Source organism: Tyto alba, unplaced genomic scaffold (assembly GCF_018691265.1).
Source record: "Tyto alba isolate M040663 unplaced genomic scaffold, T.alba_DEE_v4.0 Super-Scaffold_18, whole genome shotgun sequence".
NCBI classification, from domain to species: Eukaryota; Metazoa; Chordata; class Aves; order Strigiformes; family Tytonidae; genus Tyto; species Tyto alba.
Genome location: NW_024881280.1, coordinates 33,680,633 through 33,752,721, shown reverse-complemented (window position 1 = coordinate 33,752,721; position 72,089 = coordinate 33,680,633). Strand labels below are relative to the sequence as shown.

The following is a 72,089-nucleotide window of genomic DNA, read 5'->3' as shown; positions in this document are numbered from 1 at the left end:
GCAGGTATAAATGAGTCTTATCCTGCCCTCTCCATGGAGAAGTGATCCAGCTTCAGCGATGTTTCTCCAGACAATCAAAAATGTCAGGAAATCAAGAAGAGGTGATGCAAGAGAGACATAAGGAGAAGATGCCCCCCCTTCCTCTCCACCCCGGTTAGCAGAGTTCAGCCTGAATCTCTCTCGCAGGACTAGTTCCTCAGCTGGCATGTGTATCTACATCAGCTTCAGCAAAAATCTGACAATTAACATCAACCAGGGATCTGCTTACAGAGACTTGTACCACTTACAAGTGTCCTTACAAGTCATACTTGCCCAGGGCAACCATTCCTCAATAATCTGATGAAAACCAGGCCTTACTAACTACAGTGTATTCCAGCATTCCTTACACAGAAAAAAAATCCCATTGGTTTCCATGAACATTTTGCCTACAAAGCCACATAAAAATCCTCAGGATAAGACATTTCAGTAGATGTCCATCAACTTTAATTACAGAATTCTACCTTTAATTTTGCCAAACATTAATACTTTGGTCCACAATCATCACACTTTCTGCCTCAGAGTTACCTCTTCTCTATCCTCCCTACATTTTCAGCAAGGATCATTTAGTCGTTCCAACAAATAAACTAAATCTGCACTAAGAGTACTTGAGCCCCACAGTTCCTGACACACCAACTCCTCTGATTTTTTGTTGCTGGCATGCTGAGCTCCTAGCTGTATTAGGCATGCCCGGAGCTCCACGGCACTCCCGATATGCTAATCACATCCATTATATTCCAAGCCTTGCAAAAACTCATATACAGCTCCAGAGTATACAAGCAAATTACATCTGTAAAACACCCTTTGGCCTAGCAAAAATATGATGGGCAGTGAGCCACAAGTTCTAGTTGCAGCTCTTCATCTGACGTTAATAATTCTGTGCACTACATAACCCTTATTATGCAGCAAGGCCTCATTAAGAAAGAGACAAGTATCATTTGCCATATTTTGCAGATGGATTAACTCAGGAGCTGTCATTTGTGGTGCAGCAGAAATCAAACCCCAGGTTTTTAACAGAGCAGGCCCAAGTTGCACACATTTAGCCAAGCTGCTTTTCAAATCTATGTGTTTGGCTGTGCTCTCCACAGTTACCAAACCACTTTTCCACACAAAGCCAGAAACTGAACCAAGAAATCTTGACACTGCTGATAAACCTGTGAGCACCAGTATGATTTTGCATGATATCAGTTTTCTTTCTTTGTTTTCTCTTGTTTAAAGACATGAAAAAAGTCATACAAAATTATGTCTTTCAGTAAAACAGCAATAGAATTAATTTGGAGAAGTATCTTAATTAGTAGATCACAGGATTCAGAAAGTGAAACTGCTCAGACTATTCTCTGCTCCCTTGTACAAAACATAAAAGCAGTGAATGAGGTACAAGACATTAAAGTTTGTTCCTTGGTGTTTGTACTGTTGGGTTGGAACCTAGAGAAGTTGAGGTCTGTTTCTCATTCTGCTATAGACTTCTTTTGGTCATGGCAAGGTATCACTATCATAATTCAAATTCTTCTTGTTATTATTTATATTAAAAATACATCATTACATTCCTACTTTTTTTTTTTCTGGATTGCTTTACTGGCTTGAAAAGCTCACTTTTGGGATCATTTAAAATCAGAACGTGTGTCAGCCTGTTCATTCAAATCAATCATATCAGCATCACAGCCACTCACAGAATTGTATATAACCAAAAGAGTTTTTAAAAAAATCTTTAACCATTAGCTTTATAGTACATGAAATTCTACTAGGCACTTCAAACTACCATAAGAAGGAATGGGCCCTGCCACATAGAATTTGTAATATAATTTTAAGTGTGAGACAAAACAAAGGTTAGCAAAGCCAGAAGGGCAAGATTTTAGCTGTACTTTGAGGAAGAAAAGATATACTGCAGAAGGAAATAGAAAATGTGCAGATATAATCTCCTCTTAAAATATTCTCAGAATCCGTTATGAAAGAGGATGATAGACTCTGAATGAAAGGAAGTTGCTAGTGAGCTTTCCATAATACGTGAGGAAAACACTTTTGTTCAGTTTATACTAGCAGTCAAATGATTTTCAGTTTTCAGCGTAGGACTCACTGCTGACTTCCTCCTTAGTGTTTCTGCTTTAAAAATAAGGATTTGTAGAAAACTGGTTCTGGAAAGCCTTAATAGATCATGGGGATAGAAACAGCATGTATAGTCCTAGGTTTCCTATGTGCACATTTATGCAGAAAAGGCAAGTCAATCCAAAACAGTGTTTATTTTTTAACCATTATTTCTGTTCACATAGTGCTTCCCTCATCCTAAAATGGTGCTCTGTATTACAACAGAGGTCAACGGAAGCCACGCTGAAGTCAAGGGTTTTTAAAAAAAAGCATTAAAGGTTTCAGTGCCTGTAGGTAAGTTCCCACGAGCTCCCACTGTTTAAATTTCTTGATGTTCACTTCCAATACAGCAAGTTAACAGAAAATTGACACAAATCTGCTCAAGTAACATAGACAGAAAAATGTGTGAAACCATACATGCAAAAGAAAATGAACTCAATACAATCTTTTTTTATTTTTTGAAGAGGTAAACAACGTGAGCTTTGCAGACACAGGAATATAAAAGAATACATCACTATTAATATTCCACTTGATTAAAGTGTACAAATACCCATAAAAAGCACACCAGCCTGCAGTAAACGGTACTGATATGTTCTTTTAACAATGAATGCTTCAGCTGAAATAGCTATGCTATTTCAATAACTATGCTCGCTATGGGTGAAACGCACTCCACGAAGGGGGAGCTCTGAAAGGATCCCGATACAGTAGTGGAGGACACTGAGCTTATTTGATGTGACACATTCCATTCATCTTCATGAAAGTTTCAAACTCACGAGATAGATACCAACCGATGTCTGGTGTCATTTACTGGCAACCCATGAGGTGTAAACACTTCACACAGCTCCCTCACAGACATGAAGCGGGAGGATAGCACTGACGGCACTGATGGATGGTACCCTTATGGCCAGGGGAAGGCGACTCACATCAGCACTGACACTACGGGATCTATCAGCTCTCTTTAAAACAAAGGATATCACAGGATAGTACCAGAGCACAAACAGATAGCAGTGCTAAGGCTTCATTCACTCCTCAGGGAACAAAGCCCAGATAGTCTGATGACTGTTCACAAGATGCCAACTGTGAAGTTCAGAGATGAATTGTCATTCAATATATGATTTTGCCTTATAATTATGTCTTCCACATGTGATTAATACATTCCATACATGACTAATCCTATTATGGTATGATTATGAACTGACCCTCCATATATGATCATGTTACAGTAGGTGGACTTCTCCCAGCAAACACATGGGGAAAAAAAACCTACTGTCACTGAAAGAATGGTTGCACACAGCTTGCTATATACCTCCATATAAAACATAGCTAACATGCATGTCTTCAGTCTCTTACATCAGAAATAATTATGGATGAGAAACAGGAGGCTCCAGCTTAACTTGGGCAAGACAGGTAATGGTGATGGGTAGGGAAAAACTGCTTCAGTAGCCATCCAAGTTATTACCCTCATTATCTGACAAAGCCATCTATCTGCTCTTGCCAAAGTGAAGCCATCTAGGATTTTCAGCATGATCTTTAGAAATCTTCAGAAAAACACATACAATACCTTTAGCTATCTGCATCAGCCTTCCCTTGGACCTCTGCATACTCAGATACAGCTTTCTTAATTATAGCCTAATAGCTTTCTTAATCATTCCAAGTTATAATGAATAGCATCACAGAATAGAAGTAGATGATAATATAATATGTGGCACACTGACAGAACTCAAAGCAACTGTTAAGGAAGGGTATAATTATCCATATTTCACAGATCTGTAAAATGAGGTGTCGAGGGGTAACATCTTTCCCCAGACACAGGGAAGCTGTGGCAGAGATAGAAGCAGTCATGTAGCCTTTGCACCTGTACTGTCTTACTGGTTTTGAAATGTGGAGTAAATGAGACATTGCCACAAAATATGCTGTAATCATGATTTTGATTAAACCCTAGATCATGTTAAAATACAGGATTAAGCTCTGTATTTTAAAAACAATTGCATCTAGTTCAATAATAGAGGGTCAGGTTGACCATTTTGTTTTACTGCCTCTAATTAGAAATATATGCTTTGTTTGTCATAATACGCTCTATAGGAGACCAAGGTGCACAAGAGATTTCACTCTGACATCACTAGATGAACAAGTGGGGAATAAGTACTTTTCTATAAATTAAACTCAGGCCTTTAGTAGGAGAGGGCAAAAATTGTTGATAGGAATGAGTAAATGATTGTTACATCAGTACATTTCTTACCTGGTATGTGGCTTTTAGATCCCTGCTTTTTAATTCTTAGGAAATATTTTCACCTGGCTGTTAGACTGTATTTCCATCTTCCATCAGATAGTTCCAGGCTACATGTTACAGTGAAAATTCTGCTTTTCCAGGGCAACCTTATACAAGCTACTCAAATGTCCCCATTTGTTAAGTCAATAAGAAATTGTTGAAATTCTCCGTTGGACCAATAGCTCTAGATTCAGTTATATGTGGCAGATAAGTTTCTAATGCCTGTAACTTCTTGTTCAAACAGTATTCTATGTTACTCTTGGAAACCAAACACTTTGGCACCTACCCAGTGAAAATGTATCTGTTCAATCTTGTAAAATAATCAGATACTTTTATGGCATATTTTGTGTAGTATGCAGTTAATTAAAAAGACTGTCTTTCTGTAAAACACGTGGTCTGACCTGAAGCCTACCCTTGCAATTGTAATACTTCAGACAATTATGTTATTATTTTCTAGGCTGTGCTCTGTAGAACCTTTCAAATATTTGCGACAGATTAACTTAGTTGTTGTCACAAATTGGAACTGATGTGTCATTTACGTTACAAAGGTAAGTGCTAAGGAAAGATTTCATTCAGATAAAATATTTCTTTTCTACTATTTTTTTCCATAAAGAGTGATATTTTATTTGCTAATATCTGACTGTTAATCAAGTTCCAAATAATAAAATATTATTTCAAATGTGTGTACATGCAACTTCCAAAGTATTTCCACAAAGATAATTTGTTTTGCGAGTGCTATTTTGATTTCATGATTTTGATAAGTAATAACTTCAAATTTATTATTTTTAATAATTTTTCAAAGTTATTAAAAAACAAAAAAGCAACGCATTGTACCTAGAAAATCATAAGAAAGCAAAATATCTACCTGAAAGATATTCTGAGGCAAACATAGGACTTGTTTCAAGAAGATGCTGATGCGAGTTTAATGCTAAGCATCACATCATAGTATTAACAACTTGTCTATCTATGTAGTGATAAATCAAAAAAAAATCTCAAAGAACTTTATAAAACCAAATGTACCTGGCCATATTTTATTGATGAAAAATCCACTCTCCCTAAGTTTAATGACATGGTATCACTCTGTCAGGCGCCAATATGATCAGGAAAGAATCCACACATCTTCAGATCCATTTTAGAGCTATATACACCATGCTAAATTAGTCCTGTATCGGTCTTTCATATTAACTGACCCTGATTCTTACTCTGACCAAAACAGAATACAAAAACCACAGCAAAGTTGTTAATAAAAGAAAAACAAAACAAAACAAAACCCCAACAAGTTAAGGAATAGCCTTTTCTTATTGCATTCTGTCAAGCTAAGAACTTAATGTATTTTCTATATTATTTTTAAACCTGCAGATTCATTTATTTCTTATGAAACCACAGCAATGAGGGCCAAAACACTTAGAATGTCCATAAGGCTGGTGGCTAAAATAAAGCACACAACACAAATACCAGATATTATTCAGACTCTTGACTCCACAGCAGGCTTGTTGAACAAAAAAATCACAGATATGCACAGAAGTTACAGTTTGTTTTGATGTTCTGTGGTCATTCTAGTCTCAATGTGAAATATAAATGTAGAGCAGGCACACTGTTTGCAGTCATTGTGTACCAAATAACTCATATTACCTCTTCTCAGCTTTTAAAAGGTATAATTAGACGAGATTAGTCTAGTACTTCATCTGAGACCTGGGCTGGTTCTGGCTGAAATTTTTACTAGTCTGCAACATGTTTTTAACTTACTCATGTTACACTCGTTTTATAAGCATGACTGAAATTTCCCTCAGAAACATCCCCCATTCTCTCTCACAAAGTGTACTGGCTGCACATGCTCAAAAGGTGCGAACATCAGAGCAAAAGTATTTACTACCAGGCTTATTTGATAGTTTTCTTATGCCTTAGCATTAAAAAAACTTCCTTGAGACATAAGAAAAAAAAATTGTGTAAGCCTTGATTAAGAGTACGGTTTTGTTGTTGCTGGGTTTTGTTATTGTTATTATTATTTACTGGTCTGCTGACATTTTGAATTCATTCATGATGCATCCCACGGTTATCTCTAGTTAATATGAAAATTTATCAATAGAATACTGTTAGTCCTTTAAGGGTATGCAGGCAAAAATATATGTTCTATACCACAAAGTCTTGATTCTCTTGCAGTTAATGCATAAGCAACAGACCTAGGAGCAGAAGGCCTCTGATCCAGATCACCAGGCCTTGTATCTCGTTTTCTCAGGGAAGTGTCTCAGAAAATCAGTACTTAAAATATTCTCATGTTTTTGCTTATTCTTATTGCCAGTTACAAACATTTTGAACATTTCCTCCCGAATTACTCAGCGTAGCAAAACCCAAGGGAATACATCCCGACAGACGTATTCTCTCTCTTCCAGAGGGTTCTGCTTTTTTCTGACCAAAAATGAATTATGATTTTCTGGACAGTTCCACTGCAAGGGGCATCCCTGCAGCTTTCAGTTTCTCTAAGCAAGAATATAATTGAAATACAAACAAATCCACAAAAATCTGAAAAGAGGGAAAGAGTATTATAAGGAGCAAACAGACAGAACGCAACAGTAGATTGTTTCCTGCATAAGTGAAGAAGTTGACTTTGAGGTAGTATGCTCATGGGCCTGACTTGTGATAGCAGCTGAGGACCCCCTTGACATGAACTTCAGAAGTATGCATCATACCCTGCACTACAGGGATTTTATTATTTTGAGACTAATTTTCTTACTACACTTTTGAACAGGATACCTAAATGATTTAGTACACTGAAATCAATTGATGAAAAATGCTAAAGATAGAAATTGTGTTGTGAAGGGCATTGAAAATGAAGTTGCACTGCTTTAAATGCAGATATGTGTTCCTAGCTAGTCTAATCGATCCCATATAATACATGGAATTGCAACTTTATATCTTCTTATTGTCTCCACTGTGGGTTTGGTGGAAACAACATGCTACACATTACACATTTTGTATGATAACACACAAACATTAAGTTATAGTTTTAAAGGATACAAACATGGAAGTCTTAGTGAAAAATGGGCAGCATTCTTTTTCATGAGAAGTCTTATTTTTAGAGATGCAGCCCAAGGACTTGCTTCCCCAGAAACAGCACCGAAAAATGTCCAACTGTCTTTGATCAAAAGAAAACCAACTCATAGTAGTCTCTGTTAAGCTGAAGAGTATAGCAGTCAGTGTATGTATGTGGACTAAGTTAGAGAACCAAGCTGAGAAACAGCTCAAAACTGAGAACCTGTTGTGGCAAAATGAATCCGTAATTTAAAATGCCACATCTGAAAAAAAAATCTTCCATAATCTGTTGGGTTTTTTAAGCATTTGCGCTAATCAGGCAAGGAACTAGAGGAATAAATAATTGTAAGAAATTGTTAAATTCCACCACCTTCAACAGGATTCAGGAAAAGAATGTGAAGGTGTTTAGTTGCTCTGACATGTAACTGTGGAAGTTAGGTGTAAATGATTTCAACAATCAGGTACTTTTTTACTTAAGATCCAGGAACCTTATCCAAGTCACAAAACAAATCTAACAATTCTGTTGCTTACTATGTCTGTGCCCTTTTAAATAATTATAATTATAATTCACAATAAATTTTTACTCGTCCATTTATCCAGGTATTTTGAGACCAATACCACGGAAATTACGTGCACAAGATATTGATAAACCCTATGTGTATTTTACTCTTTTGATAAGTCAATGCTGTGAAAGGCCTAAGCAAACAGAAACTACAGTGAGTTCATTATAATAGGCTTATATATTTCACTAACAATATGTGACTTGCTTTGGCATTGTAGGCTGTAGTTTAATATTTTCAAGAAAAGAAAATAATCAGCTTCAAAGGCTACTCTATGATATTGGTTCTGGTTACTGCCTTTGATTCAGATTATTTCCAATTTACAAAAATTATTTTTTCTAGTAATAGATTTTTAATATTCCATTCTACTTTACATGTCTTCAGATACAGATTCACAGATCACCTTTAGACAAAAATATTCCCTCTTGATTTATTATCTTCCATAGTGAAAATTATTTTGTGATTAATTACTCCCACTGCTGAAGAGTATCCACTTCCTTGTAGTCTTCTGTCCAACTTCAGCTATTAACAATTAGAGGTTTTGTTCTAGTTCTACCTGACAGATCAAAAATTCCTGTCATGTTCCCTAAACGTATCTATAAAATAGTGTGAACAAGTTAAACTTTACTTTCTGCAGGAGGTGTCTTTCATTATGTTAATCATTTCTGTAGTGTCTTTTTCTCAAGCTCTCCATATTTCAATATTCTTTGTAATCGTGAATATCAGGAATGGACACGTTGTTCCAGGAGCTACCCCTTCTGTATTAAACATATAACAAAACTATTCCCTTATTTCTAAAAAATTCTGTATTGGCCCCTACAGATACCATTAACCTGTTGGACCATGGCACTGCATTAAGAACATGAACGCATCTGAATATTCACCAATAAAACCTTTCTGGAGCTGTTTCTCACACAATTGCTTCTTACACTTCTTTGTTCCTAGATCCACAACACTACCTTTGGCCATTGAAACACAACCTGTATTTAACTCTTACGGCTGTGCATTTTTCCATCTAAAACATATTTAATCAGTAATCTGCCATTCTCTGCAAATTTCACCAGTTTGAATGATTTGCTCACTTCTACGTCATCAACAACCATGTTAAAAGTGGTATTAGGTATACAGCTACACTCTGCAGGGTGCATGCACACCCAACTTACAAAACTGAAATACTTCATTATAAAATTTTACACTTTAATCTTTCATTCTAGATGGTTCACTAACAGATTACAATATGTAGGCATAAGCTAGTTTTATTTTTCCTGGCCCCAAAATCATATTCAGACTTTATCTACTAGCCTGAATGTAGCGGTGTGTATTTCTCCCTCCTGAATTCTTTTTCTCCTACATCATACAGGAAACTTGTTTGTTATCTCTTTAAAGAGTAGGACAATAATTCAACTCTGCCATGTTTGGGCACACAGATTGTCTGAAAAATATCACGTAGGTTGAAGTGTTATTGTTAGGAGAGTAAAAAAGGGAAAAAAAAGTTTTATATTTCCAGGAGGCAATCCTAACAGTAGTGTAGAAACTGTGCTTTATTTTTTAAAGTCTGATACAACATGAGTTACACATTCTTGCATACAAAGAATGGTCTTTCTCTCCCTCTCTCAGTTTTTTGGACAATAGGGGTTGGTTGGTCAGAAGGTTACAGAACTCAGCAGAGGTCATCTGATAAAAACTTTTCTTTTCAAGGAAGAAGATAAAGGTCAGGTCAGTTGTTCATACAGGAGATACAGCTTTTAGTCAAATAATGTTCCTCTTCCCACCACAAGCCACGCATTGAAAACAACAATAAAAATAATAAAAAAAGACTGCTAGCCTTATTGGTCCCAAGGGATGTCAATGTCTTCTCAGACCTTCTGATGTCAGGTCACTGCTGACTGTAATGGCTATCATATGAACATTTATATGCAGAGGTCTAAATGTGGAGAGTCTGTCACAAATTCTTTACATATTATTTGAATATATTTAGTGTATTGCTGTCAGGATTCTGGCAAAAGGCACTAGTTTGGGTGAAGAAAATCTTATAACCACCCATAAACCACTGTTCTTTCAGAAAAAGTCCGTTACTTAAATGTTGGGTTTGATTTTCTACCATTACAAGCCCTTCATCAGAGCATGTCTTTTACAAAGAGTTCAGTAACCCATATTTCAGGATGAGCTTTAATTATTATGGGTACAGATCATCTCTTGGGTCATCTCTTTGATAATAACCTTCCCCTTTTGGGTACATTCTTTGGTTAGTTACAGATTGACTCTTGTGAACAGAACAGTTGTAAAGAATAATGCTGGCAATTAAAGGATTTGAAAATAGTCATAGCCACAGAGAATATTTTTCTTGCCTTTGGATTTTTTGGTAAATTTGCCAACCTCTATGCAGAGAACATCTGTGTTAGTGGAGTAACAGCAAATTCAGAAAAACTACTTATTATCAATTATGTTTCATAAAAGAATGTGCTTCACTAAATCTGGAAAAACAGACACATAGATTGTAGCCTGGTACACCATGTAAAGAATAATGCAGAGATGCCTAAAATGGCATCTCATTGCTGAAGTCAGACAAAGATTTTACAACAGTATGGTTAATATCTCTAAGTAGCTGGTGAGGACTTTGTTTGAAGTAGCATTATTCATTCAGCCACCAACCTGAGCTCAAAATTACCTCTAGCCTATCTATATTTCCAGCGTGACACGTGAAATGTACGCTGTGATATAATGTCTGTTTCCTTCATTTTAGAAGCGTTCAGAAGAAGAAGACAGAAGGCTAAAACTTATTACTTAATATCTGAATGGGGACCACTTCTTTTGATTTGTGATTAAAAAATTAAAAAATTAAGCAGGCAAAACTTTAAGTGTCAATGAGTTAAAAGTAAACTACTGAGGAAATATAGTTAAAGCTGCAGGATCAACCCACACTTCAGAACACAACAGTTGTCTAAATTCAGCCAGTAATAACCAGAAGAAACAAATTACTCTATATTCTGCAATGTATATCAGGAAATTGTATATGTTAAACAAGGATCAGCTATGAAACAGAAATAGAATAGTGAGGATCCAATCTATAGAGGATGAAAAATAAAAACTCTTTGGGAAGGACCTTTTCCAACATGACAGATCACAGGAGATTAAAGGTGCTCTCAAAGGAAGAAACAAGGTCATAGTTATAACATGTACCCCAAGATTTTTCTTTCACATTTATCAAGCAAGGGAAAATAAACCAAGTATAGAGCAGCACACAAGAGATCATTAGCAAGATGATGAAGACAGGCTTTAAGTCACTATAGTAGATCTTTTCTTGTACAAAATTAATTTGGTTGGCTGTTGCCAAGAGATGTTTGGGAGAAAGCCAAGAGACTTATGGCAATAAATCAACAGGAAATAAAATAAACACCGATTACAGATATTGTCAGAAAGTTAGCATCTTGAGATCTTGCTTTTCACAATACAGGTTAACTTCTCATAAATGTTCCATCTATTTTTACAAAGGAATATTTCTTTAAAAAATGGCATTGACCCTAAGGACAGCTGAGGGGACTTTAGACAGAATAAGCAGAAGGGGGCAAATAAATTTTAATTTTTCCTTGGTTCAATAATGTATAGTTCACTCCATGGCCAACTGATCCTTATATTGAGAGCTAGCAGAAAGTTAGCTGGGCTGACGCTGGTCAGATATCAGAAGGAAGAAGTTCAGAAAAACCCAAATACTACAAAGCGTGTTGGTTAATGTTATCAGTACAATTTGTATCCTCTTTGCAAAATCATGGTATTGAGAGGCACAAAGACCATTAACTCTTGCTTTCAAATCAAATTTGAAAAAGGACTAAGGTACATGCAGTCATCAGAAAGTCATGACACTTCACTGTGTAATGGGTATGCATTCAGTAATGCAGGCAATTACATTCTGTCTTTTCTAAAAAGGTGTCCCTTTTGTTTTAATCCTGAGAATTCATTCATTCATAGAATCCATTCTGGGGCAGAAGTGCATACAATTTATATTGTATTATATCACAGAAAAATGGGTCAATTTTAAAGGAAAGGAGTGATCCCTGTATATATCCAGTTTTTGAAAGATATTAACATTTTCTGATAGAATTGGCATAGAAATACAAGATATAAATTAGTACTATTATAATTGGCAACAAATATTTCCTTATTTGAGAGGGTTTTCTTTCTATACAGCAAACAGAAAGACCCCAGAACCAAACTGCCCATTCTTCCATGTCAAGGAATGCACATACAAGTAAATTAAAGGGATAATTTAAAGTAAAAGTAATACAGAAATCTCACTTTCCCCTTCCCCTCCCTCCTTTACTCATATATACACCACACAAGAGAGGTGAGGTGCTTAACAGCATGATAAAATGATACTCCAATAGCAGACACTTTAGGGAACTGACTTTCAGCTTCCAGTCAGTCTTTAGGTTGGCCTTATTGCTTAGGTTGTACAGTCAGAAAGTTATTTAGCTGTACACATTATGTTCTGAGTGGGCTGAGTGCATGTAATTTATGACTGTTGCACTTTAATGCATATTTAATAAAGCTGCCGACATTTATACACCAAATCAACTGTGTCAATTTTGTTTGCTTTGGGAGGATGGAGATGTCCCATGGCAATGCTGACACTCCTAGTGAGAGATTTAAATTGTAAGACATTTCATTTGAGAGGAGAGCGCTTTTAATATACTGTAGCTTGATACAGCAAAAATAATCAGCAAGGGCTGACTAACAGATACGGGGAATAAGAGAAATAGAATAAGTCTTGTAAAGAGTCTCACCTTTTGCTTTCAGACAAAAAAGAAGGAAATTAGATACTGGCTGACTCAGAAAACCCCCAACCAACAACCAAAGCTGACAAATTTCATTTCAACTCAGGTTTTAAGGGGAGAAGGGGAGGGGATGGAAAACAGGGAAAGGAAGATAATCTTTCTAAATAAGCATTGTCTACAGAAGTTCTGAGCATCATTTCTTTTTTTTCCATGCAAGGATCACTACATAAATAAAGGTGACTTTTCTTCTCTGCCATTAAGATCCAGTGCAGAAGCAAACTCTGTCTCCTGATTGCTGTTCCTGTATTTAGGTGCAGAGGTAAATCATTCAATTTTTTTTTAATGATATGAGAGGCATGACTTGCAATATTAATTGCAGTTTTAATCTGAGATATTTGCACCCATTACAAGGAAGATACATTTGCTTTTCATCTCTTCTTCTGCTTTTCAATCAAATCAATCAAAATGTTAAGGCAACGGTATCAACTGACTCGATAGTTTGTAAGGGCTTGCCTTTTACCTAGCTGTACACAGATGATAGCTTTGACCCAGTGAAGAAGCCTGGACTGAAACTAGCTGTTATTTGAAGGGTAGATCTGGACTGCAGTCCTTGTTCTGACAGTCTTTCATACTGATCTGCTTTACCTAGCCAAGCCTCAATACTGCTAATAGCCTGGAGGTCTGCAAGGCAGATTTTAAAAGACCATGCCAAGTCAAAGCAGCTAACCTGAGGATGTGTGGGTATGTCAGAACAGTGATTTCAGGGTAAGTATGTCCTCAAGTGTCCAAGTTTTGCCCACCTTTGATGGTATGAATATTGCTGCTGAATCAGGTTGTGTATCTGAACCTGAAGAGATGTTTAGAGAATTACTTCTTTTTTTTTTTTACAGTAGACGTAAACTGTTCTGCTGGGTAACGAGCCAAGTAGTGACAGATATATATATATATATGCATTGTATTTGACTGAGAAGCCTAAAATCTGAACTAACCAACACAGCTGAGAGGTGTGAAAACCGCAAAATCCTTCTTAGACAAAATGCACTGAGACATATGTAATATATATTCTGACAGGACTGATGACAAAAAAATATGGTCCTAATTGAAACGAACTATAGCACTCAACAAAAATGTGTCAGGACATATGTACTTTTTTTTTGTAAAAAAATCTAAGATACACAATCATTTAAATTGGAATATTTTGTTCTTGAAAGAACACTAAGAAGAGGAACATAGGGGACAGAAATCTGACTCTAGGAAAATCAGTGGGAGCTTTATAACTGATGTCAACAGACCAGGATTTCACCTGGTAAGGGTACTTTACTCCTATATAGCTGATTGTTATTATACTTGCTAAGTCTAAGTAAACTCACTACTTGTACTAATGTTGACATTTCACAATGTTTGTATATACACAGCATGCATCATATTTATTACCCTCAAAACTTAGGGCTGTGGTAGAAAATCGTTATTCCTCACGCTCAGTTTACAGAGAGAGGGATCATTGTCTTTCAGTTAAGGAACTGGGCCCCTCCAGAGCCCCATGGTTCATAACAGGACACAAAGCTCGAAAGCAGGTATGCATGCTCATTAATCTGTCTGTGCAAACAGACAAGAGTGAAATATCCTATTTTTCTTTAATTTCATTTTATAGCTTTATTATTTTTCCATTTTTGGCCAATTTTCCAGGCTTCTTTCTTGTCTCCCTTACAAAAATTTTAAAAAACGTTCAGTAATTGTGGTTCAGATTTTTTTTAAAAAAACTTGCTCTTTTAATCTAATTTCTACCTTTTTGCCCCGCATTCAATGCAAAGGCTTTCTATTATTACACAGAAAGAAAACATATTAATACAAGCTAGATAAGGACTACACAAATTTACCCTGCATTCATGCACTGTTTTCCAGTCTGAGCAGCAAAAAATGTGACTGAAAAGACACATGTGGAATAAGTTTTTTTGGAGACAGGTTATTTTTGCTATAGCATCAGAGTACAGCACAGTACGCTATGGGCTGCCTATTCTGATAGCATGATTTATTCCTGCTCATTTGGTGTCACTGACTCTATCCTCACTGTGGATGATTACAGTACAAAAGCATTTAAGGCTACAAAACCCTGCTAAATCAATACTGTTCAGTCCAGCAGCTCAAGGGTGTAAAAAAATACACTGTATCAACTGTTTTCTATTCTACTGTATATATTTAAATTGGACCTTGGGATGACCATTTATTACACTGCATGTTATGGGTTCCCAAAAATAAATGACTTTTTGACACAAACTTTCAGGCTTTCTAAATCCAGCTTCCACACTGCTTGAGGCAAGAAATTTCATCTAAATATTATTGAATTCCAGCACAACATTAGCATGCAGAGATATTTACAATAACACAGCCATTACAACTCAATCAAAAGCTGATTTCAGCCAGAATTATGCAGAATTAAATCTTGCAGGATTCAAATTATTAAAAATCAGAGACTCAATAAAGTGTGGTCTAGAAGTCCCATTTATCAAGGGAGCAGAAGTGCCTCTACAGTTATAGTGACTTTTTCATATATATTCTGCAAGAATTTGCATGCATTTTAAAAGATCTGAGTTTAATTCTTATAGAATTCAAGTAACTATACTATATTGATATGGCAAGAGGAGCCAACTCAGAATAATTTCTTTATGTTTTCCTTTCTACATATCACATTTTAAATACATTAGAGTTTTTTTCCGGTTTTCACTGGGTAGAAAAACACTAAACCAAAATACAAAAAATGTATGTATGCTTGGTTTAAATAAAAGCTGAATCAACATACCATTAAAAGTAGCTAAAATCAATTCATAGCAACAATTTAAAAGAACATTGTTATGCAGATAATGTACTGAAAGTAATCTCGCACTTATTATAGTTACTCCAGAGTGATTGTTTTCAAAATTCAGTATATTTGTTTTGGCCTTTTTCCAACTACCAAATACAAGCAGGGGCAGAGTCCATCTCTCAGAAGTAAGGCACCTCTCACTCCGTATACTCCACTTAGCCTTCTTCTCCTACCCCTTCCATCCAAGTCCTTCAAACAAAACATCCTATAATTAATTTCAGGATTTTTCGTCAACTTACTCAATGTGTGATGGAGGGACTCCTGGCACCTCTCTCACTGTGAATCTTTTTCATCACTTTCTTCCATTCAGACCACAGCATTAAAATCCTAATCCACGTCTCCAAAGTTCACAGGTAACCCCAGAGGAGTTATACATATTTTATTTATAATATAAAGGTAAAAATAAAATATATAAATATTTTTTATTTATAATATAAAGGTAAGAAGTAAAGGGATGGCTCTTCAGCCAGCGACTTTTACTCCCATTTTTCACCAACTGAACATTTAGTTGCAGAGCAGTAAAACTGACCTGAAAACAGAAGTTATAAATTCCCTTGGTTTCACCCCCTCCTCTAGAAATAATGTCAACTGTATTTGTGAGTAAATTCCAGTTGGGTTTGTATTAAACAGATGTAATGAAATGATGTCATATACAGAAGCTAACTGTTCACTCTGAACACTTTAATTTCACAGAATCATAGACTACCAGGTTGGAAGGGACCTCCAGGATCATCTGGTCCAACCTTTCAAGGCAGAAGCATGGCATAGACAAGATGGCCCAGCACCCCGTCCAGCTGAATTTTAAAATTGTCCAGTGTTGGGGAATCCACCACTTCTCTGGCTGATCGTTCTCACTGTGAGATATTTTCCTCTTGTGTGCAGTCAGAATCTCCCCAGGAGTAACTTTATACCCATCACCCCTTGTCTTTTCCATGTGACTCCCTGTAAAAAGGGCATTTCCATCTTTGTAGCCACCCTTTAAATACTGGAACATGGTGACAAGGTGTCCCCTAAGCCTTCTATCCTCAAGGCTGAGAAAACCCAATTCTCTCAGCCTTTCCCCACATGGCAGCTTCCCAGTCCTTTGATCACCTTTGTGGCCCTCCCCTGGACTCTTTCCAGCCTGTCCACATCCTTTTCGTATAGCAGGGACCAAAAATGAACACAGCATGCCAGGTGTGGCCTGGCGAGCGCTGAGTAGAGCAAGATAATGATTTCTTTCTCTCTGTTGGTGATGTGCATGTTGATGCACCCCAGCAGCCTGCTGGCTTGCTTTGCCACAGCAGCACGCTGTTCACTCCTACCGAGCTTGTTGTCTACTAGGACCCCGAGGTCCCTTTCCACAGAGCCTCTCCCCAGCTGAGTAGGTCCCAGTCTGTGCTGCATTCCTGGATTATGTTTTCTCAGGTGAAAGACCCTGCACCTGTCCTTACTGAACTTCATAAGGTTCTTGTTAGCTCACTCTTCCAGCCTACCCAGGTCTTCCTGCAGGGTGGCTCTCCCTTCTGAAATGTCTACTTCCCCACTCAGTTTGGTATCATCAGCAAACTTCATCAGGGTATACTTGATCCCATCATCCAGATCACTTATGACGATATTAAACGGCACTGGGGTCAATGCCAATCCCTGGGGGACCCCACATGTGACACGTTGCCAGTTTAAAAAGGAACTATTGACCATCACCCACTGTGTTCCACCTGTCACCCAGCTTCCCACCCACCACACAGACCACTTGTCTAGACCCTAACACATCAGTTTCTCTAGGAGATGGCTGTGGGGAACCATATCAAAAAACCTTGGAGATATCCAGGTATACAGTGGCCACCAGTAATTTGAGAGATTATTAGGAATTACCCCTTCCTGTCCTATCCCAAAGCCCAAGCCTGGCTTATTTTTTCCCTTCTCAGAGCTGGGAGGGAAGGGAAGAGTGAGTGGCTGTGTGGTGTTCAGTTGCCCTCTGAGCTCAAACCACGACACTACATTATACACTGATGCCAAAAATAAAATTACCCATACATCTTCACAGCAGCAATTAGCCTTGATCACGGATAATTTTTCGAAGGGAATTAAAGAACTGAGTTGCCTTCTTCCTAACCCAAGCTACAGAAGATGAGGCCAGCTGATACCAGAAGCTACTGGCTAAAGTAGTGCCCAGAAGCAGACACTGTGCACATACACAGGCTCTTCAGACTTTGTCTTTGCAAACCCAGATGTCAGCAGCTGTGCTGCTTTTATGGAACCAGTTTCTCCAGTGCTGTCATCACAAAACATCTTCATCACCTGCAGAGCAACTACTGCTAATTACACTACATGAAGATCTGATCTCAGGCTTTCTGCTCTCATGATTGAAGAGGGAGGATTTGGCTCCAATTTGCCATATTCTAACTTTAATTTCATTCTTAGTTAAGATTAATTTCAAATTGACCAATAATTCTTTAGGTAAACAGCTCAAAATTAAAAGGAAATAAGCTCAGTCAGCAGTAAGAACAATCCAACAGCTAAACCACCACTAAGAAAAGGTGTTAAAACACCATCTGTAGATATATTTAAAAATGGATTATAGGACACACTGAAGATTAGATGATCTAAAATCCCTTCTAGGTATAATCTCTACGATTCTATTGTTCAATTGGCTTAACAAAGCACAACCACATTAAAGACAGTTATATAAAGTCCAACAGTGAAGGCTTTCTCAGGCATTGATTGAACAAAGAACAGTCATAAAGCAGTCATCAACAATTTGATCTTTTATTTATGACCCACAAGCCTAAAACTATGTGTTTTCCCCTCAGTTATACTAAAACCACTTTTTTGTTTGTTTGGTTTGGTTTGGTTTTTTTTTTAAATTGCGTTTTGGTGAACATATAAGAGAAAAAAGGTTACATACCATTGGCCAAAATTTGACTTCTATTTAGAGAACAGAACACCATTCGAGTTAATGGAAGCTACAGGGGCATATCTAAAGGCAGAATTTGCCCCTACATGATAATATAAAATTATATAGCAGAAGAGAGTGAAAAACTAAAATAAGGAATTAAGTAATTTAAAAGTAGAGGTTGCAATTTCTATCAGAATTTGAATGTCTACAATTGCAAATGTATTATGCTCTTTGACATGTCCAAAGAAAAGTGATTATTTTCTGCTCGGGGAACATATTTTAGTGTCACTTAAACTTTTATGCTATAACAAACTTCAGAAATGAACCTTTCCTCAAAGAAAAGAGATTGTTTTTTCATACTGATTTTTTTTTTTTTTTTTTTTTTTGTTATTTCCCAGGAGATCTCTGAAATAATATGGTAGAATGACTACATGGAAAGTATGTGTGCATGTGGGTGCATGTCTGTACGTGTCAGGGAGAGGGAATTATTTTCTCAGGCAAATAAAAAAAGTGCTCTAAAATCTTTAAATCGCATCTATGAAAGCTAATATTTTTAATAGCCTTTACTATGGATGGAAAGAAATTTCCATTCACAAATGGATAGATGAATTAAGACACATACTCAGACATAATTAAATTTAATTGCAAGTATACAGAGACATCTAATTCAGATATCCCTTATGTAAGTACCAAGTTAACAACAATGCATCAAGAAATCATCTCTAATATTTTTGGCCCATTACATTTCTTTAATACAAAGGAAATTATCAAATGGAATCCTGAGATAGCATTTGTGAGTAAAGAGATGCACATTATACTGTACCATCTTTCACATCCAGTTGTTCCCCAAAGTGTTCTAGAAACCAATATCTTAGGCATTTGTGGACATTAGAAATTAATATCTGCAGAATTAGGCTTGGAAATTATAGCTTGTTTTAGTGATAAAGGGAAAACACTGCCAAGAGGAAAGAAGGTTCAGCTTTCACTCTCAACAAGAAGGAATCTACCTTTATATAAGGTAGACACCACTGATGGGCTGAATGGAGCACAGCTCAAGGTCTGAAAGGCTGGAACCTTTTTAATCCTTTAATAGAGCTTGAAACACCACGGACCTCAAATGGCGGAAGAATGAAAACTCTGTTAGAGAAGAGCCCAGTCGTTTTTGATGACTGAGGTAACAATCCTTCCATCCAGACATAAACAAGCTGAACCCCATACAAACGGAACATTTTTCCAACCCATTTCGATGTATTTACAGGCATTACTGAAACAGCAATACTAAAAAAGTACATTCTTCCTTAGGTTTTATTTCTCACGTTCTCAAACAGTACAGAAGAGGAATCAAAACAAGGAGAGAACATATTTTTTTTTGTATTCGCACAGCACCTACCACAGAAGTTTTTGAAGCTACATAACGCACATTGGAGGTATAATTCTATTTAAATTAACAGCGAAGAGACACCTAGGATCAGGTATAACAAATATATTATTATCACAGTTTATGCTAGTCCATCTCAAGTGAATTTCTTTCTGACAGTAAAACAATAAAACATTTGTTCCATACAATTTATAGTAAATAATTCACAACAAAAAGATGAACGAAAGATCTGTTAATAGAAAATGAATGAAAGATGAGTGAAAATTCTGTTAAATAAATATGTTAGCACCAGTAAATTAAATTGAAAATTTTCTCTGATGAAAATAGAACTGTTAGGAAAATTAATTTATTTCTTAATTTTAAAATATCAAATATCCTTTTTTTCTACCCTGCAGAAGCTCAAATAATTTTCTTTTTGCTCTGTCAGGCTAGAAAGCCTTAGAATCAATTGTCAATACTCATCTTAACTTCCACTACTCTTAAGAACTGTCAATTCAGCAAGCTTTGCTTACATCTAGTTTATTTTCGTGGGATTTAACCTAGGCCATTTCTAAATGTTACAAAAATTACTTTGTATGATATATTACTTATTTTAATCAAATACAATTTTTTCTAATTGTCACTGCTATGGCAAACTCGCAGGGGATGGTCTGACTTGTGTACATTTCTGACAGTGAAATCGGTAACAACAGCTGCTTTGTGCCAGCTAGCGCATGTACCGTACCTCTCAAGCCTTGTCATTCACATCTCCCCTAATTACCAAACATCTGCTTTCCATTTCCATTAACACTGCACTACCAGCTTGTCTAGTTTAATACCAATGACTCTTGACCTCCCCCAAGGAAGACACTTTCTGTCAAAATTCCCCCAAAAGAAACCAGCTCTGCACACTAAATTTGTATTATAAAAAAAAAAAAAAAGCAACAAAACAAAAACAAAAACCAACCAAACAAAAAAAAAAAAAACCACACAAAACACTTCCCAAAGGAAAAGCCTCCTGCAATCAGATAAACAGGAATAAAAGTAATTTTGAACAAAAGCAAACATCATCCCTTGCAAATTGTGCTTTATGTCTCCAAGAAGCTTAATAACTTTAAGCCCAGAAACATGAATATTCAAGTGTAACATCCAAAGTGATGGGTTACACGACAGGTTACAGTAACAGCCTATAGGTTAGGGTGACTGCATATCTGGCAAATATAGAACTATTATCTGTAATGATATCTGCCGACTTAAATAGAGACCATAATGGAAGGTCCCAACTGCCTTTATTATTTTTTTAATTATAGGTTATTATAATGGTGTTAATGTTCACTGGTTAATCCAGGATCCTAAAATTCAAAAGAATTATGACTCTATAACTTACAGCAATTCTTTTTCTTTATTCCAGGTTGTGATCTCATAAAAATTTATTCCTATTTGGAAATCAGATGGTACTTAAAATATTTAATAGCTTCATTTTGTTTTCAAGTTACAGTACACTATAAAAGTACAAGAATAAAAAAAGGTTAAAAATGGGGAAATGTCTTCTTTTAAAGTGACTGTAGAATATAACCATTGCCCTCAAAATCACAGAGAAGTCTACAATTCCCTTAGCCTTGATGACATTGTTACCCTGAACAATGATACGCAACTTAAGACAATGTGTTTCTCAAAATGAAATCTATGGGAGAAAGGGGGGTTATAAGGTAGAAATTTTGATAATAATTGTAAAGAAAATCAAGATGAGCCTCTCCCATTTTCACAGTCATGATCTAACTCTCATTTCTTTTAGCACTCCAAAGTTTTCCATACAGTTACTTCATTAATTGTGAGGCAAATAACCACAATATAACGAGGCATTTGTTTGCCTCTATAACCCAGTAATGCAATTCCTTAAAATGTTGGCAGTAGTTTCACTGCTTTTTACAGTACAGCTAGTTTCCACTAAGGGAATGGACACTCAGGAGAGATTCGCACCATTGAAAACACAATTCTAGAACACAGTCCTTAAATCCGTCAGATATTAAATGTTCAAGTTTATTAATGAATGGGATAGATAAGCTGTTGATGTCAGGGGAAGGAAAACCAAAAGGTAGAAACATTAGCAGGCAATAATACATCTTGCTATTTTGTACCAGTAAGTTTAAAAGGATTTATAGTACTTTGCTGCAGGAAATCTGCATTGGTATCAGCTCAGTGTCAGTGAATGCCACCATGGACAATGAAACAAAAGAGAATTGAAGAGAGGAGGGTTTGGGGTGGGTTCAGTATATTTTGGTCTTTTTTTAGTAAGAAAAGAAGGTGACAAAATGATGGAAAAAACAATGCTAAAAACTGGGGGATTTCAGTATATAGTATCTTCTTAATTGTCAACCTCCCTGAAGAACCTATCACAGAAAAACAGTTTAACGGAAGGAGAAAAAAATGATCTTTTAATCTCAACAATAAAAGCATTCCAGCCTTTGTATCTGCTGACTTACAAAAAAGTGCTTTCTAACAACAAAAGATGGAGCAGTAATTACATAAATCTCTTCATTCTTGATGAAGACACAACGGAGTATAAGGAAATCAATAGTGTTTCTGCTGTAATTCTTGTTTTTATTATGAGCTGAAAGCAAACTTGTTAAAATTGGATTCTGCTTCTTGTGTGTGTATGCCTGTGTGTATGGAAAAAAAAAAAATCCAACAACACCAAAGCAAGAACATGCAGTTTTAAAAGCTTAGAAATTATTTTACCCCTGTAACAATTATAAGACTTATGATGCTGTGAAATCTTACAGTAGGAAATAGGTATTATAAGAGCAATTTAGCATTTTACATATATCTGGAAAAATTGATAACAAAATCAAAAATACAGTTTTAGTGGTTGCTCTGCAGACAACCAAAATACCTAAAGGTTACCAACAAAATTGAAATCCATGTATTAAGTAAACTAAATGCACCCTGAAGTCAAATGTTTCCACCTTTTTTTTCATAAATTGGCTGTAATGATTTTATCCCACAACATACATTTATAATATATGCCGCTCAAGAATGAGTAATACTGTTGATTTTGCAAAGAAAAGGTGGAAATTATTGCATTTAAAAATAATTAATAGATGGGTCTGCATACCTTTGAATTAAATTAAAAGAAAAATATTTCTTTTTTGTGGAGATGATTGCATTCATATCCTGTTTGGTGTGAAAAGTAGATTCCAAAAAGCTTTTAACTAATTTGTTCAATTTGTTTCAAAGCCAACATGAATAGGCTTGGTGCAAATTCAGATTCATTAAAACTTAATTAATATGCATCATTATGCAAATGAGGTTGCAGTTAATGAGTTCTTAAAAGAAGCTTTCTTTAATTAGTTCAGTTTTAATGGCATCATCATTTATCTGACTTGTTTTTAAAGCCACATGACATACAAAAAGTGACCATCCTCTACAATGTTGCAGTTTTCTGTTTCCTAATTGTGTTTCATCTTAATTCTTTAATGCTGAAAACTTTGAAAAAGTTAAATGTTTTGATGTTCAGTTCTACTGAATGTTATTTCAATTAAAAATACACTGTTTTGTTTAGACTAGAGATATGTCTCTCTTCTTTCTAGTTATTTTCGCCTCCTATTATCTAGTCACTGTTGGTTTTCAGTATACATACAGAAAAGGCAAGATATGTAACTGTAGTAATTCTTAAACTCTGGGATGATTTGGTCTATGCATTATTAGTGGAGTTCACAAGGTTATATCTATACTGACAGCATTTTACTAAAATATGAGAGTTCATTGAGAATTAGTACCACGAGGACAATCAAAGGATAAATGTTGGTGTGAAACTAAACAGGTTAAACAATTGCCTTGAGAACTAAAAAGACAAAAGAAATGTAGTTACACATTTGTGTAGTTTCAATTCTGGAAGCTTCAGAAATACAGTAAGCTTTAAAACATCTTTAAATCTACAAAATATCGTGCTGCATAAATACAATGATGTTTTGACAAGCTTTCTCCAGAATGTAATATGAGGGGAAAACTTGTAACTCTTTCACAAAGGTGTCATTTGCAATACAGCAGAGAATGATTCGTAAGAGTACGAGACCAGCAGGATCTCTGCAACAAGCTAGTCTGACCAGCTGTCTATGGTGATCATACACAATCATGATACTTCTGTGCTTGCTTCTTTTGAACCTCAAAACCTTTACAACCTAGATTTCAGTAATAGAAAAACTGCTTGCAGTGACAGTAAACTCTTTGGAACAGGTTCTTGAACCACACGTAATTCAGTGAAGTGCTGGCCTGCAATTAAGGATTCAAGTCACAAGTAACTGGAACATTTGAGCCTGATTTCAAAAAATACACACCTACGGTCTACATTTGTTCACGACTCAGGTTCTGAAAGGCAATCAGATTGATTTTATCAATAACAATTACCAAGTAAGAATTTTGAGTGCCCTTTATGTTTTATTTATTCATGTCTAAAATAGAAATAATTTCTGTCAACGCGAAGACTTCTAATGCTTCCAGTGAGTTCTGGATCAGGCTGTTGGTATATCCCATGTTAAGAGAAAATGGTGTTCTACACAGCTGTTCTTTTCTGTTTAAATCCGTGGAGCCGTTTGCATGAGCAAGGACAGTTTATCTCACTGCATACTTGAAGGATCAGGCATGTAATAGATAATTCTTCTTTCCATCATCATTAGCTATTGACTGCTGGTTTATAGAGGCACCTGGGAAGGGACAGTTATTTTTCTAATACCCTCTCAGTGGTAGCCCTTTTTCCAGGATGTTCCTCATTCAAAACCAGATCACTATGGAAGCTGAAGAGATGGAACAATAGGCAATTGATACCTAGGACATTTGGCTTCAGTGTATTCAGCACAAAACCCCCATCTCTTTAACAGGGATTTTAACGTGCGAGGATGAACCTAGTTAGATAGTATCATGCAGAGGAGGCCATCTGGGAAAAGGCACAAAGGTAATTATGAAACTTTGGTAGAAGATACAGTAAAGGAAGGGGGAGAATGTAAGAACTAGGCAGTGAGGAAGAGTTCACAGAGGCAGATAAAATGTAACAGGACAGGGGGCATCTGAATATCATTAGAAAGCACTGCAAAATATTTAGAATTCAAGTAGTTTAAGTGACAAAAGAGAACTGAGAAGCCATTATAACACGGAGCAGAAATTTGACGTTTTACCGGGTTTTCCAAATACAGCAAATGGAAATCATTATATCAGCTCCAGCTTTCCATCACATCTGGACTTCACTTGGAGAGCAGCAGCTATGTTTTGGCTGTGATTCTCAGATAGCTGGACAGACCCATCAGAAGATTCCAACACAGATCTACTCTATCTTCTATGAGAAGTCTACTATGACCGTTTCTCTGTCATCCATGCTTCGTCTATATCTACCTTCACCCTGGTCAAGTATTAAAACTAACCAGGAAATGCTCCACCAGTTATCTTCAGCCGTTTTAAACCCAAAAAATCCTAGCCAAACATTTTGAGAGACAAACAAATACAGAATATGATTTATAGACATTTGGCTTCTTGGACAGGAAGGTTCAGCTACTCATATGGTGGTTCACTCCACCTCCATGAGTGCTTTGCATGGAAGTAGATAATGAAATCCCTAGTGAAGACACGAAAGAATGCAGAGTGGTTTATCTTGCCTACCATAACCTCCTCCATCTGAGAAGAAAGCAGGGGGTTAAAAGCTGTGAACTTTATCACCTGGAAGAACGAAGGATTCAAACAGAGGACTGGTGGACAAAATCCAAGAATTTACACATATTAACTGCTACACAGATCATCTATATATTCCCACTATTGCAAAATTCTCTGTGTCTGTGCCTTTTTAATAATCGATTGCCAAACACTGATATTAAATAGCAAACGTTTTGACAGGGCAAATTCCCCTTCTCTCTTTCATTCCTCTTCTCATATAAATATTACAACTAATTAGCATCCTTTCTATAAGAGGAACAGAGTTCCTCCACCCACGAGTTGTTCTATCATTTGAAGCTTGGGTCAAATATCTAAAATGTCACACTATCATCATTAAATTGATGTTTTAATCCTCCTTAATACATGACAGAAATGAGCTGTCAATTACAAGAAGAATATTGACATTTTATTCCTGACATCATTTTCAACGGAAGGAATAAAACACCAATTAAACAACAATTATACACCAAGGTATGACACGTTATATATTTGACATACAGTATAATAATAATAATAAAAAAAATCATTTCTCACTAATAGTAAGGAGAATAGGAGTTTATTAAGAACATCAATTACTTCTTGTCTTGATTCTTTATCTTTGTACACCTTAATACTTCACTAAGACTTATGGCCCAAAACCAAAACACCTGCCTCTTAAGTTAGGAATAGACGAAATATACTCAAGAAATGTTAGGGAAGGCAGTGACTGATTTCTGGACTTGGGTCTGGAGACATCCAAGACGGATGGAAGTCCCTCTGCAGGGAGAGACAGAAGAAAAAAATATAAGCAGATATTAAAATAAGACAACTAATTTTAAGAAAGTTACTTCCATTTGCCAGTGCTTCCTCTTTGATCATGACTTCTTTTAAATTTCAGCACCCCTCAATCTGTGCTCGTGTGTTCAGGAAATGTTTCCTTAGATGCAAGGAAAATGCTGTACCAGCAAATCGTATAATTTCAGGGGATTCATCTATGCTAGATTCCCAGCAGAGCACTGAGAAAGGAATCTGCCATTAGTACCAGCTGTGTGTGTACCACACAATCGCTCTCTAGTGATTGCAGGGAAAAGGCAAGTATTGGTAGAACTCAGTTGTATCTTTCATTTTAGAGACAGCAAATGGCTATAATGTGTCAGGTCCTTCACAACTTTCAATGCCAGCTCTTTGCAAGAAAGCTTCCTCCTATTAGGCTTGAATGAAACCCATCTTCTTGGGGGACTGACTGCAGAATGAAAAAAAATCTATCTATGAATCTAGGGTAGCTAGAATTGCTGCATCTTCCCCAGCTCTCACAAATCAACACTAGAAGCATTTTTTTCCTGATGTCAAGATAAGAGGGATTTCAAAGGATGGCTTTTTATTTTAACATGATAAAAAATTTTAGAATCCATTTTCATTTGCCTTTATAATTTCACCATCAACTTTCACTGAGACCAGGACGAGGCCTTATGTTTAAGCAGGATATAAAAGCATTTCCTAAAGGTTGAGGTCTTTTAATTACGAATATCTTTTTTTAGCTGGGGACAATAATAGAAAAAATTCCAATCTCAGACCCCACACACTGCATAGAAGGTCTCAGTAGGGCATTTTTAGGAAGCCTGAAAATGTCTTGCAAAATGTATTCGGTAGGATACATCCAACAGACAAAGTCCTGTACTCAGATAACCACACTCCACACTGGATGAGTTATATTTATATTCAGCTGAAAGCTTCATTATCCTTCTGAAGGTGGGAGAAAACCTTAATCTGAACAAGAATCAGTCCCTAGACTATCATTAGTGTCTTTCAAGTACAGATAAGAAAGCTTAATTCTGATTTTCTGCTCAAGTAAAGAAGAAATAACTGTAGTGGAAACTTGTGTGAAAGCATACAGGCTGAGTTAACATGGTTCTAAATATTATCATGCACCAGCTGAGTTCTGGTAACTCATCACATGTGTGCTCCAAACTATCCCAACTGCAAAGGAAAAGATGGGTTTTCTTTTTTTAATATGTTACTCTATGGGCACTCAATAACTCATTACCTGCAAAAATTCCGCAACTCCTTTAAACACAGTGACACACCACACCCCTCCCCTTTTATTTTGTGTTTTGCACTCTTCAGTAAATCAGACCTCTTTTATCTACATTAAACCAAGTCACTTGATCTTACCCTCTATTTTTGCATCATTTTTCTCTGGTGGAACTGACACATTTAGCAAACATCCTGAGATACTGTCTCCATTACAAATGTCTACAATCCTTTCGCCATTGAAATGACTGTCTCTTAGACTCAAAAAAGGTCTTGAATAGTGACACCCTTTCTTAGCCTGGATGCTCTCTGATGATTCTTCTTAGCAAATACCTTTCCTTTGTTTGCCCCTAGGCATCCTATCTGTAGGCGTTCCTACACAACTGACCTGGCAGGCTAGCCAAAAAAAGCAAAAATAAATTTTTATTTATGAAGTACCCAAGAAAACTTTGTTTATCTAGTTGTAAAACACTGTAAGGGGTAAGCAGTAAATAGGAAAGAGAACATAAAACTGATGAGCGCTTACCCTCTATTCCCTACTGATGCTTCTACTTAGCCCTGCTTAGCATTTCAATCTATATAAAGTCAATGGGCCATATAACCTTCTTCTATATACACTAACCAATTAACATTATTCTTTAATAGGAAGAAGTTTAGGGAACTCTTTTTTTCCAGTTTGATTCAACATAACATTGTTACTAAACAACAATGGTGATGGGTACAATAAGATGAACTTTTTCTATGAAGACAACGGATATCTAAACTACTGAAAATCTGCATTTATTTTTAATAATAGAACCATTCAAGCAATAGTTTCTTAATATTAAGTAAATGGTCAAGATTCCTATTACAATAGTTACAGTAAAATATTAAACTTACAGGACTACTTAGGTAATCATTAATTTAAAGATTTTAAAAAGATAGAGCAAGGTATAGTAAAGCAAATGAGATTCAGGCAGTTTAAAATAAAAAATTACCTTGCTTGTCTGTTTTTCTTTTTTGTATGGTCAATGAAAATAAATTTTTAAAGTCCACTTTTGTTCAGAGCATATTTATAAATCACTTCACTTGCAGTTGTTCAAGCACAAAAATAACGCCTCTTTGCTTGCAAACCCTTCAGAGGAAATAGAATGGATAGTTCCAGTGGTGAGGTTGTGTTTTGGGATTTCGAGTGGGGTTGGTTTTTTTTTGCACCCAAGTGTCTAATGTTGGATTACTTTGAGGGAAATTTATCTTGCTGAAGCTCAGATTCAGCAGTTTTAGTCAATACCATCTTTTCAATATTCTTTTCATCTTACTACTGCAGTATGATAGTTCGGTAATTTGAAAATATATCTTCAATATCACCCAAAACCTGAGCTCAATTTACATCATTTTTTCTCATTCCAACATCACTTCTTTAATTATGTTTTTCAAGACTTCATTGTGGAAGTTGTCAACTACACCATCTTAAAGAAGGACAGCGTCTCAACAGCAAAAAAATGGCCCAGTGTCTTGCAGATCTCAAGCCACACCATCTGTTTACTAAGTATTTCTGGAACCTCATTCTTATTTCTTATCAGAGGGATGCTTGCCTGCACCTGCCCTTCAGAAGCAAATACATAATGTTCTCGAGATTCTTCCCCAGGGTTCTTCCCACCTGTCTTTACTTTTAAAACAGTAAATGGCTAATGTAGCAATACAAAATAGGTGACATTTTCCCTCATATGGGAGGTGTGGTGTGTAAAAAAGGGCTCTGGGCCATCTTCTCATTGGCTTCTTGTGTACAACACAGGCAGCCACACCAATCATTTAGACATAGAGAGGGAGAGATTACAGTGATAATTTAGGTTTGGTGAGAGTTGATAGACTGAAAATGCAGAAAAATTATTAATTGATTTAATAGCAGAGTAGCCCAGTATTACTAATTCTGAGCACTACATCTGGAATAGGCTGATGAGACATTTTGTGAACAGTTATTACATAGGAGAGCCCAGGACCAAGTGGCAACAAGGATATATTTTACTGAATTAGAGATGTTTCAGGACACAAGCTGTCCAACATTTCCTTGGAAAACAGAACCCAAGACTATGGATTTAGATGGAGATGGTAACTAAGGAGAAGGCAATTTCAGATTTAATTATGATTAGTTTGGTCTGGTTGAATATATGAGTGTGAAAAGTAATTTGAAAGTTACTGTGAAAAGACCGTCATTTGAAAAACAAGGGAAAACCAGAAAGTATTAGTAGAAGAATGGAATTCACAAAAGAAGAATCCAGAAAACTTGGAGAATTAGTGTCTAAAATCCAGTGGAAATATGATCTAAGTAAATTACTACAGAAAAGGAAAAATACTGGCCAAAAGGCTATTAATTGCATACTTGGGATACTGTCCCTAAGGAGCTTTTTCCAAACTCTTGAATATGGAAAATATTCAAAATTTTCATTAACAGCTTGGATGATACAATAAAGAGTAAATTTATAAAATCTGGGAGGAATGGCAAAAAGGAGCTTAGAATTCAAAACAACCTCAGTAAGTTAGAAGAATGATCTGAAAGCAGAAAGAGTGCGAACTGCTTCATACGGGGATAAAAAAAAATGACACGCAGAAATCTACAGTGAACAATAATTGGCTATGTTAGTACTGCATGCAGTGTTTAGGGGATTCTATTAGGTCTAAGATTGAGAATGAACCAATGCTGGTACTGCAAGAAATGTCAACGTCATCCTGGAATTATTAACAGGAGTATTTCAACAGGAAGAGAGAGTTTTCTCCTCAGCTAGGAACAGAGTGTCCTCAGCATAAATTACGTCCATTTGGGGCACTCTATTTAACCAAGATATAGACCAAATCTGCAGAAGTGTCAAAACCAGCAAGTTTAGAGAACATCTGCTGTAAAGAAAATCTGAAGGGACTGAATATGTTTAGAACTGAGAAAAATTAAGAAGGAGCTTGATGAAAGCCTTCCTGTACATAAAAAAAAAAAAAAAAAAGTCATAAAAATAGTAAGCAAGACAGATTTTTGTCCACTGAGGACAAAAGCAACCTGTTCATTTGCAGGGAAAAAAAAAAAAAAAAAAAAAAAAAAAATTGCTAGATCCTAGCTAATTATTTCTATGTGTAAGACTCAAAAATGAGCCAAGTTAACTATGCAAACACTATCTTGAAGGTTAGGTAAACAACTATCAAAGATGATTGTGTATACTTTTTAAGAGAAGAGGTGAACAGATCGGGCTAACTAAAAAGGTAACTCTGAGTTGCCCAAAGTGCAAGAGTGCAAGTTTCCCCATAGATCCCCTATAAATATTTCTCTCTTAGAAATTAGATTTCTTTAGGATTTTTTTCTCTTTTTTTTTTTTTTTTTTGGCCCGTTTGAAGGCTATTCTAGAATCTTATCATTTTAATAGTACAGAAGCTTGTTCTCCTTTCCATTTTACATTTCCCCATTTGCCCTTCTGCCAGTGCTTCCTCCTAGGCATGCACTTTCCTTCTACATTTCTCACTGTTACTTCACTCTACACGCAAAGTACAGATGAAACATAATTGTATTAGAATCTTTTACAATCAGTGAGGAATTTTAAATTCAGAAAACACTAATCCACAGAATTTAAACAATGAAGACTTTCAAATAAGACCCTATATTGGATACAAGTTTTGTGATTTTTGACTACCAAATTATTCACTGTCAATTTTTGAACTCCAGGTGTATTCTGAGCTTTCTCCTTATTTGATTTCTGTCAGAGCCACTTCGATCATCACTGTTCACCACTGACCTGCCATTCAAATTTTTCTTTACAAGTTCATTTGTATTACTTTTCATATGGACAAAAGATTGCTTGCAGCTAATTATTTATTTTTTCTGGTAGCTAAAATTATGTCAGTAGTCTACTGAATTAAGAAAAGTCTGTTTCACTTTAATTCACATGTTCTTAACGGACCCTATCAGCATCCTTAATAATAAGAAAACTCCATTGTCATACTCAAAATAAAAATCTTCCTTCATGGTTAAAACCTTGCCTTTGTTGTGGCACAAAATTATTGTGAAAGCACACACCAGGGTTTTTTTCTGTAAATTTCTCTCTCCTTTACTAACGTCCCAGGACATGACCTTGGCAATATCCCTTAACCTCTCTAAGCTGTTTCCAGCTGAGATTGTTGGCCCGGTCAATTAAGATTGTAAACTCCTGAAGCACAAAATAACTTCACCCTAATCAACATCTAGAATGATGAGGCTTTAGTTTTGGTTAAGATCTTTACCTACAATTGCACTGTAAATAGTAATGTTTAGTGATATTCATTATAAACTTGCCATCACCTGGTCTGATTAATAATGGGCAAACTGATAATGTGAGAGGGTCAAACAGTTTTGTTGCTACACACTTTTGATTATTTTTTTAAGCCTAATGAGATGATATCTCAATTGGTAATGTTTGGTTAATATTAAGTGTTCACCATTTATATTACCCAGTGTAAAGATTTAAAACCAGTTTAACTGAAATACAATTTCTCCTAACATGGACTACTGTGTCTAGTAAGAAAGTGCAAATAATTTGGGATTGGACATGGAGCTAACTACTACACAGCCATGCATACAGGAGAATGGGAAGTCTCTTCCTTCTGTTTCAACTCTACAGTTTCAGATTTCTCTGTCATAATACAAAAGCAAAAGGAAAATCAATGGAATTAAACAAAAACAAATTTTAAACTGATAACTGCAACTCCATGCCAGAAGAAAACCCCAACCCTTTCCCCTGAAACCAGGAGTTTGGCAGGATTTAAATAAGTTAATCATAAATGTACATGGGTAGAAATATACCTCATCTCAGATGAAATATTCAGTATTCAATTAAAACAATCAGTATACTTCATCAGACGGCTGGATAGGAATCAACAGAAGGCCTTGTCTAAAGCATAACGTCAGTATGCCTCAGTTAACGTGAGCCAATTAGCAGATTGTCCATGTTGGCGGAGACAAGCACAAAACTAGTTTAGCATGTCCTGAAGTCAAAGTTCAACTTAGGTATCACGTTCTTTAAGCACAAAATTTATGCTGCTGTCTAGACAAAGCCTAACAAATTTGGGGTTATGCTGCTGTCCTGGAGTTCCGTATAACCTACACCAATGCAGCTGCTGCCAGTTAGTGATACGATATTGGACCAGAGAGGCTTAGAAATACTCAGCCTGGCATCCTGGGTAACAAATCTACAAGAGAGCTGCTTAGCCGAAGTTCAGGATTCAAGCCACTCCCGCCCAGAACGACCAATTTTTTTCCAGAACTAATGGTGAATGCTCAGTCACTAATAGCAAACCACGCTCTTTCTGTTACCAGACAAGTTTGAGATGTTTCTCTGAACCTTTGCAGTTCTTCTAGAAAAATAGTTTTATTTCTTAAAGTGAATCAGTTTTGAGGGCCTTCATTTAATGGATCAATTTTCTCCCCGAATCACATGGAAACAAACAGTGTCAGAATCACTTTTACTCAAGAGTAACCATGGGTTAAACCACATGGTATTCCCACAGTAAAAGAAATTGTACATATTTTCACTTGTAAGCTTTTTCTGTGAATAAGATTTATTTTTAAAAGAAAGTGTATGAGTCGAAAGGTTCATTTACAAGGCTGTCATGGAGACAGCATTTTTAAATAACCATAGCTACATCAAATGACAATCATAAAACCAAATAAACTATATGCCAAAATACTCTGAAACCTAAAAATAAGAGCCAGGTCTAAATTACTCTAATTTCTAAGGCTTTACAACATTTCAAAAGGTAAGTCACGTTCTGAGTATGTACTCTTTGTTTTTCATTCTTGAAGAGCAGTGAAGTGGTTTGTGAATCAGGCTTTTAAGACATTTGGCTGTAGCAAAATTGTAATAAAAAATGCATAATATGTACTTAAGAAGGAAAGTAACACCTCTGCCATAAATTGGTTCTTTGAAATATTTAAATTAAAAAGTCTAAACCATACTATGCTTGCATAAAACAGAATTAAACAGCGTGTAACTTAGATACGTGGGTTTTCTGGCAGGGATAAATTTAAAACTGGGATTGCTCAAGGAAAGGAAACTTTTTTCAAGACAATATCAACATAGTTAATGGGATTTTCTCCTATTCAGGTTTTCTTTTATCATTCTTTGAGAGGTCCTCTGTTCCATTGTAATTCAAGGAAATTATCATTAACAATGAAAAAATTACTCATTTACTTACATTCCCTTTTGAATAGTAGAGGTATTTCACTGAAAAAAAAAAAATAAAAAAACCTCCTTTAATGAACAGCAAACTATATCTATCTCTATGGCTTAATGCCTTGTTCTACTCTTCAAGCACAAAACCTTAAAGTCCTTATACTCGGTTCCCACTCAGGCATAATTCCCACTCAAGTAAATTGGCATTTTGCCTGAATAAAATGAGTAACATGATAGGAATTCAGCCATGAGACTGTATCAGTTTATTGAAATATTTCCCTACAGACCACAAGCAAAACTGTACTCTGGATGACAGAAGAAGGCTGCCCAGCACATATGCAGCTACTGGAATTCTGCCAGTCGGGCAATATCCATTATATTTCTTCAGAATGGAGCAAGAAACATATTGTGAGAGGCAATCAAAGCAGAAGCCCAAGGCAGAGTCAGTTCTGCAAGCAAGGTCATATGTGTTTCTAAGTTCCATTTTAATATATTTGGGGAAGACATTACATTTAAAACAAAACACACAGAACAGACATATCCCAAGTTCATGAGAGTGTATCTAACTTCCAGCTACCAACTAATTCCAATACTGAAAGAGGTTTCTTCTTGGCAAAGAGAAAATGTGTTATTTTGCAATTTTTCTCTCTCACCTGAAGTTTAAATGGACTGTGGATGAGGAACTACTAATATACAATACATACATAGTGCAAATTCAGAATGCCCAGAATATACTATTCCAAAGTGGAAAAGGACAAAGCAAAGTAAAAATAGCCAAAAGTGCAATCCCTGCCTTCTACGTGTGTGTGCCTCTCTTCTATCTTAAGGAGTTTGTCTGTTCCATTCAGTGACTTTTATGTAGAACCCCCTGCATGTTTTGTTTTGAATTCTTATGTATTTGTCTCAGTTTAGCCTCTTGGAACCTGTGGTTATTAGTACATTAACAAGGAAAGTCCTGATCTAAAATGAGAACCACCTCTATGGGCTATAAATATAACACAATTAACTTCAACAATGAATTTATTACAAAATGCACCAACCCTCTCGTTACATATTGACTAACATTTCAGAGGAAAGACTGTGTATCAGCAAGTATATATTTAATATTGCATTCATTCTGCTTATCATGTTCATATATCGCATACACAAACAAAATTATTAATAGCCTTCTCTCTTCATTCTCTGTATTTTCAGTGGATAATAAAATCTTTTTATTCAACCTCTATGTCTTTTCTTGTTCAAAGTCACTTCACTGTGCATGACTCAGAATATCTTGAAAAAGAGGCAATATTTATTAACTATCCAATTAAATGCATGTATTATATAGTTTCTGTTAGCTACACGGTCATAAAGAGTCTGTCAGCATTTCCCTTATAAACCCTGCTTTCAAAGGTTTATAATTACAGTGTAAAATTTGCCTCTTCCACTACAAAGTTTCAACGTGAGGAGAAATGTTGTTCTATAAAGATACACTTTCAGCTGTCCAACACATATTATTTAAACATGGAACCAAAATTTTCATTAATGCATAACGACGTTCATAATACATCAGACTTTCTTACCTTTAATTTTTAGTTAAAATGAGATGGCTATATTCATATATGGTTTGACACTTCAGACACCTACTCAGCACCTCTGAACGTGTTTCTACGAGGATTCTCATGAGAGTTATGTGACACAAACAAAAAAATCTGTATTCAACAGTCAAAATGATACATCTCAAGTTGTACAGAATTGTTCCTTTTCTTAAACAGCTCTTGAAAGACGATCAAAACACTACGTTTAAATATTCCAACTTATATGGCCGCTATAAGCTTAAAGACAATTACGCAAGTCTTAGCAGAACATCAGGTATTGTCTTTTGGCTAAGCTGTTCATTTTTACCTGTCTTCATTGCAAATGTATATAGTCATTACTGTTCCACTTCGGCTTGGTTTCTCACACTACCAAATTCATCAGCTACACTAAAGAGAGAAGTAAGCTGCCTATGTGATAAGTGAAAAGAAAGTCTGAATTGTGGTACTGGTCATTGGTTTCAGAAGATTCCCTAGCTGGGAATATCTCTACTGCAATTGTAACGCTGGCTATTCTGTATTATCCAGGCACAAATGTAGATCTAACTCCTAATTCTTACTTCTTTATTCATGCAGATCATAGTCCAAGGCAAGAATTTAAATGTGGTTGTTATAAACATCACTGTATATGAATAAAGGAACTCAGACATACTTAGGGACCTGCACCTTTATATTTGATTTTTACATTGCAGATATAAATTTTTCAAAACTGAATCCATACAATCACAGAGAAAAAAACTTCCTACATGTGTCCTCAGGAACGCAGCAGTCACAAAAGCTCTTAAAAATGCTAAAGTTGTAATATTTTTCCTAGCTTAATTTTGTCTGAGGCCCACACATTTAAACTTCAGGTACCTCCATGAATTCAGTTTCTTCTAAAATTTGACCCATCTTTGTTTAGCCTCTCCATTCACACTAGGCCAAAAGGGGGGCTATGCAGCTGCAAGCTACTAGCAAAAGATCCGAGTAGGTGGTCTGTGGTGTATCTATACTGGCCTGCAGAAGCACATGTTCTTTCCAAATATATCAAACTTAAATTGATTTTCATTCCTCAAACAGCATGGTCCCAGAAAGCTAGTCTGACCTTTGAGAAGAGATGCTGAGCAGTTCCTGGTTAGGAAGACTTCCTTTGGTTTTGGTTGGCAGCCCCAATTTAGTGCACTGGAGCAGGGCAGTTTACAAACAAAGCCAAACACATTTGTGTGAGATGCAGCTTGGCTGCAGAACATGATCCGAGAATGGGTTTTGCTGGAGCTGTGAGAGGAATCACAATTTTAACACAATGTGTTTCGCTCTTCCCTGCCTCTGTCCATGCTTTCTTTTCTTTCTCTGAAGGAGAGTAACTTCCTAAGAGGAAAATACCTCCCTCTGGGTGGCCTATGTCATATGTACCTCTCAGAATGTCAGTATAACTACATATGCATATGTAAAGAGATGCTGGCCTTAAAAAAAAAAAAAAAAAAAAAAAAAGCAGAGCTGAACAACCTCGAAATTTAAGAGCATTTCAACACAGCTGCCTTTCTCTCATCTCTTCTATTTTTAGTTTGGGTTTTTTTTTTTTTTTTTTTTTCATTCTGCTAAAGTAGTACACAAAAACTCTGCTGAGCCAGGACAGAAGTTGAGGAAATCAGAACCCAGAAGGGATCTGGTTAACTTGAAGTATGTTGCTTCTGTACCATACTCTAACCTAGATCACCTCAGAGGCGCCACTTCAGCAGCTTGAGGCTATGCTATAATCTGCTAAACTGTCATCACGCTGCATACTCCAACGTTTCCCTCACTGGGCTCTTTCTGTCTTTGTTACCATCTGGCTTGCAAAGACGTCCTCAGAAGTCCTCCTTCTATAATGACTGCTGTGGAAAGACCCAGTCCCAAAGAAATGGCATTTTTAAGAGCTCGCAAGGTCTTTCTAGATCTTTTAACAGGACGGAGCAATCTCAGAATTTCACCTTGGATGCTTTGTCGTCCTGTGCTGCACACCTGAGTGATTTAATGTCAGCTCTCAGACTTCAGTGGTGGGTTTTTTGACCCACAGTGGCTGGAATCAAATCATTAACGCTTTCACCTCAGTTTATCTTAAAACAGAAGTAATTACTAGCCCTCAGAATCACTAAAGAAAGTTAAGAAATGTGAACTCTGCCTTTTCCAAAAAGCAGAAGGTAAATAAAAAGAATTTCAAATGCATTGCTTTTTTAAGTCTCATGAATTTTGAGTCAAACTCTCGATTTTTGCCAGTGCTTGGACTTGGCAATACTATCTAGCCTAGCAACTTTATAGTTATGGCTGCATCACAGTGCAGCTGAGATAAGGAGAGATTAGCACTCCCTCAGATTTGCCAGCGTAACTGCACGTGTAGCTACCCTCTAACTCCTCTCCTGTCAAAATAATAGGGAGTAGGGCTTTTCAAACACAGCTGATTTTGGCTAACGTAGAGTACAGAGGAATACACACAAAAAAAAATTATGCAATGCACTGAAGTAGTGGTAACTTCTGTTGTGGGAGCTATGGAAAACAGATGGAGGAAAGGCAGAGGGGGGTAATCTCTTCAGTCAGCTCAGCGGTGTTCAGAACAAGGTGCTGAAGACCACCAACTTCATTTAATACAAGGAACGTTGGGAGGATAAGTAGAATGATTTGAATACCAGGCCAGGTATCTATGTTATAGATGATCTCTTGCATAATAAACTTTGTCATAACTTCAGACATGAATTTCAAAATTTTATGTAGTTATTTTTACTTTTACTTATTAATCCTATAATACAGCATCAGGACCTACTGTTGCAGTTGCAGACTAACATCTTTTAAAGTATTATTATGCTTTCAGCTGTCACAAACAACGTAAAGATTGTTCTAGATGTTATTCCCACTCAATTTTTTTTTTCCAGGCACTAAGCATAGTTAATATTAATGCAACATTAAAGATAGATTTCACAATGGGATTCTCTGTTGTGACTTAAAAAGGAATTTGTAAACATGTATGTGAGAAAAACTGATCTTATAAATGTAAGTCACAAGCAAAAATTTTCACCCAAATTTTCAAACTATTGTCCTTCAGCACAGATCCACCAGTACCTGGCACCAAGAACAAGCATAACCAAGAGTCAACTATAAATCTGATTTTTTTCAATACACCTGGCTTCCTGAACATCCTTATTATTGTGTAACTAACAAGTCCAGCTCTGATTTCAAGCACACAACCAACAGTCCAGAAAAGCTTTTCTGCTGTTTATGAAATTTCACACAAGCATAACCACGGTCAGAATCTCAGTTTTCTGTATAGAGATAAACACTGCCCTTTTGGAGCTTAAAGACAAGGAGAAGGGAAGAAAAATAAAACCAGAAAATAGTAATTCCATACTAAAAATTACTGCTGTGAAAGATTATAACTGTATATGTAGACAGAGTAAACTGTTTTACTGTATTGACTTCCTACTACTGAAAGATATTTTCACCATGGAATTTTATACAGCGCAGAAGCAGGCTGGCCTGCAGCTGCTTGTCCAGCCCTCTGGAAAACATGTTTTCCATGGAATTTGCCACCTTGAACCACTTTATTCCAAAAAATCCAATGGATTTGTTATATCAGGGCTTTCAAAACGTATTTTGCCAAAAGTCTTAATGTGTGTCATTAAAGCTGCCAAGCTGTACATAGCATACAGAGACACTTGCTAGGGTTTATAGAATTTGACATAAGAATGTTAAAGAAAACAGAGCACATCTATGGAGAGTGACAGCTGTTTATTTATTTTTACATATTTTTCAAAGTATCAATAAATCCATCTGAAACTTCATGGGCTTGAGATGTTGTAAGAGCAGCAAACCACAAATTATAATTTAGTTCCATTTGCCTTCTACACAGATTCCTCTTAGCCCCCAAAGAAATTTAAAGAGAATATACGCCCAAAATTAACTTTTAATAATCAATCAAATTTCAGCTTTCTGAAAGGCCTAGAAAGGTGTTATCAAAAGACAACTATAAAGTAATATTCACTTCATCAAACATTTAGAACTATTTAAACCTTATTTCTAGCTTAATGGTTCATCAGGATAATTTAAAGAATAATGTGTTTGATCCACCACAGAATTTATGTGCCTGCAGTTTGCTGCTGAGGATGCAAATCCTGCCCCAATCCGCAGCCTGGGACATGCATAAAGTGCTAAATTCAGTGACCACCTACAGCCATAATTAGAGGTGTGGCTGGTGATTTAGGGTAAGACATCATACGAAGCCAGTTATAAAATCTTGCCAAATTTTAGTCGTTTATGCTGAAATATTCTTTATTTGCCATCTGCTTCACATAGTGAATTATTCAGGCCAGGGGCTTTCTTTGATCACTGCTGAATCTTATGGTACCACTGTGGAAATTCTTCTATGTTTGGTCACTTACTAAGTCTTTAATACAACTACATTTTGTGCATGTTCAACAAGGACCTCTTCAGAGTTCAGAAGCTCCATAATATTTTGATCACAGAACCTCTAAAGACTATTTCAGCCCTGGGGTCAAGCTTGTCTTTACAAGTTACTGCAAGAAATGGTTCTGAGCACAAAGGATGCTGATGGAGACTTGCATCTGCCTTTTTTTTGCTTTAACCAGATCCCTGGAATCCAGGCCAGTTACCTCTGAGTACTGTCTCAAAACATGTCCAAGGTACAGGGAAAGAGAAAAGGCTGCTGCTGACATGAGCCCCCCCTTACAGCGCGCTCCCCTCCAGCAGCAGCAAGCATGACTGTCCCGAGTTCTCCCCCCAGCTCTACCTCTTACTGTTGCTCCTCCTGACAATAGAAGAAGCCCACCTAGGACTATAGTTCCTTATTCTTTTAAATTTTGCCTACAGAATTGAAAAGCTTTGAAGTGGCTCTGAACACAAAGCTGGCTCCAGGTCTCTCCCTCCGATGTTCTCAATGGACTATATGCCTTGCAGGCTGCAGGACAATTCAAGTACAGGTTGAACAAATGCTAAACCTACTGGAAGAGCAAGAGAGAATCTACGAAATAACTCAGCATTGAATAAAAATTGAGACTGGAGGCTGCTAAGGAGGAAGAAGAACACAAGGAATAAGTTCAAAGTAAATAAGGCCTAGGGTCTTTCCCTGAGACATTTACGAAGCCATCCCTCACCTCCCAGTAATAACTTGTGCTTGGAATGCCAAGAGAAACTAGGAGGTGGATTTCTGCTACAAGGATGTTCTGAAGATCCTGGAATGCAGTTGAAACTACCTTAGCCAAGTCCTATGCTCTGTACAGGCAGGAATGATTAGAGGATCTGGACACACACAAAGGGCTTAATTTAATTAAAAAAATCCCTTCTCTTATTTCCAATGCCATCAAACTTGTGCTTTAGGCATCTCATCCCAAAACTGAAATGTAAAATCTCACTGCTCATCTGCTGCCTGGATTCACCAGAGACCTTTTCAATCACCTTAGCTTCCCTCAGTGCGTTGAGCTCTCAGTTTTCAAATGCCAAAATTACTCCAATCTGCATGGCTCAGTGCCCACCTTCAACTGGGATCCTCAAGTAAGGTGCTTCCTGCAAAAATCTTCTAATAGGCTTGACTAGCACGTTAGTCAGGCAATGTAAGGATATATTTTTTGATAATCTTTTACCCACTATTTAAGCAGAGAATATCATCTCCAGGGTCTCCAGTATATTGTAGCATAGCTCTTCTCAGAACACAAAATTACATGAAAAAATAAACATATCAAAAAGAAAATCCATATTAATTAGTGACATGCTAGAAGGAAAAGATTTCCTCTTCCTTATTAAAAAGTTGCTATATATTATATTCCCTTAGAGCCTGGCATTTAAATATAGTTGTTTTCTTTGTTTCCAGTAACATCCCAGCCACAATTACTTAATAAATTATAAATCACGATGTAGTTTTTATGTAAATGCATTTTTATGTTCAAGCACAGGATTAATGTTTGTGTATGCAAATGAACAAAAGATATGTTCGAAGAGGTCATGGTTCAAATCACTGCAAACTTTCAAATGCTTTACCGTGTTAATGGTTGAATTTGACACTGTTCTCTTTCTTTTTTTTTTTTTTCCTCTTAACAATAAATAACTTGTTTTAAGTACACCTGTTGCTAGTGCCTAATTTCTGGTTAGTGCAGCTTCATGGTCATGTGTCAGTGTATAGTTCCTGCTTGATGTTGCATATAATTCTTATAATATTCTGAATGGCATGTGCTAATTATTTAGCACAATAGCTCATCTTATGGAGCTGTAAGGCTGTAAAAGAAGGGTGGTAATTACTTAGGATGGGAATGTCTATTTTTTTGTAAAAACCAAAGTGTGGGAGGAAAAATTAAAAAAAAAAAAAAAAAAAAAAAGAAAATGGGAGAAAAGATTGAGTAACTGCCTAGGAGCATTGGAAGGGTTAATATTTTGAAGTTTTTATTACCTCTAAGTCTAGAACTGAAGTTTAAAATGCAGATAGTGACTGCTACACATTTTCAGGTGCTATACTAAGTGACCAGCTTCCATTCTTCCACCACTTTCCGCTCGGCTGACAGAGCATAAATTCTTAATTTACCTCTCTCTTAAAACTTGATTATAAGAGTTTATCTATACACTTTATGTTGAGGAGAACTGTCTTTGAGAGACGTTTAAAGGAGTTTTAAAAAACCATGCACAGACAAAGCAGCTTAAACTTGAAGTGAAGAAACCACAAAATGAAAGCAACTAAGAAAACAGGTTTGCAGAATATATGCTTCGTCTATGCTTATGGTAGGCCTAGATTAGAAAAAACAGAAACCTGTACGTGGAATAAATGGAAATAAATAAAAGGATCAAGTCTTATATGTTAGAAAATGATCTCTTGGTGTCCTGAGTGTCACAACTTCTTCAGGTTAAAACAATGAATGAAATATTCAAAACCTCATTCAGACAAAAATGAGATTATGACTTGGAAGACTAATCTGGAGGTGGAAACAAATTGGATGGAATATGTACAATTTATGGGCCCAATCCTGTCCATGACTATTGGTCTTACTGCTTTTAGTCACGTCTTGTCAGAAAGGTCACAAGGAGAGGTTGGACATGTGAGCAGAATCAGGATAGACTACAAAAAGTATACGTGGAATACAAAAATAAAACAGCAAAAAGAACACACAGAACAGAAAAGAAAGACTCTCAAATTATACTCTGAAAACTCATTAATTGTGTGGAGAGAATAATGAATAAAATCTTATGAATACTCATTTAAATCTAGATATAAACACTCTCTAGACCTCTTCTCACAGTAGTCATGCAATCAAGATTTATTAGCTCAAATGTTCAGGGACAGTGAATCTTCAGCTTCTGTGTTCTACAGTTCACTGAGATACAATTTAAAACCCACACTTTCCAAAATCCTTGCAGCAGAAAACAGATTAAAACGCTTCCACTTATCCAGCTGAACTACAAACAAGGCCATGAAAATCACCTCACCGGTCACAACTAAGCTATGTATTTTACATTTCTCTGTATTAGGGATTAGTTGTAAGTTTCTGGTTAAAAGAAAAAAGTGGGGAGGACTGCTCAGAAAAAGCTAATTTGATGAATCTCCAAGAATGGAATAAATGTTTAGAAAATTGCAATTAGCTTGTGAATATTCGTATAAGAGAACTGCTGAATTCCACTGAATAGATTGTACTTCAGGTTGGAACCAGAGACCTTAGATGACATTTTAAATATAGATAAAGCCCACAGAGAGGCTAGAAAGTCAATACTTAAATTGAAATATAATAAACTAATATTACCTTAAACTGCTCTAGATCATCTTTGAGGCAGGACTCCACACAGGAAAAAATCCAGTTTAAGCTGAAATTCTATGGGACATTTGTGAGCAGCTGATACAAAATTCACAACTAACTCTATGCTTAGCATTTATCTACAGTGGGCTTCCTGCTTCCACTGATGATGTGAACATTAAATTGCCACTGACTTCTAACAGAACTAAATCAAATACTATAATTATACACTTTGTGCTATCTGTACTGTACTGTATTATTATCTATAATTGATTATTCAACTCAGTAGCTATTGTTCTTTAAAATGCTTTTGACACATTGTATAAAAGGTGCTATATAAAACAAAGTTGATGAGCACAGAGATTTCGGACGTTCTACCACATGTAATGATGAAGCTGGTATAAAGCAGACTAGTTCCACTTCACCAAAGTCACATCCAAATTTTTTGAGTCTGGGTTCCACACTGATAGCCTTCAGCTGAGAAACAGACCTCACTGTTCTGGATACTGTGCAAATGTAGTAAGAAGAAAAAACCCTACTGCTAAAGGCTTTTCCACATAGACAAGAAAAATATTTAGAGTGGGGGAAGAAAAGAAGAACAAGTATAGAGCAGTGAGTTACTTGCCGAAGAGGTACAGCATCTTAAGTTACAAAATCACAGGCTAGCTCAAGTTTCTGGGATCCCCGTCTCAATCCACAGTTACAGAGTCATTTCAATCGAGTGTGAATCCACAGAGACACAGACCAGGAAGGTCTGGCTATTCTTGTCTGCCCGCTCCTGCCTCTGCTCTTGGGGCAACCCACTTGTGATCACGTAGCGGACTGGACCAAATAACAAATCTGGCTGCAAACTAATTATTTTCTTTTACTGGGCTAGTTTTTCAATTTCTGTCCTCAGCTCTCAAAACGTATAAATAGGACACTTTCAGGCTCTCTCTTAAAAAAGAGTCTGTAAATATCCAGTAGTGAAGCGCTCAGATTTTATTCTCAAAATAGGAAAACACTGTGGCCTATCCCCTTGGATTCCTATATATCAACCTGTTTTGCTAAGAACAGAAAAATGTTTTTATATTTCCCTTTTTTATATGCCAGTAAGATAAATAAGGGTTGGGTTTTTAAACCATCTAAAACTAGTAGGCTAAGTTCCAAGTAGCCTCAGTATTTATAAGAATGCCAAAGTAATGTCTACATTATTTTCAGATGAAGAAAGGAACCCTGAGAAAAAAATTATTGTTGGAGTGTAACAAGTTTCCTAATCACAAAAATATTTATTTTTGTGTCTTCAGAACACATACTATTGCTTCCCATAATTAACAAATGAGATTAAATGTTAACCAGTTTAAATCTGTCAAAATATTTTAATAAGGGGGGCAGATGTTCTGTTTTGTTAAGTATCACTATTTACTTTATGAGGTAATAATAACCTTACCTTTCCTCTGCAATAGTTAATAGTAAATGGTTAGAGCTTGCCAAAGAGCAAATAAATCATTACACTAAATACAGGTTGTCAGGCTAGTTTAGTACCTTGTACACTCCATTTTGCTTAGATAAATGGCTTAGAATGGGATTTACTGTCTGTGCTATTTTCTAGAAAGATTCTGGCTTTCCTATTGTGTGTAGTTTCATATCAGATGTTAAGAAAGTACTATATCAATATGTAGATTTTACACTGACAGGCTTACTTGTTTGGGTTGACTTCATAAATGTACAAATGTGAGACAAGCTGCAGACCTCCCAGGAATGACATTACAGAGAGTACTTTTGTAGAAAGACCATGGCTTTGGTAAGTAGATAAATACCAGTGCAAAACTCAAGCAAGGGGAATAGTATAAAATCAAGGCTCTGAAACATTCCTTAGAGTTGTCTTTAACTATATTATTACCTTTCTTATGCACTCTTCATCAAATTTGCAGTTGTTTGGCTCCAATAAAATATGCAGCCAGGTTTTAAAACTATTGCTGAAGACAGTAAGTGTACATTGGATGTCATGTTTTTCTGAATCGCTCAGATTTTCAGGGCTGAGCACAAGTGGATCGCCAACATGAGACCCTCAACCTGCGAAGGCTCCTGTCAGGCTATTACACAATTCAAGTCACATTAAAATCCACCTGTCAGCTAAGAGTTTATTTGTTCTTACAAATATATAGATACCGGCTCCTTTTTGCACAGACATATTTGAAATTTTGTAAGAAACAATGTTTGCACAGAAATACAGTTATCCAAGATTCACTATTTCATTTTTTCCTACTTTAAAAGTCCTTCCATCCAACCACAGAAAAGCAATAATTTGGAAAATTATGCAAGGCTAACAGCTAATAATGGTTGAAGGAAAGAGATCACAAGTTCCATTGGCTGACATTTGTATAAACTATTTGCAGAACACTTGAGAAAAGCAACTCTGGTCATGGAAAGAAGGATGAGGTTGTGAGTGATCTGCGAACAAGGAAAAGGTCCAATAAATTGGCTCACTTATTCACACTGAATAATTCAAACAGCTTGACTCAACACTAGACATACTCCTCACTCCTTTTAAAGGATTAAAATATTCATGGTTTCTTCTGTCAAATGCCATTACCGCTTTGTAATATCAGGAGCAATGGTTATCTTCCCAAGGGCTGTAGAGACTTGGATGTGGGGCATCAACTTCAGTTGTAGAAGCTGCCTAGCAAACACTGCTTCTACCAATGATCTCACTCATATTTGTGTCCCCCACATCGCACTAGTCCTAGCAAAGGCAAGTTTAAACACTACCTCCATCTTTACTGCTTATATTCCAGTGCCACATAAGCACTTTTGTGCTGCCCAAGAGCACTGTGCAGTGAAAGCTCAGAAAGAAGGATATCCCCTCTCTACCACAGTTGTAACAAGGTCACCTTAGACAATATCCTTCATTCAATAAAGAGTTCAAGAACGAACCTCTTTTTGCCCCTTTCCACAGCCAGGCATGCAAAGCTGAATGGGAGCAAGTGAAGACAAGAAATGCAGGTGCTGAATATTAAGGATTTTATGTCAGAGAAACCCACTACAGTGGGTTATACAGAAGTCACCCACTTCCTTGAAGTGGCCATTAGCATCCCTCCTGAAAATAAAAATGTAGGGGACACAGAGCTACTATTCAGCACATTCCCAGACTTCCACTCCCAAAGATACTTAGAAAGAAACTTTTCTTTAACTGTGTCAACACTCTAGTCTACTTCAATTCATGTTTTGCAAGATGGACGCACTTTAAAAATTCTTTAAGAATTCTCTGTGTATTTGGTAAATTCCTCTTTAAGACAATCCAACCTGTTCAGTTTTTCAGTAGATTTTTTTTTTTTTCCCCTGCTTTCTTTTAAAGACATCTTAATTAGTCTAATCCTGACTGGTCTCTTTCCAATGTTCCTGTTGGCACAGTAGGATTTCAATTAACATTCTGCTTTAGCACTGCAAATGCCCTTGCTCAGATTTTTTTTTTTTTTTTTTTTTTTTAAATGTGCTATTTTGGATGCCATCTCTCTTCTCTTTTCTTCCTCAAAAATTGTTCAGCTTCTAAAAGGTTTTGGAAGCGGAGGTTGTTCTGCCAATTTGTGCTTTCTGAGCTTATCAAGACATAGTGCATCATTAATTTTTTTTTTTTTTTTTTTCCACTGGAGGGTTATATTCCTTGTCTGCTCTGACCACATCACTCATCTCCCTTTCAACCCCTCATGGTTTCACAACAGCAAGTTCAAGCTTCTTGTCCTCAGCTTCAAGAGTCTTCAAAGCTCCACCCTTCTTTATTTGTCTGTTCTTGTCTCTAACTGCATTTCTCTTTCACACACACATACACACACACTTTCTTCTAATCCACCAACAATAACAATCTTCTCTGCTGTTTGTCAGCTTCTCTCACACACAGCTCCACCCTGCCCCTCACACATGGAGTGCCCTCCCTGAACTGAGCTGTCAGGCGATTGTCCTCGCGTCTTTGAAATCTATCCTTAAAAATCCACCTCTGCTGCAACGTCTAAAAGAAATCAGCTAATTAACGACAGTTATGTTGAGGGGCAGATGGAATAGCTGACATTTACTTTACAATAATAAAAAACAACAAAAAAAGTAAATCGCCTTTTGTGCAAGTGTGAGTAAGTATCTTCATCTATGCTACACTACTCTTCCAAAGGGACAATCATATGGATGAAGCAGTGACTAGATCCTGCAGGCTTTGCACATCATCTCTGACTGATTTTTAGATCATGGGAAACTCTCTCTTTCCCTACTCTTCACCTGCTTTGCATGTTTAAACTATAAAATCTGCAGGATAGCATCTGTGGATATGTCTACTCTGCATATCATGTAGTAACCGATAACCTTTAAGTGAGAGGACAGTCACAGCAGCATGGAGCTAATTTACTCAGAAAGTATGTTGTATTATGCAATATGTGTCCACAGTAATTAACACAATGACAAAATTGTCTTAATCGAATTATCTTGGAAGTGCATAGCACAAACAGAAATAACAATGCTGAGCTAAGTACCTTGCTACTACTGGAATGCTAAGTGATAAAAACATAATATAACCGGACTTATGCTTAACCTGCGAAAAGCCAACTGTTCAAACATGTGGGCTTGACTTCAAAGACACTGCTGCACAAAAGTATCCACTTACGTCCACTGTATTTATAGTTGCTCATAGGCAAACAAAATCCTACTGTGGATCTCAGCCTATATATTTCAGTTCCAATCCAGACTTCTATAAAATCGTGCTACTTTAATACAACTGAAAACCTCATCTATTAGACTAGAAAGCAGAGAGAGGCACATCTGTTGCTAACCTCTCCTTTGCATTGCTCTTGGCTACAGAAATTGGCACACCTTAACCACATGAGCCCAATAAACCAATCAGACCTTTCTGTGCTTACTCATCTTCTCTGGAAAACTAGCTTATGTTCCTGGTACATCAGTTTTCAATCACTAAAGAGAGTGTAAAATATCTACCAGTTGACAAATTTGTTGCAAAACTTAAATATTTAGAGAACGACAGATGAAGAGCAGTAGTAAACCAGGACTGCTGCCACATTAAAACTGCTTCAAACTGGAACAGTTAATCCAGATAGTAATCTGCAGCAGGTGGATGAAAGTTTTCAGCTGTTCCAAACAAAAGATGTGCCTAAGTGACTAATAAGAAAAGGTTCATTTTTGCTCCTTTTATAGTAGCCGAATAGTATTTACTCTTTTTGACTTCATATTACATTCCTCTGCTTCCAAAACCCACTAGAAAACTTGAAAATAAATAACGAAATAAAATAAAATAAAAAAGCAACACAAAACTAAAAATCTACTGCAACATTCTTCCCATGTTAAACCCAAGTACGTTTTCCCCTCTGTAGTCTTATCTGAAAGCAATTCAGATCACCCTCCTCATTGGCACTGAACACTGCTATCAGTTTCCAAGATTTCACAAGAAGTCAGGTGCAACCACATAGAGACCTAACAACATCACCTGAGGAGCCCAAATGATCGTCCTATCTCATTTCCACACAGTATGACCCTATTAAAAAGAATTCATAGATGACCGCTTCACGGCTGCACCAGGAGTTTCCATTCCACTGTAGGCCCAGTGAGAATGAACATGCAGCCCGAGTGTCACCTGCTATTTAACATCTTCTCATGATTCTTCATACTAAGGAGCTTCACCCACGTGTTCTGGGATGAAAGGGAGCACTGCAGGAGACACCCAAGCGAGTCTGCCAAGGTGGAGGTGGAAGCTAATTGAAAGAGTTTTCTCTGTACAAGGATCAAGTAAGCGTAATTTAGGCCAAAACAGCTCAAATTGCCCAATATGTCAAAGTCACAGTTAATTTAGAATCATCATCCTGTAACACTACTGGGTTATTGGTTCTACCTATCAGGGAAATATAAATGTCCTATTACTTCAGCTTCAGAAAGCAACATATTAAATGAGGTATTTACCCACTTTATATTTGAGTGTGCAAGCCTATACGTGCCTTTTTTTCCTTCTTTTCTTTTTTTAATTAAATTGATGGTTCTAGCAGGTAGAGGAGGAACACATAGCTGGTAATGGTAAAGGAAAGAAGTGTGTGGGATCTTCTTTTGAGTATAATTCTTCAGTACATTAAATGAGACGAACAAAAGAGAAATTAAACATAATACTGTGCCATGGTACTGTGACATAAGTGTCAACTTAGAATTTCAAATACAATTATAAGAGTCTTCTAATAATTATATAGGTGGCAAACAAGGCGTTAGGGCAAACATATGTAGCAAAAAATTACTAATGGCATTCTACAGAAGATCAGCTAAGCCTGACCTCTCCTATGCATCATATTGTGGTAAGGTCAACTTGGTGGAAAGGTTAAGAGCAGTTAAACACTGACCCATCCCTCCCCAGTCTTTTCCATATTCATAAGAAACTATCATCCATATTCATGCAACAAGATAAGTACCTTCAACATACAGAGGTTAAAAAAAAAATAAAAAAATTACTTCTTTAGAATCTTATTCAGTGCCATGACACTAATTCCCAGAGCATGGATCAGGACATAAATTAGTGTGTATGTAAGGCTGGGCAGGATGGGTGAGCAGAAAACACAGAGCAGCCTCTGGGTGACACTTAAATATTGAAAATATACATTCTGTCATCCTGAAATTGTAACCAGACACAAGAAAACACAACTCTTGTATGTGGGTAGAGCACAATGACTTCAGGATATATGATTCATACAAGTGCCTGCCTTACACAGATCCAGCTGCATGCCTGTAAACACATGGATATTTGGAACCTGAACTTCTAGTCCTAACAGGTAAGTGGCATGAGAGGCCAAAGCCTACTTTATGAAACCTTAGGCCAGTATCCTCAAGCAGCAACAATACAAACAAAAGGCACAGACATCCTATTGCTACTCCAAGACTGGGGCTACGGGTACGTCGTGGGTTTTTTAGCAGAGAACTGTCTAATAAAATCATAATGTGTTATGTACCTCTCCTTTTGCTGTTTGCACTTCTTTTGGTACACAGCACTAAATGTACTTGGAGAGGAGCAGGGCTCAGAAACACCCAATCCTTTTGTAGAATTTACCTTCAATGCACCTTGTTTTGCCTCTCCTGTGAAATAACTTTCCAAACATGAGATCCCCTTCAGTTTCTCCTTTAGTTCTCTGCCTTCATTTCTAGATCTTAAAGGAAATAAAAAATTATTTAATATTACCTTTATATTGAGTTGATATTCCTCTGCTACAAGTCTCCAAGTCTCTTCTCACATTTTGGTTAAAAAAAAAAAAAAAAAAAAGAATTTGAGTTGACATTAAAACAGCTGCCCCACTGCCCCACCCTTTTTTGCAGGTGAAAAATATATCCAATTAACTGGTCTTCCCTCCAAATAGAACTTCTTTCCCTGCCTACTGAAACAGAAAGTCATGAACATCACTAGAAGAATATTTTTATACAGTAAATGCCAGCTTCACTCCCTGTTCATTTTTTTCCCAGGAAAAAGTCACTATCTTTCTTTCCATTTCTACAGAAGCACTGACTCCTTCAGTGCATTTCAATACTAAAAATGGCTCCATTTTTATTGCCACTCCACTCATCATTGTTAACATAATGGTGGCAAAGCAGTAAGGGAGGCTAGATGGCTAAACTAATAGCTTTCTATTGTTTTCATTGGGTATAGATTTATACAGCACTTTTGCAGGCATCAGTTTACTCCACTGATTTTTAAATGAAGATTGTATCTTTCGGGGTTTACTCAGAGAAGTCCAGATGCCTGCGCTGGGATATTGCTGAGCTGAAGGTCTGGAAGCTTGCACGTATCCCGAGCACGAGGAGCTACCTCAACCTCAAGTGATTAAAAAATAAATGAATTATAAAGGGGAGGGAGCAGGCAGCAGTGGAGGCCTGACGGGCTGCCTGCGGCACAACATGGCGGCCGCGAACAGCCAGGCGGCTCCCAGCAGACTACGAGGACCCCTGAGGAGGAGGCCCGCAGCCTTGCTGAGGTCACCTCTCCCTCCGAACGTCAGCAATTACGGGGAGGGTTTACCCCCTGAGAGGGGACGGGCGCTGCCCTGAAATCCCAGCTGAGCCCTGTGGGGTTTCCAGGCTGTTTGCGGAGGAAGGGGCCGCGCCGTGGCAAGATGGGGCCCGGTGCCCGGACTCCCCTCCCACGCGGGCGCCAGCCCCACGGGCAGCGGGAAGACACGGGGGGGGGGGGGGGGGGGGATCTGAGGTGCTGGTGGGGGAGGAGGGGCCCACCGCCATCACATCTGAGCCCTGGCACTGCCCCCCGCACCGCCACGGCCACGGCCAGGCTTCAGGGGCCGTTGTGGGGAGAGGGCGGCTGGCCGTCCGGCAGCAGGAACCTTGTAAATTTTCTCTGGAGATTTAATAAGTTTCATTAACTCCGCTCTTGTTTGTAATACACAACTAGGCTGTATGGCCTCCTCTAATTCCTAATCCTTGGCGTTACTATAATGGCATGCCAGTCTTTGCCACCATTGTAGCAACCTCTCCTTTTTCTTACCTTGTATTCCTTTCTGGTTTGAAGGGTAGGGCGTTTTTTCCCTGCTTACATTTATTTCAAAGAAAGTGAAGCCGTGTCTGTATTAATTGACTTCTGATCCTAAGGTGCTTAAACGATCCCACGCCTCTCCCTCCAAAGGTGCAATGTGTAAGTACCTGGCTGTCTTTAACGTATTTTATCTTCGTGCTGCCCTTCTCATCCCACCTGGGCAGGAGCTGTGGGGTGGTCTCTCGGCCCTGGGCAGCCCCTCGCCCCTTCACAGCCCGCATTGGTAGACTCAGCCCAACCAGTCCGGCCTCAGCTCAGGAGAGTTTTTTTTTCCCCAGCTTCGGACCGGGGTGTTTTGTACCTGAAGCAAATGTGACTCCCAGGTGCGCTGCAGAGACCAGGCTGCGTGTGGATAAGACAACGACAGCCAAAACTCAACAAACAAGTAAAGCCCGAAAGAGCTCTGGAGCTCCCCAGTTCGCATTATGACTTTTATACTTTCCTCATTTTAGTTCTTTAAAAGACAGGTAAAACAGAGAAAAAGATTAATACTCATTATTATGTAGTGCATTTTCTAATACACCACTTTTATTCTGCATGTGCTGCTGAGGAGTTTCATAAAAAGCATTAAGAAAGTTTATAAATGCATAAGCAAATATTTACTTCCCTTGAGAAACATTTTTTGTCACTACCTGTTGCAAAGGGAGTTTATTATTGATGAAATCAACTGTCCTGGGTGTTTTAATTTAGTAGGCACATGCAAAAAATGTCCTATTTCTGAATTGTTATACAAAGGAAATTATCAGCCTTTTAAAACTTCATAGTTTTCTTTCTGCTGGGGAGAAACCAGGCAGAGGTAAGCAGAGGTAAAAAAAAAAAAAAAAAAAAATCTCTAAATAATTTGATTTCTTCTTTGCTTCTATACCAAGACTTTTTTTGCACGTTTGTTAGCACTAAAGCTGGACTATGAAGCAGATCACTGATTGCAGAATCGGCTGATGATATTGTAACTAATAAAAACTATAGAAGAAAATAATTTGGAAAGAAATGTGGCTTTTAAAATCCAGGGACCATTCTTAACCAAATACTTATTTGGGAACGTATTACTCAGAGTTGCTTTAGACAGCAAAAATGAAGTAAGAGCAACGGTAAAAGTCACACCATAATGAGAATAGACTACATAGCATGATAGTTTAGGGTATTTTTCTATGTAGCATGTTGAAATGTCATGCAGAGGTATCCAAGACAGTTGGTCACTAGCTGCAATACAGTTATGTTACACTGTTACACTATGGAGATTAATTTAGCCTATTTTTTTAGCAGGACCTATTTATCCCATGCAAAGCACCATGCTCTCCTAGGTCACTCATGCCTAGCTCCTGTGTGGTTGTATCCTTCATATACTGACTGTTCAGATTCATGATTGCTTCTAAAAGTTACTACAGATTGCTAAAAGCGAAACATACTTTATATGCATGATTTTAACCTCTCTCTCTCACATGAATAGCATATTTGACCCTTACTTTTCTAACTCTACACACCTTGTGGCCTCCTCTCTGGAGAGTTCAAACAGGCAATGTCAATGAACAGAAGGCTTGCTTGTGCAGTGAGGAGAGCATACCTGCAAAGAAGTATCATGAAAGAAAATGGGAATATTATATGCAGCAAGGGAGAACTGCAGGTCTCCAGACCGGGTCCTAGAACATCACCTGCCCGTTTTGCAAATCAGAATTTGCTGATTAAAAGTCCTTCAACACATATTGTAGAGTTTAAATGTCTGTAAGAGAGTCTATCTGCAGAATTCCACAAGTCTATAAGAAACTTATACAAAGAAACAATCAAGCACATTTTGTGCTTTCTTGGCAAAAGAAGGGGGAAAGTCCTGTCAGCAGCCCAAGCTATGCAGTGTGGAAAAGCTAAGTAGACATGCTGAAAGTATAGCAGTGGTTTAGGCTCAAATATATATTACTGCCTTGGATTACACATTTTTTCTGTGTTTATTTTATGTTTCCATTTGTCAACGTACCTATAGCGAATTCTTTGTGGCTTTGGCACATTGTAAGGGAGCAGTTCTCCCTCCCACTAATCTACAGAATTGCTTCAGTTCTTTGACAATTAGAATTACAAAACGTTTTACTCAAGTAAATCAGGCACTTCAGGATTCATGTAGATTTAGTGCTTCTTGGAGAAGTTGTATTACATAGCCTCACTTGCTCTAGGATTTTGAGGGCCTTCAGTAAAGCCTCTCTTGGATAATATCATGCTAAATAGTCTTTGTTTCTGTTTGTCCCTGAAACTTGCAGTTTTCCACTTCACTCTCAAAGTTCAGTTCAAGATGAAAGGTTATAACCTTGTTTGTTACCTTTTCTCCTGACTTATCAGTGACTGGGGGGGCTCTTTTTCTTCTTGCTCTACTGCTCATCATGGCTGAAGAGAAAGGAAGCTTTTGCAACGTGCCCCTTTGCCCATAATAGGGAATTTATCAGCAAATGTAGATCCTGACCTTGCTGGATATCCTAGCTTCCACGGACAGTTTAGTCTACTGGCAGAGCACTCCTGCCAGGAGAGGCAAGGGCTTTTGGTTTCTGAGTCGATGAGGCCTGAACATCAACTCTGAAGTCCGTCTGTGCCCTGATCTTCCCTCACTTTGCCTTTTATTCTGAAACTCTTTCGTCCTGTAAATAACAAAGCTCAGCCTGATTTTCACCTAAATCTGCTTTGTGCTTTTTTTAGGAGTGCATTTTTAAAAAGTCTCTCCACACCCATCTCTTGTAATCAATAGAACGGAATCAATATTTAAGGGTCAAGACCTTTTCTTTTTCCTGTGGCTAAGCTTTTTCCAGCCTTGCATTTTAAATAAAACCTGTATTCCCAGCCATCTGTAAAAAGGATAGGAGGAAAAAAGCCAGCTGATTAGTGTCTCTCTTTTAGGTCTTAGGGTAATGGCTGCTTTTACCTTTCTAGTTTAATTCAGCACATTTACAAAGCATTAAATCTGTCAGTACGGCATTAACTCCTATCATGTGCATATTAATAGGAATAATAATCAAAACATCGAGTGAGTTTGGGTGTTAAAACTGGTAATATTTTCTTTAAGTGCTAGTACACATTTGGCTCAGAAGGTGCTCAATATTGCAAAGGATTTTTAAACTAAGATTTATCGCCTATCTATATGGAAGTGTTTTGCGGTAAACCTTCTCATTTGTACCCCAAAGGGCAGGACTTTGTCATCGTGCTGATGTTTTCATGGAACATATTTGTAAAACACAATTTCTAACTTTTGTTGCCTCCATTAAGAAGAATGTTGATTAAGTGGAATCAGCATGTAAGAAAATATTTAGCAGCTGTTCTCTTATTGCAAAATCGTAAATATATGGAAAAATAATCACACAGATATTTTATGCCAATTAACAAATACGTCTTTTAATTAAAGCATTTTGAGCATTACAGCATTGTCTTAATATTAGTGAAATTCAAATAAAATGTAGGGATGGTGGAATTAGAGAGAAAACATCTTCATCAATATATTAGAAAGGTTTTGTTAACAAGCCAGCTGAATGGGTTCAGAGGGATTCTTGTTTTGTATGATTTTTAAAATTTCCCCTCTATACATTTTACATCATTACAATGCTCTCATTAAAAACAGAAAGGAAAAAAAAAAAAAAAAAAAACCCAAAAAACAACCAAAGTCTGCTTTCCCTTTAAACAGCACAAAGGATGGGAAAAACTACTGCATTACTACAAATTATTTGCAGCTTCAGTGTTGCCAACGTATAACAGTTGTAAATCAAGGATATATTTTGAAATATCCTAAATCAGTTTTTACAAATCAGCACTCTTAGTAACAGCTTTCAAAGAATAAAAGAATACAGCCATGGGAATTCATATTTATGGCTGAGGGTAAGTACGAATTAAACGTATCTGTTTCACTTATGTTGTAAGGTACTATTATTCAATGGTCCAAAGTATTATCAATTTATCTGTATTCACTTTTTATTAGGACAGAGGTGCACAACCATGCAGGTTTCAACGATGTAGATAATAATAATCAGGAAAAGAAATATTCCCTGGTGAGGATGAAATGTATGCATGCTACCTTCTCAGAGGCTCAGTACTGTGTCTTTAGGAAAAGCAGTACACCTGCAAGAACGTTGTCCTGGAACACACTAAAGGAGTTGACTGGCTTTGTCAACTGCAAAGTAAAAGCCTTTGCTGTACCCTCTGCTCATATCTAATCATTTTTTGCCTTGCACACACCACCTACACACCTAACACTTCACTGACAATGCTGTGCCTTTCCCCACTACCCCCCGAAACACAATGGAAAGTTAATTGAATGTTTTATGCTTTAGCAATATCAAAGAAATGAAAAGAACGTAGGTTTCAACTGTATTTCAATAATAAGTGCATTAATTTTTACCTTTTAACTGACACTTGTACTAATTTCCTTAAATGCTCTTTTTTACTCTTTTTTGATCTGTCTGGCTTTGTCGGGTCTGCTGATAAGGGCTTACTTCAAATGCAAAAAGATTAGCTCTCTTTCCTTTAATAGCACAATTATAGCTTGTGTGATGTCTAAATCATGAAAGATATCGGGGACAGACTTCTAAAGTCGCATCAGTTTATTACAAAAGTGGTAGTAATCATTTTAATATCAAAATTACTCTAATTTCCTAGTGGCATTTAGGAAGTGTTGGGCACACATACACATACACACAAAGATTAGTAGCCATTTACTTCTAATTTGACTTAGATAATTGTTATAAATAACACAATGAAATTAAAAGGCTCTTTGTTATATTTTCACCTCTACCCAAGATGTTGTTCAGGCACCAAAAGAATATTGCCACATCAAAGCAAGAACCAAGAGATCCAGCTCGACATTTTTAGATATGCCAGAATCTGCATCGCATTTTTGGATTTAGTTCAACACGGGACTTAGCACTAAACACTAAAGAATAAATGTGCCTTCCTTAAAGATATGTAATATGTTTAATCCCATCAATGCTTAGTCTATTTCTTAAATCCTGGATTTAATATACTTTACCACGAGAGGGCAAGATTAAGATACCCTTTCTCATACTGGATCACACCTACCTCCTCAAGCATTACCATTAGTTATATTTCGACAGCAAGAAGAGCCCCTATTCAAGACCAGGGCCTGCAAGTGATTAAGTGGAATACAAATCTAACAGCAGAAGGAAGATATAGCTTACACTCCAAACTGACTTTGATTCACACACACCTATGGAATGGCCATTGCTGGCCAAGACACAAAGGGATATCAGATCTCGGACAAGGTAGCAGCTATCTTCTTCAAGAATATTCCCTAAAAAGACTACACTTCTGCATTAGAGATAAAGATTTATAAACAATAATAATACATAACATGTGTATGGCAGGTGGAAGTGGGAGACTGTTACAGTGAGCTTATTCAAATATTTTAGGATGTTGTGGCTGTTAAAGAGTAGTTTCAAAGGAAATTTTGATAGTTAAATCCAGGACTGAAAATACAAATTGCTCTGGGAAGAGCAAGTACTAGCTTTGATAAATTTTAAGTTCATAACAGATAAAGTGGAACAGTTTGACCCATCGTCAGTCTATTTTAAGATGAACATTTGTTAAATTCTAATGAAAAAATGTAGCACTTAAACTTTGGCAGAAGAACAATTAGTTTTTTTTTCCCCGAATTGAATGAAATCACATGGCACTGATTTTTACTTTAACTACAAGCAATAAATATGAGCTGCAACAGACTCTAACAGCTATTGGCTGTATCTACATGGATATGTCATACAAGCAAAGTTCACTTCAATTTCAAGCATCCAGAATTTATGTCTACACCATATAGCTTATCATGCATTAAGCCTGTTCATGCAAGAGCCGATTTTCTAGTGTTAAGAACAACTTGCACCTTTTTGACGTGCAGGGCTATAATCAGCCCAGTCAATCAATGCTGTCTGCACCAAGAGGCAAGAAAAAGACTGAGCAGCTATTACACACCATCAGCTAACTCCTAACCACTTCAGGCAATTCAGCCTGAGAACTTTTAACTCAATTTACATTAAAACATATCCTTCCTGCCTGTTATGTGCTACATACGTTAGGATTATTTGTTTGTTTTGCATTTTCAGAGATTGCTAGTGAAGCACGGTGATTGGGGTAACACTGTGCCTCTAGCAGGCACTTGCAAAAGTTTACAGGGCAAACAAGCTCCCAGATTCCCCAGTCACAGTCAGTAGATTTACATGTTACTGTAATGAGAATGAACAATAAGCTGTCATTCATCAGCAGATGCTATATGGGTCTGTCCATGGAGAGAAGATTTTGGAAGTGGATAATCTTTGCATTCTTCGGCTCTGCTTTGAATATGTCAACTTAGAGAAAAATAACAGACAAAGACAGGCAGACCAAAAAGAAACAGCAGAGGTCTGGAAAACCTCTGGAAGCAAAGCTGATAGTTAGTGTCATTTATAAGATTGAGCAAAGTGAGTGAGGAGGGGGTTGTCTGCACAAGTTTCACTTCTGTGACTGACTTTTGCACGAACCCAAGATAATTAGAGGATGCACCAGCTCAGGACTCTTAGCACTGACACAGCACATTGTGGAATGCATAATGTGAATTCTTGTCTTGAATGCTGGCCCACTATCTTATAAACACAAGTCATAAGCTCCTGGATTCAAGTTTTAAGCTAACTAGACACAGAAAACATAATACGGCATTTTGTCAGGTTTGAAAGTGGGCAAGCTGTCCAGGTAGAGCCAACTAGAATGTTGCTGGCCAAAAGTGCATTTTCCCTCCCCAGTAAGGTTCTCAAAATCGCCCAGTGATTACCATCATTCCAGCACAACAGGGCAAGGGTAGGGAAAGGATGGTTACAAGAATATTAATAGAAATGGTCTCTTTTTAATAACAGAGACATAAATTCTTGAGAACAAGATGAATGGTTTACTCTGTTGTTTATTTGAATTTCATTTTACCTTCTAAACACATCAAATGCCATATTATTTACCATTTGCAAATGATGAATGAAGAAAAACTTTTGTCTTTACAGGCTTAGCAAAAAATAATAAAAATGAACAAAATATTTTCCTTTCATTTTAAGAATTCATTAGTATAGATGGAAAACTAATATTTTATTTTATCCAGCAATAAGATCAAACTTTTAAATTTTCTTATTTAATAAACTTAATAGGAAATGAAGATAAATTTTGTTACAGAATTTCCAGAAGAGAAATTTTAAGGAACAAGCCAGAGCATAAATGAGTCCCAAGATGAGAACTTTTGACAGGAGCATAATCAGCTCTTAATAAAATCCCTTGTGCTGATTTATGGTAATTATGATGAAGTGTATGGCCAGAAGTCTTTTCTACCTTTATTATGTCCATGCTTCGTCCTATATACTTCTACCATTAGGATCCAGCCTGCTTTTCCCTCTCTTGCCAAGCTTATTGAATTTCTATCTGTCTACATCATCTACAATTTCCTGCTGAATTAATTTCTTGTAACCTACTTCTTGAACCTATTCAAGCAGATTTTCAGTCTGTACTCCACTGAAACCTCTCTTAAAGGTTTTTCTATTCTTCTCCTAGTCGAGTTGGAGGGTGTGAATCTTCTTACATCTCACTGGGACATCTCAACAGCTTTTCACATAACCGGCCATCCTTTCTCTATGAAATCTTGTCCTCATCAGTTTTGTTATTCCAAATTCTCCTTCTGTTCTTTTATCTCTCTAAACAATGCCTTCAATGTCACACTCAGTGCGCACTCCTCATCTCTATCTACTGCTGTGTGGGATGACCTCCCAGCCCTACCTAATACAGATGGTAACATACGGTCTTTTGTAATTAACAACTTTTCCATGATATAATATATATATGAATAAATAGGTATTTACTCTGTAGTAGCTATGACAGTAGGAAGAAATTAAAGCTTTGGTAGATAAAGATTTCATAGCCACTTTAAATAAATAGTAATAATAATAATAATAAAAGAAAAAAAAAAGTGTTAACTATTTGAATGAGCAAGTGAAAATAGGTATGCATAAGGCTAAATTATCCCCCTTGTAAGCTTCATAAATTCACACATGTGCGCTCCAGGGAGGGAGATAATACAACCCTAATTGTGTCTTGTTGAACCTGGCCATTTAGATGGCTAACCCTTTTTTAACAGGGTCTTTTTTTATATTAATAACTGTCCCAAATGATGTATTTTCCTATTAGAGTGACATTCTTTCAGCAGTTCGGGCCTGACCAAAAAAAAAAGCATGAGGCAGTGAAGCAAAACAGTCTTGGCAAAATGGAGAACATGATATTTGGCAGGATCCATTGTTAGTGTCTTAAAAACATCTTCAAAGAGTTTTTAATTTCTTTTAAAGTCAAATGCTGTGTGTGGCAGGTGCACCCACCCTGATAAATACCAAAACTTCTCAACTGCTGAGAAGGAAGAGTTAAAACACTTTAGAACAGGGTGCTGGGCCATCTTGTCCAGATTGTGCTTTTGCCAGGAAAGGTTGGACCAGGTGATGTTTGAGGTTCCTTCCAACATGGAATTCTATGATTCTATGAAAACTAGAAGCCACGGTTTAGGGATCGAGCTGCCGAGCCACACAGTGACTGCGGTCACATACACACACTGGCTGAGGGATAGGAAAGGAAAGGAAAGGCCCTTTGGTCAACAGACAAGGCCCTCGGAGAGTGAAACGGCTCGGTCAAGAGAAGTTTCTAGACTGTTCACCATATATGACCACAGATCAGATTCGACTAGGGTATAAATCGAGTCCCGTTGGAGGGGAAACGGAGACAGTCCTCCTTAGAGCAGCGGGTCTGCAGTCAGAGCCTCTCCCCTTGGATTGGGACGCCACTCAAGGTAACTCCTCGAGGTTGAGAGCCCGTGCCTTCTCGGGTCAGTAATTGCACACTTTGTGTCATCATTCCTAAAGCTTAAGTCAACTGTGTAGCATTAGTTCCATTTGACAGGCATCTGAACCTGTAGTTTACTAATGTTTGTCAGAGTGCTAAACAATCTTGATTAGAATAAATCTCATTTTGAGTATGTGCTTTGCCTATTTTGAGAGGCTCCGTCACAAATGCTAAAAGTAAACCTTTTCTTTCAGGCCTTATTTAGTAAAGAGGCAGAAGAGTCATCTACTGTAAAATGACATTGGTTATCCCAAAAGAGGTGTCAGAATGTTTGATCAGTATGATCCAGCTTTCTAGACATTCCTGGTAGCTTTGCAAAAGGATTGCTCTTCTTTTGGATGGTTTGCTTTCTCTGTGTGGCATTCTCTAAAAAGCTTGCCATGGGTGAAGAGTCAGGATTTCTCTTAACTATGGTAGGCAGTGTGGAAATAATGTAGTTCACACAGTGGGTCGAGTCCTGGTCTTATCACATATATATTTTATAGCTTATAGTTTATAGTTTATATATATATGACTTACCTTTTCTTTTTTTTTTTTCAAGTTTCTAGGGAGGTTTTCCCAGTTTTTTATCAAAACAGCTCCTACAGCAGATAAAAATAGATGTGACCCAATCACACAGCAATGACACTGACTTTAGTCATATTAAATGCAAGAAGAGGAGGTCAATTTTTTTTAATTGCAAGTGGCTAATTCACTGATTGCTAAAAACTATTCATGAATAATTTATATCTCAAATATTAAACTATGTATGGGATGAGTTACTGGGAGAGTAAGGAACCATAAACCTGCAACTCTTCCTCTCCTTAAAGTCTGTGCTAAGGTTTGACCTGCGCAACATCTACTTCTCAGTTGTTTTAATGATTGATCTTAAAGTATGTAAATAGCTAAGTGATTTATCAAACGTTATTAGAGAAAAGTTTTCAGCAATTTTAAGAAGAAATTGTGATGTACAAAACTAAATACAAAGAAAAGAGAAATCTCATAGGCCAAAATTGGAGCCTGCCATTATCATTACTTCACTTACAGATTGTGATGATTTTGCCTCTCCAATCTGGCCTATTTACAGTTTGGTTTTTTGTTTTTGTTTTTTTTTTTTTTTCAATACGACCATAATATAATATATATATACACACAAAAACATACGTACACACATATGTATGTATGTATATTTGCTCCTTACTATTTATAATTGTCTGAGGCTTCAGGGAGGATTCAGCCCAGTTTGAAAGAAGTCATGACAAGAGGAAAAGACAGAGAACACAAAGGTCCAGGAGACGGACTTCATAAAGAGTTTCTTTATCATAAGAATGAATATAAGCACAATACCCAATTCCATTTTTTTTTTGCCAAGCACATCACAAACATTTTCATGTCTTACCACATACCTGGAAGCTACAATATGTAAGCTTCAGAGGTTTCATTTTACAGCCAAGGTATTAAGGCACAGTGAAGAGAAGGTTAACACTTTATAAACAAAGGCACCCAGTTTGAGACATTTGAGTTGCGGGCGATGAAGGTCTGAGAACTACAAAATTACTTTAAATGGAACTGCAGATCATCATCTTTTGAAGGCCAAGCTCTCCTCAAACTTACCGAGCAAGAGCAGTAAGCTTTTTTTGAAAGAGTCAGCCTAAACCACGTGCTGGACATCAGAGTGATGTCTTCCTGACCTCCACACTTTGTTTCCATTCCTTGTGGAGGTCTTTGGGCAGAACTGGATCCTGAGAGCAAATGTTGCCAGGATGTGAAAGATGTCCCACACCACAGGCCCTGCTTCTGTCCCCTGCATGGGGCAGCTGTGGAGGACACGGCTGTGGTAGGCAAGCCAAGGACACTCCCCAAACGATGCAGACTGCATCCAGTGGAGGATGTACTCCAACCTGGGCACTGGAAAATGCTAGTTCCTGACGCCCCAGCAGTGCAAGCTGCGGCTTCTTCGTCTGGCTTTCTGCAGAGCTACTGCTTCATGCACCATGTCACACCTGGGACGCTGGCTCAGACTGATCTAAGGGGAAGAGTGCCACCTGCTGAACCACCAACACGAACCATCATCAGTTCCTGCAGCTCAGAAGAATGCTGTTCCATGGAGAGCCTGGACACGGTCTGAAGCAAATTATTTGCCACAAATTTTAGCTAGAAAACAAACGATCAGATTGAGATGAAGTAAAAGAAAATAGGGCTGGATCATAAAGCAGATGTTGCTAAGTGTTACTAGGCAGTGCCAACACATGCCTGTGACTGTCATGACTATGTCAGTGCACAAGAAAATAATGTGTCTATTAAAGATACTGAATTATGATATCCACTCGACTAGAGAAAGACTAGATTGAGCTTTTCTCTCAACCTTTTACCAATAGGATTGCTGAAACCCATCGGAGAAGAAGATACAGTGCTGAATCGTGTGAAAGAAAAATACGGAGTTTCAGCAACTCCTGTTTAAAAATACTTTGCTTTCCAGTACCCTTATGGATGCTTTTGTTTTAATCTTGGGATCCATCAGTCTGTCTACACAATTTCATAACTATTATGCAGCTGCTTAGCTTGCACTGCTGAAATACTTCCACAGTTCACTCCGTGTGTCCTGTTTTATTTACAACAACCATCAAAATCACATGAAACTGACATTTTTCATGTAGAATCCATTATGTGGCAGAGTGCCATATTTACATCAACATCTGAAAATATATACAAGACTTAGTTGGGAAACCCAGCTAGCTTACTTTTCAGTCTTGCTCATCTACTGAAGTAATATGGAATTTAGATCTTCAGCAATATTTCAACCTCGAACATTTTCAAAAGGCACTATTAAAAAAAATAAAACCAGAAGTGAAATGGTTAAACATTTTATTATTCACATTGCATTCATAGTAAATTGTGTAATAGTTTTCATGTCTTAATTACTTAAATTTTATATTGAGCTATAGTGATATTATCTCTCTTTTTGTCTCCACACAATTGTATTTTATAATAGCTTTTATTAGGGCCTACATGAATGGAATTTAAAATGAACGCATCATTTCTGTTACTCCTGCAGTTGAGAAAAGAGAGCATTTTCCTGATATTTGGCGTGAAAAGTGCTTTCCTTTGTGTTTTATGACATGCAGCAAATTGTATTAGTTAGGGACACATTTTGAGCAGTAAGGTAACTAAGAGGCGTACGGAGCACTTCTGTCACTTTTAGTAACCCCACACCTCGGCCTGAAAGTGGGTGCAATGCCCGGCACAAAATGGAGAAATATTCCCCCCTAGAAAAGCTTGATCTTGTTCTCATTGAAATAAAAGGCAAAACTTCCACTGGCTTCCCGGAAAGGAACACTGGAGTAGCAGATCCATAAGCTAACGGTGTGTTTGTACAATCTGCCTGCCCACCCACCTTTGAGAGGGAGGTCAGCTCCCCTCCCTCTCAAACTCCACCTGCTCTGCCAGCAGTGCCTACCTCGATACCATGGCGAATGCCTCCACAGCCTCCTGTTGCTCCTTGCATTTGGGGTGCCTCCCAGAAACCTGGCTGCTAAGCCCTTTCCTTCACCTTTATGAAATCCCTCCTAAAGTCTCCCTTCTGCCAGCACACCTACACTCAATCTGTGTGTAGGATGTGTAAATAAATTTAAATAAACATTTGTTTTCAATTGTTAACAGAACTAGCGAGACATGCACATCCAGGGCTTAGGCACACAAACAAGATACCAGAAGGTAACAAGTTTCTGCTGAGCTGCAAGACCTGCCAGGATGCACGCTATTCCCCTCAGCAAATGCAAGGTGGGTCGAGGCAGCCCTGCACACCTGCGCGGTGGGCCAAGCCCACTCCAGTTCCCACGCATTTGCGGGAAGCTGAGAGGACACACGCATGGGCAGCTACCACACATCCGCCAGTGCGTGGTAACCGCTCTGTGTACAGCTTGTTCACCCAAACTTATCACTGCTACCCTGCCATTTCTCACGGTTGCTTTTGGAATTGTAATATAATATGCGTGGACAAATACGTACGATGAAATCAAAGAAGCGGGAAGGGTGAGGGAGGGTGACTCGAATCTATTAGCTCTACTAAGAAAACCTAGACCTGCAGACAAATCAACTTGTGCTTATTCTTTAATTATAGTTCAATAAGTGATATTTTAAAAACCTGTTTACAAAAGTTTTAATGACTGCTGAACATAATGACAAGCATTGCTTAAAGTTCTTAGGCCAATAAGAGACGTCAGCAAGAAAGTAGAGAAGGCAAAGAGCATCATTCCAAAGCACTGGTGAAAAAGGAAACAAAATCTCAATTTCACTCAGCTCTCTGCAAATGTATGCTCATGAGCCTCAACCTTCCTATTCAAATGGTGGGCTAGATTCTGCCTTCAGTTATCGTGTCAGCAACCAAAGGAAGAATATGGATTTTAATTTCTTCCCCACCCCCACCACCCCAGTGCCAAAAGTTGTGAAATGTCATTTTCTTATACACCTCAGCTCTCTGTACAGCTGCCAGAATTTGCCTAGCAGTTTCATTCAGTCTTTCTCTTGTTAAATGAAGAGCCTTCAATGCTGATCTTCAAGAACAGTTGCTTATTCTGAGCATTTTTTATTCTAAAGACTGGTTTCTTCTTATTTTTTTCCTTTTTTTTTTTTTTTTATTAACATGTCCACACTGTTACTAAACATAAAGGGTTTCTCAAGGAACCAATTTTACCACATTTGTTTGGGTGTTATATGGATGTTCGGAATAGAAATCAAGAGTACAAAAATAGATTTTCTTGATTTATGAGACATTCCTGTTTTCAATTCACCATCAGTATGTGCAGACACGATGCAGTCAAGAAATGAAGCATCTGGTTCTCCCACGTTTCATTTATGAACTTTAGCACCAGATGTAAATCATTCATAAAATCCCAAAGTGTTGGAAGAGTCTCTTCCTTCATTTTAACAAACATATACTCCAAGTACTGTACCTAACACTTCACATCATTTGTTACAATTGATGGGATCTGAATTTTAATGACTTCCAGAAATAAATTTTGAGAAGGAAGAAAAGAGGAAGAAGAAAAACAGGTGAGTGTGGCATTACTTGTTTCTGACCATGAATTTTCTTTGAAACCAAAAGATGTCACTTTAAGTTATTATAAATAAAGTCTACATGTTATTACCTGCATACAGAATGTTTTGAAGAGAACAAATCTATTAGCTTATAACTATTCTTCTCCCAAATCCTTTCCATTAGTGTCACATTCATGTCAGCAAATTCTGATTCAACTTCAAATCTGAATTGCTTTCCTATTCTCATCTGCCAATCGCCCTTCCTCTCCCCCTTCAATCCCTCTTTCAGTCCCATTTGTTCAGAGAGCCCTTCTTGCCTTTCTCTCAACATCTGTAATCCCTTCCTCCTCCCTTCCCACTCCTTTGTTTCACTATGTGCATTGAATTTCATAGGATAACTCACACTTTGGGAATTAAGCACCTGCCAAAATAATTATGGGATCGAGGCCTGTTCCTTCCTTCAAGGAAACCTGTCTTCTTCTCCATGTACAAGAATCCTTTCAAAGATATGCATTAGACAGCACTTTCAACAACAAATCAGCCTTTTCCAGCCCTTTCTAATACTTTAAATTCTTACATATTAGTTTAACTGGAGAATTATCAGGCATGTGTTTCATGCTCTGAGGTTGCCTTACAACATTGAGAGCTGAGGCAATGCAAAGAATGGGAACCAGCAGATACAGTAAGAAGGCTCCTCTATGAAAAACCCCTTGCTGAAGAAACATCTACATGAGGGAACAGAGAGGCTAAGAGGATTTGCAGAACTGCAGATCCTCCTCAGCTCTGCACCCCTCCCTACACCCTCTCCACCCAGCTGCTTTGCAGACTCACATTCAGGGCAGCTTCTTTGCTGTCCTCTCTCCCATTGTACAGTTGCTACGCTGCTGAACTTCTAAAAGGAATGGGCGTAACTAGCCCCAGTGTACAGATATCAGCAGTAGAAATCTCACAGTAACATTCATATAGTTCCAGTAGTAATAAAACCCTATATACTTTTTCTTATATGTAACAAATTTTCCATGCACTTCAACAATATCTGTCATTTATTTAGGTCTGTATTAACAGCTAGAGCACTAATCACTACAGTAGCTGAGCACCTAGAGTCCTAGGTAATACAACATTTACCTCCAAGAACGGGCTTGAGACAAAGAAGAGCCTTTCCACTCGTGGCCAGGCTGTGGGTAGTCTACATGAATTGATAAGGCTGTGGAACAGCGTCTAGATAGCCCCCGGCCTGATGTGCAGCACTTGCTGCAGGGACACGCTGGGAACGTAGCGAATTGCTTTAAGCAGGCTGGGAACACAGCAGGGGCAGATCCATGGGCTGCAAATCTCATGCAGAGATCACAGCTGTGACTGTAGCCCACAGTTTATAGTACAAGCTGTAGATCAGTTGCTCGGGCGCCTTAAGCCCTTGGGCAGGGAAGGATTCTTTCCAGTCTCTTGCATCCTTGTTCTCCAGCACAAACGCCAATTGTTCAGCCCCTGCCCAGGGAGAGCTGGAGCTCCAGTTGAATTAGTTCCCCTTAAAACTAAAAACAAAAACAAACAAACAAAAAACTAAAAAACAAAAAATATCTCTTATCTCACAGGCGAAACTCAGCAAGCAGAGCAGATGTTCAACAGTGCAGGCAGCAACGATGCACTGTACCATTTAAGGCACCAAATGAACAATACTGTATCGAATCAAAACTTCAGGGGAGATTTAGGTAGGCACAATATGAATGTTGAAGCTGAAATCGGGCCTGAACATGAGGAGTTAACATCTCCATTCCTGAGAAATTCAATACGGGATCTTTAGTGATGACGTGCTCAGCAGCTCAGCCTCCTGTGTCACCCCAAAGATCCCATCGCCAGGAACAAACTGACACCTCGCTGAGACACTGGTTAGGGGAGGCAGAGTGTCTACAAACCACCAGCATCACCCCACTGTGGTCCCAGTATCCCCTGACTGGTGTTAAAGGTGAGTTGCTGTCAGAGGTGATCAAGCAAGGAAGAAATCATTCCATGGGTGGAAAGCATGGCATCTTTTTTAAAACCTGCAATTTTGCAGGAACAGTTTCTAGATAAATTTGAAACCATTTAAGATTCTCTACCATAAGAGAAAGCAAATTTTGGTAAATACAAAGTTACAACATTGCTTCAATGAATTTTTTTTAAAAATTATATAATCTTAGAATATAATAGGAAAATCTCAGGGCTGTTTTATTGTTTCTTTCAAAAAATAATAGGAAATTTTTCTACGAAGACATCTTTCATATTTTGCCTTTTAATTCCTACTGGCTTTCCTTAGAGCCTGAAATTAATCTAATTCATAACTATATATAGACTGATAAGCCTTCAGCCACTACTGCCATGTGTAAATATAAAAACGTCATCAGCTGCACTCTAAGAGGTTTCCCTGTGAAAGATGATAATTCCAAAACTCAGATCTCCTTCTCCCTTGCAAGAGTTCTAAAGTTGTAACTCAACTTATAATGATACTGTCTCTGTCAGACTCCTTTAACTTGGTATTTTTTGGTAAAGATCATCTACGTTCTGCAAAACTTATTCATGTGGAATGGGGACCTCTTTCCATAAGTATTTTCCCCTGACTTCGATAGACCAACTATGATGCAAGAGTTTTCTCTGTGTCAATGAGAGCATCAGACTTTGGCTTCCATATTCTGAAAGTCACTAGTGGCAAACAGTGAAAGACGTACATCATACATCATTAATATACTTTTCTTCTATTTAGTTGCACCTAAATATCAATTTATTTCCAAAATAGGCATAACTGTTACACCTTTGCCATTTTTTTCTCTTCTTTTTTTTTTAATTTTCTTTTTTTCACATGCTGGCAAGCCAAAGGGAAGAAATTATTAGCAACAAAGCCAGTTCAGATAAACGACTAGTCATGCCTGCTGTTTGAGAAATAACATCAATTTTATTTTATTCCCCACCTTCCTACCATGTCAGAGGCTGCAGCCTGAGCCTTTCAGAACTCTACAGCCACAACTTACGGTCTCATCTGAGTCCCACAGTGCTTGGGTGGTCTCTGTCAAACTAACCAAGGCAGGAATACCACCTCCTTGATCCGTAATGTGCTCATCCATTTCACTTGTCTGCTCAGACGTCCCAGGCCAATGATTTATTTGCAGAGGTGAAGCTAGGAAAACCTCCCCCTTTCCAAACACATGTACACATACTTTTATAAACTGGCTGAAATATTCAGTAACTTCCCAGAGGGGAATGGATTTTCCCCCTCCCTCTCCTATATGTTTTATACAGTTTCCATTATTATTTGATAAATGTGTTATGACACACTATTTACCTCGGTCAGAAGCTCTGGGGAGCTTTGTGCCGCTTTGCTCCCCACCTCTGCCACCCACTAGATATTTCACAAATAAATCACATTGCCAGATTAAGAGAATACAGTTTGGTACTGAAAAGGGTGAAGAGAGTTAGGACAAGATAATGCTGGAGGAGGCTTTGGTTTCATTTCTCTCTCACTTCTGAGCCACGCAGAGCTGATTCTCAGCCTGCAACTGTGGCTCTGCCTCAGTAAACCCCTTTTTTCTTTCAGGGGCAGGAAGATATTCTCTGTTCACTGTGCTAACTCTCCACATTTGAGGGTCCCGAAGAAATATTCAGAGCTCAGTTTTTGCTATGGGCAGGAGCAAGTCTAAGGAGGTCTCTCATACTGCACATATTCACATGTATTGAAATAATCTTTTCCAAGGGCAGGAAGTGTGCCAGGATGTGCTGTATGGAAGGAGGGCTGCAGACCAGCCCTTCTGGAAATAAAATAACTACATTTAAGGTGGATGATGACAGACAGTTTTCTGTGGACTTGCTCAATAGAGAAATTTGTGGGGAGGAGTTTCCCTCCAGAGCAGTTCCCAAATGATGTTACTGCAACAACTGCACATACACTCAAAGCAAGAGTTGTCAGGGAAACACTCGGTGTCATTGTAACTTCTTTTTGTGTGAATTTGATACCAAAATCCAGAGGGGTCACCATGAGTAGGGTTTGCAGACAAAATGAGTTGCTTGGGAAGCATTTTGAAATCACCGATGCAGATGTGTGCGCACATATGTGTGTGTCAGAACGGGGCAATATCAAACCTGATAAAGTCTGATCTGTTAAATCTTACTGAAAAGCAGATCCTTCCTAGAGTCACAGACTGACTTTCCGAAACTAAAGACAACCAAAATCTCAAATAAAATTAGGTCCGTGAGAAAAAGCAGCCATCTGCACCAACTGAAAGCATTTCAGAGACCACCACCGTTCCAAACACTACCTTGTTAATCCCACAAACACAAGGCAGTATCTGTAGAAAAGGCAAGAACAAAACCCAGTCACAGTATTTCGACTCCAAACACTCAAAAACTATGAATTAGTAGTCTCTTCTTCTTTGCCATAAATTTTTTTAAAAAAAAAAAAAAAAAAGTAACAAGGCTGACTGAGAGTCACAGGAGTTTTATATTTTCTGTTCTGTGTTTTAAAGTTACAATAGTCTTTAAAAATAAGTGAGTTATGATAGAAGCATACTAGTATAAGAGGAATGATGCTAGTGTTCCCCCCTCACGAGTTCAGGGTGCCTGACTGCCCCCAGTTAGGTCAGTGGAAAAGTACCTTTGAACTATGCTCAAAGCAAAATATATCATGGACGTCACTGCTGTCTTCTCACCACCTTCACTCTCAGACAGCCAGACTCCTTCCAGTCCTCCTCTGAGCGCACTAACAAAAGCAACATGGGGAGGTCCCTCCTTCAGGGCTCAGTGCTCATTACTCTTCCCCCTCCTCATATGCTTCTATAGAATTTTTAAGGCTTTTGTGCTCAACATTTCCTCTTATTTTCATCAGAGGAGGTGAGAGCTATCCTTTCTCATCACGGCTTCCAGGGTAGGTTTCACCCTTCAGGTAAGATAAGCCAGCCTGCAAAGAAAGTAGAGCACTGACAGACCTTCTATCCTAGCAGCTCTAAATATCAGGTCTCTGTGTAGGGAGGTAGAAACTGCTACTGGTTTCTATATCCTAGAACAGAAACCAGTCAAAGAGCAATGCCTGCAAACTGGATCTGCAGATCCACCATGGCCTCTCCCATCTCCTATGGACCTCTGGAATAGAACACCTATCCCTCCCATCCTCTGTGCTGTTATAATGAAAGATAAACATACTCATATTTATAAGTACTAACCTCAAAAATATGAAATGTAAGTATTTCCCTGTGAGTATGGAAGTCCAGTCGTAAAACCTCAGTAAAAGTATTCCCAAAAGTTCCTATATTAAGGAAACAATTTGGCAAATCTTTGTCACAGATGACATTTAGAAATATGAGCTGTGCTATGAATGGGATGCTATATTATGACAGATTATAATAATAGATGGTATAATGCAAAAAACCACGGTATGCCAATGTAAATTGATGTGGCACACTCTACAGATGATAATTCTAGTCTGTCTCAGTAACAGTATGCAAAGCAAAGCATAACATAGAAAAATCCCTACCAAACAAATTAGAAATAAGAAATAGTTACTGGAAAAAAAAAAAAAAAAAAAGAGGACTATCAGTTTGATTTGGTAACTGTCTCGTATGCCAAGAGTGGTTCTTCGGCAAGACAACATATATCCTGTATTTTTTGAATCTAGATTGTTATGGTGTTTATATGTTCCTGTGCCCTTGTTTCTCCTCAGCCCTATTGAAGAGATTGCAAATTTACAGTAATGAGAAGAAAATCAACTCCACCTCAACATGCTAAAATAATGGAATTGCCAGATTTTAGCTTGTTGTTCATGACTTTACTAAAAAATAAAAATAACTAAGAAGAAGTAGGTGAAGGATATTTGTTGTTTTCCTGCTAAGAAACAGGGTAATCTTGAGTGAAAATCATCAGCCTAAAAATAATCCAGAGATTACGGACAGTTAACATATGATAAAGATGATTCAACTGGGGGGGAAAGGAAACAATAGTGAGCTGTGATAATTTTTGTCATCATTCCTCCTCTTTACAAATTTTAGTGCTCATGAAAAATATTGTCAGAGCTTTGAAAAAACAGTCAGGTTGTTTCATCAGAAGTAAGACAAATGAAACCCTAATGTTTTACAAATGTTTACCCTATATTCTTAATTTCCCCTGTCAGAATACCTCCAGTTTACCTATCAGCCGCCTTCTCACCCCACCCTGTGTAACCCCCCCCAGCAAGTAAAAGATAATTCTTGCTATAGTTGGTCTGGAATCGCAAGCAGGATGTTTGGCTAGCCAGTACACGTCTACTAATTGGCTTGCTAGGGATAATTAGCACAAACTATTTTTTCTAGCCACTTACTCATTTTCATTAAACTTACAGGAATTTAAATAGGGACTTCCACTCCTCAATCAAGTTTGTCAAAACTGGGCCTTGTTTTCAATTGACTTTGGGCACAGCAGACAGACAGTACAGTTGCGTCAACCTTCATTCCTAAGGGAGCTGAAGGAGAAATTGAAGTGTCTTTAGGAAAGAGCATAACCTGAGCACTCGGAATTAAGTTATAAATTAAATTACAGTAAGCTGTTGAACCTAGACATAACTGAAGGATTTTCACTAGGAAAAAAATCTCTCAAAATATACCTAACGGAGTCTAGTTTTACAAAATAAGTTACTCCATGAAGTG

At 37.5% G+C, this 72,089-nt stretch overlaps 1 long non-coding RNA gene across 1 annotated transcript; it reads right to left on the bottom strand.

Moving 5' to 3' along the window:
* Positions 1-26,262: 26,262 nt before the first annotated feature.
* On the bottom strand, positions 26,263-51,763 carry LOC116965776. Its single transcript, XR_004409643.2, has 3 exons — positions 51,681-51,763; positions 50,215-50,258; positions 26,263-26,300 (listed from the first exon to the last, which is right to left on the bottom strand). It is a non-coding gene; the product is annotated as an uncharacterized LOC116965776 (long non-coding RNA).
* Between the last annotated feature and the right edge of the window lie 20,326 nt (positions 51,764-72,089).